We start from the raw sequence: 72,089 nt of genomic DNA on the forward strand, positions 1-72,089 counted from the left end.
ACACGGTTAGAGGTAGGGTGTGTGACAAGGGAGAGCACAGGACTGGGAAACCTGTTTTGTCAGTGGCACGCAGTGACTGGCGGTGGTCAGGGACAGGTCGTCTCGGTCGGCGGAGCTGTGTTCCTTCCTTCCTAGAAAATACGGTGCCAGGGTCGCCCGGGGGCGGGGGGGGGGGGCTCGGCGGTGGAGCGCCAGCCCAGGGCGTGACCCCGGAGACCAGGGATCCAGTCCCACGTCGGGCTCCCCGCATGGAGCCTGCTTGCTTCTCCCTCCGCCTGTGTCTCTGCCTCTCTTTCTCTCTTTCTCTCTCCGTTAATAATAAAAATAAATAAATAAAAAGAAAACATACGATTCCACCAGCGCTGCGGCGCGCTGCGGCGCGCTGCGGCGCGCTGCGGCGCGCTGCGGGGCACCCGCCTTCCCTCCGCAGGGGACTACAACCCCCACAGTGCACCGCGCGGCGCCAGCCATGCGGGCCGCCGCCTCCCACAGCTCTGCGTCCGTCCCTCCTACAACTCCCACAAGCCCCCTGGGCCGCGGGGCCAGGCCCGGCTTCGGGTGGAGGCGGAGGCGCGGGAGTTATGGAGGGGGCGGGATCTGCAGGGAAGTGCGTCAGAGAAGGCGCGGGGAGAGTAGGGCGCTGTGGTCTGAGCCGGAGGGGGAAGCTGGCGGGGCCCGAGGATGGGCGGTGAGTGAGCGGGGTCGGCGTCGCTGGGCGGGGGTCGCGCGGCCGGCGGGCGTTGGCGGCGCTCTGAGGAGGGGCGGGTCCCGCGCCGCGGCGGGCTTTCCCTCGGGCCGAGCGGTCTGGGGAGGGGCCCGGCGCCCCGGGCCCTGGCCGCGACCTGGCCGCGACCTGCCGTGACCCGGCCGCGACCCGGCCGCGACCTGCGCGGAGACGGCGCCGGGTGTCCGGCCCGGGCCCGGGCAGCCGGCCGCCCTGGGTGCCGGCACCTCCGGAGGTCACCGAGGGCCCCGGGATGGACGGGGCCGGGCCGGGGCCGGGGCCGGGCCGGGCCGGGCGGGGGGCGGGAGAACCCGGGAGCAACTTCGGGAGCGGAGGCCCCGCCGCGGCGTCCGGCCCCGCCGCCTGCGAGCGCTGCGAGCGCTGCGGCCGCAGGGGCGAGGCGGCCCGTGCGCCCCGAGGGTCCGGCGCGGCCCGTGCGCCCCGAGCGCGCTCGTTTTGCCGGATTCAGTTTTCTTTCCCGCTGAGGAGGGATCTTTAGTTTGCGGGTGCGGAGATGCGAGAGTGTGTGCGGGGGGGCGGGGGGCGGAGACCCGGCGGCGCCCCGGGAGCTGCAGGCGGCCCAGCCGTGCCCGCAGCCTCGCAGCCCTCAGCTCTCTGCCGAACCGCTCCAGACTCTCCACCTCGTCGGAGGTTTTCCTCCTCGGAGGAATCTGGGAGGAGCCAGTTTCTCTGCTTCCCCACACTCCGCGCCCGAGAACCCCTCAATGCTCTGCAGCTTGAATGAAAATTCAGACTGTCACGAAGACTTGGTGTCCGGCGCCCCGCTGCCCCTGAGCACGTGTTGTTCGTACCTGTAATGTGTATGTCCATTTCAGTGTTGTCTGTTTTAGTGTGCAGGTGATAGACTAGAGAACAAGACCTCTGTCTCCGTAGCATCCTGGGTATGTGAGCATCGAATAAGTACTTTCGTGATAATGAGTTTTTATTTTGAACTTAAGAACATGCTTGCCCTTATTTATTTTTATTCCTTAATGACTGCGCGTTGCTTTAAGGGCCAAGGGGTGGGGAACAGGATAAAGGGCGATTTTGAGAGAATTCCTTCCAGAATAATCTGTATTCGTCCTCGAAGTCTAACTTTCTTCTTTCTCCAACTTTCAAACAGAGCAGTCTGAATGCCAGAATGGATAACCGTTTTGCTACAGCATTTGTAATTGCTTGTGTGCTTAGCCTCATTTCCACCATCTACATGGCAGCCTCCATTGGCACAGACTTCTGGTATGAATATCGGAGTCCGGTTCAAGAAAACTCCAGTGATTTGAACAAAAGCATCTGGACCGACTTTGCCAGTGACGAGGCAGATGAAAAGACTTACAATGATGCACTTTTCCGATTTAATGGCACCATGGGATTGTGGAGACGGTGTATCACTATACCTCAAAACACGTACTGGTATAGCCCACCAGAAAGGACAGGTATTTCTCTTATTTTAACTTCTATTTCACCTACTCAAAAATAAAGTGACGTGATGATGACCCACTTCTGTATAAGCAGGTTTGTGGGGGGTTTTTTCTCTCCAAAGAAATAGACCTACGTGTCTCCTCTCTCTCTTTCTCTCTCTCTACCACATACATTCGCTGCCCAACTTCTATGATTTACCGTGATACTCGTTGATAGTGGTTGGATAAGTAACTATCCTTATCTTGGGAAAGCCATTTTAAATCTCTGTACTTACTCAGGAAAGTTCTTTTTATTTATCTCACACATGTCATGAGGAAATGATTTGAAAAATACATCGGGAGACTTAAAATATTTGGTAATTGGTAAAAGGATTAGTATCCAGATCAAATCAACAAATACGAATTGATAATCTTTTTCTGCGTTAGCTGTGTTTTGGTCGTTATTATCATTTGCCCTGTGAGTCTTAGAGGATAGAATTCGACTGACATTCTTAACATTAAAAAACATTTTAATTCTCAATTATTAAAAGGGAAACTCTAGAGCTCTTTCTAAGGAACAATTTCTAGTTTTCATTTATGATTACTTTTGTTGAACACTTATTGGGAAGCATTGTATTCAGTTCGCAGCACAACAGTTACCGTACATCAAAAGGACAATCGTTGTGATTATATAATGGAAAAAAGAAAGTAGTTTGGGGGAGGGTGAAAGTTGGGGGATTGGTTGAAATTAATTGTAAAATTTTCTGGTTCTAATTACGAGAGTGTAAGAGCATTTGATGTTTGAATCTTGCCAATCATTTTTCATTCATTCAACAAATATTACATGCATCTGTATCCCATGTAGTACATTAGGGAAAAAAAGTAAATATCTTTAGTCCTGGGGAGCTAACATTCTAATAAGGGGTGCAGGCAGTAAACTGAATAAGCATAATAGTATAAACAGTAGTTATTTTATAGTATAGTAGAAGATGATGCATGCTATGAAAAATGCAGCAAAATAAAGGGATTTGGAATATGTAGAGAAGGGGATGTGATGGGCATAAGTTCAGTAGTATAGGAAAGATGATGTCACTTGAGTAAAGACTTGATGTAGATGAAGGAGTTGGCTATATGGAAAACTGCAGAGGGAATCGTTTAGGTTGGAAGGAACAACCGCAAGGGCCTCATGGTGGGAGCATGCCTGAAATACTCAAGGACCAGCAGGGAAGCCACTGGGCTGGAACAGAGGGAGAGGTAGGGAGGATTGGGGATGCTGTCAGAAATTACTCTGGGAGTAGGGCAAACTTTGCAGGATTCCCTAGGCATGATGAGGACTTCGGTTTTTGCTTTTTTTTTTTTTTTAAAGGTTTTATTTATTCATGAGAGAGACAGAGAGAGAGAGAGAGGCAGAGACACAGGCAGAGGGAGAAGCAGGCTCCACGCAGGGAGCCCGATGTGGGACTCGATCCCAGGACCCTGGGATCACGCCCTGAGCCAAAGGCAGATGCTCAACCGCCGAGCCACTCAGGCATCCCATCGGTTTTTGCTTTGAATGTGGTGGAACTCTGAGCCGAGAAAAGATGACCTGGTCACCTGGACAGATGTGTTGAAACAGATAGGCAGTAGGCAAAGATGGAAGCCAGAAGGCTATTGCACGAACCCAGGTGAGGGATGCCTGTGATGTAGGCCATGGTGGTGGCACTGAGCAGTGGTTGGATTCTAGACAGGTTCTGAAGATAGGCTCACTGAGGATTTCCTGGTGGGATAGATATATGTGGGTAACAATGACTAAAGTTTCTGGTGTGAGGAACTAGACGATGGAACTGTCATTACCTGAGATGGGAAGATGGCTGGGGGGAATAGGTTTGGGATAGAAAAATTAAAGATCTTATTTATTTCTTTGTCTTCTCCTCTTTTCTAGTCTTCTTGCCTATATATATTCTCATTCATTTTGCTGCTCCTACTTTTCCTTTTTTTTTTCCTTTCTTGTGCCCATGTCTTAACCCCACTCCTGACAACCATTGGCATCCACTGGGCCTCTGTGAATCCCATGTGTCACTCAAGGCCAAAGAGGTTGCTGTCCTCTGGGAACATCTTTCTATATCACTTTTTATTTCAGAGAATAATTACTGAAAGGGATTTCTGTTAAATGTTTATGATTAAAACAACAAGCAATCATTGTTATTCGTGTTCCAGAGTCGTTTGATGTGGTCACAAAATGCATGAGTTTCACGCTAAATGAGCAGTTCATGGAGAAATTTGTTGATCCTGGAAACCACAATAGTGGGATTGATCTACTTCGGACCTGTGAGTACATGTACATTGATCTCAGTGGTACAGTTGGTGGGGGGGAAGGAAATACATTTTCTGTTCATTGATCTCTGATACTGGAACAGGATGAGTCAGTACATTGCATCAGCTTGAAATAAGATCTCTAATGGTATCCCAGTGAACTCTGTTCTGTTGATAACATTTTAAAGTTAGATACACACTTAACCAAATTGCAAATGTGAAGTTGAGAGAAGCAGCTAACACGTTGGATGACAGAATCCAGATCTCCCCAAATATGTTATTAGTGGGCCCTTTTAAAAAGTGAATTTAATAGGGATGAATAATAAATTTCTGTATTAGAGATAAACGGTTCAGTTACCTGAGTTCAGATAGGGGTATGTGAAGAAAGTTGACTGTAAGCTGTATGGGAGTCAAGAGTCAAGGCTACCAAAAATGTTAATCCAGGTTTAGGTGGTAGCAACAAAAGTGTAGATATCAAAAACAAATGAAAATATTTATTAGGAATTATTCTATTCCTTGATGGTCAGACTACCTAAGAAATACTGTCTTCAGATTTGGACCTGGCATTTAGGCTGTAGAGACTTACTGGAGCTTGCCCACAAGACTGACCATGCCATGAAGAGAAGCATTGAGTTGACCCTTGAACAACATAGGGGTTAGGAACACTGACCCCTCCATGCAATTGAAAAATCCATGTATAACTTTGACTCCCCCAAAACACAACCACTAACAGCCTAGGGTTGATCAGAACCCCTACCAATAGCCTAAAACACTCCTTTGACAGTATGTTGTATGTTGTATGTAATGTATTCTTACATTAAGTTAGAGAAAAGAAGGGATCCCTGGGTGGCGCAGTGGTTTGGCGCTTGCCTTTGGCCCAGGGCGTGATCCTGGAGACCCAGGATCGAATCCCACATCAGGCTCCCGGTGCATGGAGCCTGTTTCTCCCTCTGCCTATGTCTCTGCCTCTCTCTCTGTCTCTCTGTGACTATCATAAATAAATAAAAATTAAAAAAATTAAAAAAAAAAAAAAAAAGAGAAAAGAAAATGTTATTAAGAAAATCCTAAGGAGGAGAAAATACATTTACGATACTGTTCTCTTAAAAATCTGCATAGGTAACCTGCAGTTAAACCTGTGCTCTTCAAGGTATTCAATTTTGTATTGCGAATATATGGGGAAAGAAGTTTATTACTAACAGACTTTGAAGGGAAGTTGGAGAAAAAACTTCTGTGTAGTTCCAGAAAGTAAAACTAGCACTAGAGACTAGACTTTGGTTTAGAGTTGAGACTAACATATTACTAAAAATTAAAACAATGTAAAAATGGAAGGGGATGCCTTGTAAAAGGCATCAGCTTTCTTCACCTGATGTTGAGGGAATTTCTGATAATTACAGCTCCTATTTGTGGAGCGCAGCGATCCTCTGCTTTGTGCTTTATGTATAGTCTTTCAACAGATTTTTATAATCACTGTTCATTTTCTTCTTATTCCTGCCTTGAGATCCTATAAGGACATAGATTCATTTGTATGTGGAGCCAGAAAGTTTTGCTTCAAGTGCTGGCACTCCCACTTACTGTGTTACTTTGTACAAGTTATTTATACCTCTTGCTTCAGTTCACCCATTTATAAAATGGAGAATAATAGTGCTTCCTAAAAAAATAATAATAATAGTAGTACTTCCTTCCTAGGGATTTTGGGAGGATGACTATATCAAGCATGGGTAGAACAGTGCTTGACACACAGTGAGCCCTCAGTAAGTGTTAACTGTTAGTGTCCTTTTACTTTCACCAGGTAGGATCCTTTGGGGCAATTGCTTTAGAAAAGAAACCTCAATATTAATTGAAAGAAAGTATTCCTTTCCCACTTTTTAAAAAAGATCTTAAAACTTATTTTAAAGAAAGAGCACGAGCGGAGGAGCGTCATGGGGAGAGAAAGAGAATCTTAAGCGGACTGCCCACTGAGCAAGGAGCCCAGCTCGGCGCTGAGGTCACCACCTGCCTCAGAAAGCAAGAGTGGGGTGCTTGACAGACAGCGCCATCCAAGGGGCCCCTCCTTTTTCACTTTTTGAGAAAAGATCTAATTAGTATATAAAAGAAATTGTCATTGTGAAAAAACTGTCTGAAATTGAGGTAACATTTCTTTTTTGTCTTTTTCAAAATTAGATCTTTGGCGTTGCCAGTTCCTTTTACCGTTCGTTAGTCTCGGTTTGATGTGCTTCGGGGCTGTGATTGGATTTTGTGCTTGCATCTGCCGAAGTTTGTATCCCACCATTGCCACGGGCATTCTCCATCTCCTTGCAGGTGAGGCTTGTCAGTATACTTACCTCTTCCTCCTCCATAGAGACAGAGGGATCGTAATCCTTAAACACACGCAGTGTTGCCGTGCTGCCTGAAAAGCTCTCACGAAGCTCTTACCTAGTTATGTTTTGTTCTCCCCCGAGGTCTGTGTACCCTGGGCTCCGTGAGTTGTTATGTTGCTGGAATTGAGCTACTACACCAGAAGCTAGAGCTGCCTGAGAATGTGTCTGGTGAATTTGGATGGTCCTTCTGCCTGGCGTGTGTTTCAGCTCCCTTACAGTTCATGGCCTCCGCTCTCTTCATCTGGGCTGCCCATACCAACCGGAAAGAGTACACCTTAATGAAGGCATATCGTGTGGCATGAGGGGGAAGCTGCCTGAATTGCAATTGCCATTTTTATTATTTTTCAATATTGATATTTTTTCCTTATCTCCCTTTTCCCATTGTTTTTAATTAAAAAAATTTTTTTTTGTGGATATACCATTTTATCCTGAAAATCCATTCTATTTATTCACACAGTTGTTTCTTAATACCACTAAAACTTATAAGCATTATTCTGAATGATTCCATCTTTTGCACAAACTAATCTAGGTTCAGAGTCCAGACAGCCAGAAATGGGTAGACACCTGGGACAAATTTGTGAAAGAAAATTGATAGGGGAGAATTGGCCCCAAGACTTCTGCTGATGTCATACTTTTCAGTAAATAACTATCTGTTCAACTAGAAACTCTTTAGTGTCTCTGAGAAACTCATTTTGTCAAGACTTAGGGTCACTTTGCTGTTGTAGATAGCCAGTCAGCCAGAACATTAGTGCTATATTCAAAGACTTAAGCTATATAAAATAAGGAGACTATCTGAGATCCTTTCCCCCAAATACTGGCATAAAGTTTATTCAAGGTGAAATATGGCAGCTGTTTATCTATACTGTGTCTGTCTACAAGAAAGGAAGTGAAAAATACAGTGTTTACTTGAAATTTTAACTTTGTAACTGCAAGAATTCCAATTCAGCCAGACAAGAGGATTAACCTTATTTTACCTTTTTTTAATTTTTTTTTTTTTAAACTCTCCTTAATATGTCAGTAGGATTTTCAGTACAACCAAACCATTTTGGATTTTTGCTCCTTGCCTCCTCACACATCAGGCTCATTAAGAGTGCTTTCTTTGTAACACTACTTTGGGGTCACAGAGTAAAATTTTCCAACCGCTGTCTATTTATTCCAGCTCAGTACCATGAAGAAGGTTCAACCATAATGACCCTCCGGAGCTAGGAAAACTACCACAAGACCTAAAGCTTTGGCTGGTCATTAACTTCCAACTATGGTCTTTATTTCTTGTGGTGAAATGATGTGCCTTTCCTTGCCTAAATCCCTTCCTGGTGTGTATCAACATTATTTAACATCTTCTAATTCAGTCATTTTTTTTTTTATAAATATGTCTATAAACACTGAACTTTAAAAAATCTTATTCCATTACTGTAGCACTTGACAGATTTTAAAAAAAATGTAACTTAGTAATTTCTTACAAATATCCTAAATCTCTCTTTTTTTATAAAAATAAAATAAAAAATGAGAAGAAACTCAATTGTGTATACTGAGTTGATTTAAATCTCAGTGTTTTAGGATAAAGAAGTACAGGATTCTGAACGATATCTCTGGTTCTCTGGAAGATGCTTTGTTGCTGAGGTCTCTGTTTTATCTTCCAAAAAATAAGGGAAGCTCTTGCCCCCATTAGAAAACGAGGCTCTTTATCCCTTTAAGATTTCAGAGTTTAAAAACATGTTTTCACAGTAGTTTGTGATCTCTAGGTATTGTATTTAACGTGGCTAGATTTTTTTTTTTTATAAGGTCCTGTAATAGCTGTGGATGTTTGTGTTGTACAGAGACAATCAGGTCCGCTTCTGACTTACAACAAAGCCAGTACAGCCGATTATTGCCTCTGCAGTTGCTGGTTACTCCCTCTTCTCTCTCTTCCTCCCTCCTGAGGTTTGCATTGTCTTTCAGCACCTTTGGTGGAAGGTAGAAAAGCTAAGTAAACATACAAAACGCTTGGGCGTAGGGTTTTAAAATTCTTGACCAAGGTGGCACTTTTGTGTTGGGAAGATACTTATTTTGGACAACGCCCCCATGTCTTCTTGTCACCCCAAAGTTGTCTGTGACCATCAGTCCGACATCACTCTTTAATATGCACTGTGGAAACAGTATCGGACTTAGGGGTTAGAGCCTCACTGGTAGCATCCTGAATTCTGGAAAGCCAGCACCATAAGCCCTGGTGTTGAATATGTGTCGTCGATAGTTCCCGCACATTTCAAAATAGCCGAGGTCATCCTCTCTTGCAAAGGCTTTTTTTCTTTGGAAAACACAGGTCTGTGTTGTTTCATTTGCTGTGAAAATTAGGTTTTCAGCTGTCTCTTGTTTCTCTTCAGGTAGAACCATATGAAATTGCTGACATTTGACCATTTTTTATTAAAACTGATCATAGAAAATCAGTGGCAAGTAAAGTGTTCATTTCTTTTTCACCTAATCTTTGAAAGTGACCCCCAGTGTTAAAACTTAACTCTTTAAGTTTTTCAGGGCATGAGTTTTATGGCAATTTAAGAAACATGTTTTAAAATCTTAGGATTCCTAATCTCATTAGATGATGTGAATAAATATCTTTTATATCTTTGTTGGTAAAAGATTAATTTCAAAAATTTTTAGAGATAGCCATAAAAACAGTAAAAGTTGACACAGTAAAAAGGGCAGAATAATTCTAGAATTTATTTGTTCAGTTAATGCTGTGCACCCACTATCATGATACTCTGGGGTCTCAATAAGTTAATGATGTAAGAGTCATGCGTTAACATTTACCTGCTCAGAGCATTTCTGTGTGTGTGTTGGGAGGGGACAGAGTTGCTAAGTCACTTAAAGGAGAACTGATGTCACACCAGTGAGAAAAATGAGATGACCGTCAAACAGATCAAATTTAGTTTGTTTATTCCAGAGATGTCACCAAATTGCAGACCAGCCCTGTTAAAACTTACAATGTAGACTCAGTCATGTTCAGCTGACTCTAAGAAGATGGTGTGAGGACATTTTAAAAAGTAACCTTCACGTGAACTCTCACCAGAAATGAAAACGACCTATTGGACTAACCAGATTTTGCCTGTTAACAAAACTTCCTGAGATTTCCTAGCAAGTAAATGGCTTAGCTTTGAAGACACAAATTAAGATTTCACAAGCTTTGACGCAACTCTGCGCTGGCCAACATAGGTGGAGTCTTGTCCTCCTTCAGCCCTCTATTCATAAGGGAATAATGATTCATATTTTGAAAAGAAAGGAATAAAACAAGGAAACATCTGTGTATAGGAATTCTTTTCCTATTGCTCACTAGGTGTTCCAACAGACTCCTACTGAGATGCATCTTCCCTTGGATCAAATTATGATGCATGCCAGTGTCTTGCCACTTTTAAGTTGCAAAAAGAATGAATTAGATTATTTGCTCTATGGAAGAAATTGCCGTAAGAGTCATTTAAATCTTCTTCAGGTGCTAAAAGTTTTGTTAGCAAAGTTAATATGTTTGACATATTAACATTTACCCCCTTCCTGCAAACTTACATTAAGGTGAGATCCAGTTCATATTAGTTTCTACCTTTGCTGTGTTTTCAAACTATGAAATTAGGAGAAAAAAGTAATTCTGGTTTGTCTTCACCTCTGAGAAACTTGTTGGGTGACATCTCACCTTTCATCTCTCACTCAGTGTTTCAGGGTGTGAACATGACCTCAACTCTCCTTCAGCCCTCCCGTCCCACTCAGCCTCCTAGGTGTCTGCTCCTGGTTCTCTCTATGCAGCTCATGTTGTCAGTGGGCAACCTGAACTCCCACGTTCCCATAACCTCCTACAGCCCGTACTTCACCATCCTTAGGCCTGAGGCTTCTCTGTGCTATCCAGTCTTCTTAGTCTCAGTCTCAAGATACCGAGGACGGCTGTTCAAAACCAGTGAGCTGATTCTGTTTATAAAGTTACGCTCTTTGACTTTGCTCAACAATTTAAAACCATCTCTGACTGTTGATTGATTGATTGATTGTAGTGGATTATATATTTTAAAATTTAAATTCAGTTTGCCAACATGCATTGTAACACCCAGCGACTTTTGATTTATTATTATTCTTTACCACACATTATCGAAATCTCTACAAAAGTTAGGTGTTGGAAACCCTTATTCTGCTTCTTCAGCTTCCACAGCAGGAGTTTTATGTTCTTTTTAGTGAGGGAATACTGGAGTGAACTCTTTTAGTTTCTCCAGTCGTTTTTGCTCCTTCCTAAAAAAGAAAGAATACAGTATGATCGGAGATACTGCTAGGATCATGCACAAAAGGCAGCACCGTGCGCAATGGTTAAGTTTCTAGCTCAGGAGACGTTCTGGAACACTAAATTTGTAATCCCAGGTCTGTCACTTAGCCTTTCTAAGCCCCACTTTGCCCATCTGTGAAATGCTATGATTATCATACCTGCCTCATACAGTTGCAGTGCAGATTATGTAAATTGCTGAACATAAAGTAGCCAAAGAACGCTCGTTCTGACGGCTGCATGAAGAGATGGAAGAGGTTACCAGGCCGACCAAGCGGTGGTTCTCAGCCTAGGCCGCACACACAGTGGAATTGCCCGGAGAACTTTAAAAAATACTTGTGCCCCAGAGATTTTCTGATTTATTTGGTCTGGGGGGTGGCCAGGTCACTACTATTCTTTAAACCTTTCAAAGTGATTCCGGTGAGTAACTTGTGTTTGAGAACTATATTTGAAACTACATTTAAAGGCAAGTTATAGGATTCCCTCTCTCCTCGGCAGATTGTTAGAGAGGGACACTGGGCTCTGTGCAGTCAACAGACCCAGCATGGTGCCTGCTTTCTAGAAGCTATTTCTTTGCTGTGCTTTGCCGCACTCTCTTCTGCAAACTGGCCCTTCGAGGCAAGCTCCCATTGTCACACCACTGCGGGATGGAGATGTGCGTGAGGAGTGTGCCTGCAGACCCCACACCCTCCCAGGGCTCGCCCCGAGGTTTGGATTTGGCAAGAGCCTCGTTTTTTTTTGGCTTCAATCCCAAATGACTTTGTTTATTCCAGGACTTTTGGGGATCCTATACTTTGGAGTGGTTAGGCCTTGATAAATACAGTGTGTGCTTTGACCCCTGTCTGCTTATTGGCTGATCACATTGCTACTCTTTTGGTTTCAAATCACAGGGGACAGAGGCATGCGTGGTTGACCTTCACCTCTACGCTAGCTTGAGAAGGGACACCGAAAATGAGGATAAAATAGCATCTGCCTTGATAGGTTACTGTGACAGCTAAGTAGATCCTGAATCGTAGGAGCTTCAGAAATGTTAGGTATTCGTTTTTGAAGGCTGACACAGCACACGGGGAGGGGCCGCCTTTGCCTGGCCTGTGCCATGGGGAGCTGGAGCTGGTGCGCACTTGCAGTCCTGCAGGGTGAGGGCTGGGCCTGGCCCTACCTTCACGGGGAGACTCAGTTTCCAGTGTAAGGGCCACTCCCAAACAGTGCTTCACCCATTGCAGGGGCTTTTTAGCCATCCTGGCATCTCAAAGTGGGAGAATTTTTAAAGCTTCTGCTTTTATCTTTTGTCTCAGACAAGACTGTGCTAATGTGGGCTCTTTGGTTTTTCAACGATTTTGCTAAGTATCAGTCGATAATTTCAGATTAGCTGCCTCAGAAAAAAAAATCTGTCTCTCTCTTTAAATCCACCTCCGTTGAGGGAACAGGAAAAGCTTGGATTTCTGTGGCTTGTTCTCAGGCTCCTCAAGTCAACTGCTACCACCTGCAACGCAGTTTGATTCGGACGGTTCATTTTCAGAGCTAGGCATGGCGACAGGTTCCAGGAACACACACCGCAGGCCTAACCTCTGGGCATTATTGGCGAGCACTCATAGTAAGCTGCAGAGTGGCACTTGTTGCTCTGCACTTAAAGGAGCATTCAAGGCCATGTAAGGCAAGAAAGTAACCAAAAAATTTCTAGAAAGACTTCAGACACTTGGACTATTACACAGAGGTAGCAGAACCAATTTTATTATCCTAACTCTGCAACCATCATCCCAGGTGATGCTCCCCCTTCCTCCACACTTGAACTAAAAAGGTGATGGGAGGGAGAAAAGGGAAGAAGAGGCCTGCTCTCTGAATTAAGAATATTGGGGCCTTCTGTCCTCCACAGAAGGGAAGCATGGACTTCCTCCATGTGCTAGACACCGTCCTAGGTGAACAGCAGTGCGACCCTGTAGATAATTCAAGACTTTCACACCCACAGATCTACTTAAAATCCCAGGTCTTCCATTTTCTGCTTGAGATTTAAATAGATTTTTTATGTCCCAGTGGAATATAAACGTCCATCTTCACCTTTGGTGTGAGGCCTAAATAATACATGCAAAACACTTAGTGTCTGGCACGTCTTAGGATTTCAAGAAATGGTAACTATAATTAATCTGCAGATGATTTCAAATCCCCAGCCTTGCCTTCTCTCCAAAGCTCTAGGTCTAAGCTTTCTGACTTCCAGACAGCTCCATTTGAATATTTTCATGATACCTAAAACTTAGTATGTCCGGGTTTATTCATTTTATTTTTTATTTTTTATTTTTTTTAGTATGTCCGGGTTTAAACTCCTCTTTCTTCTCATGATTTCTCCAGTTTCCATTTTCTTTGTGTTTCTCCTGTCACCTAGACTTTCAATGGTGACATCATCTTTGACTTCTCTTGTTTCTGTGCCTTATGTATCCAGTTGGTTTCCAAGGCTTTTTTATTCTACTCCTATAATGTCTATCTCACTTAAAGCCCCCTGTCCTACCCTGGTCTGGGCTACTGGATGACAGTAGCCTCTCTGCTGGTCTCCTTGCTGACAGCTTTCTCCTGTAGTCCATTTTATATACCTTGCCAGTCCAGTTTGCAAAAGCATAGATTTAATCACTTCAACCTTTTACTCAATAACTTTCAAAGATCTCCCATTGCTTATAGAAACAATTTAGAATAGTCTAGATTTAGTCTCCCATCCAAGTGCTAGCAGAGCTAGCCAGTTCTAGCTTTGCAATATTTTCTGTCCTCTCCTTTAGCTTTGGTTAAACTCACTATTGTTTGTTCCACTTTGCACTTTCTTAGGACCATGCTTCTTGCTACATTGCCTTTATTTCTGGAATACTATTCTCAACCTATTCAAATCCTATCCATGTCACTTTCCTGAAATTACAATTTCAAGAATCATAACCATTTCTTTATCAAATAGAATAATAATTTAAAGCTCATCTAAAATGTCCTATTTTTTTGAACTCCTTATAGCACACCAAGTAACCTCTTTCCTGTGTCTTTGGTCACTTTCTACCTTGCGTAACACTGATTAATATGCATTCATCTTCTCTACTAGGACTTGCTATTTATTTAGTCTTTTTTTTTTTTTTTTAAAATCTCCCAATGTCTTCTACATTGCCTTGCAAAGAGTAGTTGCTCAAGAAGTAAGAGGTTTCTGAGTGAAGTTGAAATTATTAGAAAGCCCCATTGTAAAATATATGCTTAAAATTAAATTATCTAGGAGTTCAAGTTTAACACTTTGGAGGGAAAGCTCTACAACAGGTCCTACAAGGTAACTTAGAGATTTATAGATATAGCTTTCTTTCCCTTACCTAGAAGAGGATGTGGGTACAGTCCTTTGCCAGTTGTGATGGCAAATGGACAGTTGAAGTTAATCACTTTGGCTTTTGTGATGTTTTTGCACATTTCATATGAGGAATTTGTATTAGAAAATGTTTAAAGTTTTTTTTGTTTGTTTAAAGTTTTTTATCAACTTGGTTAGAAGATAAAAATTCAGTACTATAGAAAACATTGATGAAAGAAATTGAAGATAACACAAACAAATGGAAAGATATTCCACGCTCATGGATTGGAGGAACAAATGTTAAAATATCCATACCACCCAATCTATATAATTAATGCAATCCCTGTCAAAATACCAATAGCATTTTTTATTAAACTAGAATGAATAATCCTAAAATTTGTATGGAACCACAAAAGACCTCAAACAACCAAAGCCATCTTGAAAAAGAACAAGACTGGGGATATTACAATCCCAGATTTCAAGATATACTGAAAAGGTAGTAGTTATCAAGACAGTATGGTCCTGGCACAAAAATAGACACATAGATCTATGGAATAGAATAGAGGGCCCAGAAATAAACCCGCATTATATGGTCAATTAGTCTTTGACAAAGGAAGCAAGAATATGCAATGGGGAAAAAAAAACCAGTCTCTTGAACAAATGGTGCTGGATAGCTGCATGCAAAAGAATAAAACTGAGGCACTTTCTTACATCACATACAAAAATAAATTCAAAATGGATTAAAGACCTAAATGTGAGACTTGAAACCATAAAAAACCTAGAAGAGAGCACAGGCAGTAATTTCTCTGACACTGGCTGTGGCACTGTTTTTTTCTAGAAATGTCTCCTAAGGAAGGGAAACAAAACCAAATTAAACAATTGGGATTATATCCAAATAAAAAGCTTCTGCACAGCAAGAGAAACAATTAACAAAACAAAAAGCCTATTGAATGGAAGAAGATATGTGCAAATGACATATCTGATAAGAGATTAGTATCTAAAATATATAAAGAACTTATACAACTGAACACCCCCCCCCCAAAAAAAAAACTGATTAAAAATGGGCAGAAGGCATTAACAGACATTTCTCCAAAGAAGACATATAGATGGCCAACAGACACATGGAAGGGTGCTCAGTATCACTCATCCTCAGGAAAATGCAAATGAAAACCACAATGAGACATCACCTCACATCTGTTAGAATGGCTAAAATTAAAACCGCAGGAAACGACAAGTGTTGGCAAGGATGCGGAGAAAAAGGAACCTTCGTGCACTGTTGGGGAGAAAGCAAACTGATGCAGCCACTGTAGAAAACAGTATGGAGGTTCCTCAAAAAATTAAAAATAAAATTGCCATAGGATCCAGTAATTCCACTACTGGGTATTTATCCAAAGAATATGAAAACATTAATTCAAAAAGATATATGTACCCCTATGATTATTGCAGCATTACTTACAATAGCCAAATTTTGGAAGTAACCCAGCTGCCCATCCATTAAATGAATGGATAAAGAAGATGTGATATATACATACAATGGAATTACTCAGCCATAAGAAGAATGAAATCTTGCCATTTGCAACAACATGGATGGATCTAGAGGGTGTAATGCTAAGTGAAATAAGTCAGAGATTAAATGCCATATGATTTCACTTATATGTGGAATTTAGAAACAAAACAAAATGAGCAAAGAAAAAAGACACACAAACAAAAGCACAGACTTAAACACAAAGAACAAACTGGTGGTTACCAGAGCGAAAGTGGGTGGAGGGATGGGTGAGATAGGTGAAGGAGACTAAGAATATACTTGTAATGAGCACTGAATAACGTACAGAATTGTTGACTCATTATATTGAATACCTGAAACTAATATAATACCGTATGTTGATTATACTGGAATTAAAATTTTTAAAAGTGATAGAGACTGATGCCACCTAATGTTAAAGAAATGCCATCACCAGTAATATACACACTGGCCCTGAGAGCCACCTGTTGAAAAAGCTGATGAATAATGACAACTATTCAGTCAACAAATTTCAGGAGAGACTCAATTGCCCCCACAGTCCTATTCGATTCCCTACTATTATCCATAAACAAATTGCCACATATGTGGCAATGTTTACTGTAAGAGTTATAATATTTTCCTTTTGTGAGATCCTATCAAAACACATACTCAGTAATAACATTTAAATAAAAACAAAAAATTCAGAACACTGTTGGAGAAGTTTGATGGAGTCAATGTATCCTTGTCTATATTTAAACTATGAAGTAAAGTTCTACAACCGAAATCAGGGCACTGTTAGATAAAGTTAGGGGTTTAATAGGTAAATTTAGGGGAGTATGAGTACTTTCATGGAAATGAAGATGCATCATTTCAAAGGCATATTCATCAAGAGGTAACTTTTCATCAAAAGGACATTTTACCATAGATTTCCAATCAGGACCTGTTCTCAAAGAACTCTGCCCAATATTATGCCATTCTCTCTCAATTACTAAAATAGTGCTCATCTTGATTAATATATGTCAGATATTTGATTCAATAAATATATCTTTTTTTGATTTCCCAAATTGCCCTTGATAATTTTTTTTCGACAATCTTCTCATTTTGTCCCATTATTCTTAGGATACCTTCCGAGCTCCTAAAATGGCCTTTCACTCTCGCCAGCAAATTTTATTCTTCAAACAAGCTGAACATTGAATTTTTACAATGGCCCATGCCTGCAGTAGTTTAAAAACATGACCCTATAATTCTTTGATCACCCTCCCATTGAGAGGTGTGTTTTCTGTTCCCTTTCCATGAATCTGGGCTGGCTTGTATTGCTTTGACCAAAAGTTTGACTTAAGTAATGCAACAAAGTCATAATAGGTTATGTGGCTTTGGATGGGTTCCCTTAAAACACTTAGTTTTAGAATCCTCACTTGTGGAACATTCCATCTCAGAACCCACCTGCCATGCGGTGAAGCCCAGACCACATGGAGAGACCTTGTGTAGACAGTCAAGATCATCTTCCGATCATGTGCTCAGCTGACTAGGATGTGTAGTCCTGCTAAGCCTTCAGATGACTCTGGCCCCACCACTATCTCACTGTAACCCTACGAGACTCCAATCAAGAACCCCTCAGCTAAGCCCCACCAACCTACGAAACTGTAAGAGATAGTAATAATTTGTTGTTTTTGCTGCTACATTGTGGGATCATTTGTTACGCAGTCACAGTATCTAGAACCATCTCCTTTCCCACCACAGGCTTTCTAAAGGCCCTTTTCTCTTCCTGAATGGCTTTTTCTGATCCCCCCACCCACACCCCACACCCTCCCCACTTTTTTACATGGATTACTCCTATTTATTTTTCTAATTAAGCTTAATATTTCCTTATTCAGCACATTTCCCCCGACCACTTACCTCAGGCTCATTCTCCCTCTAATTATTTCACACACCCTGAAGTTCTTGAATGTGGTAGGCAGTAAAGTCCAGGTTGGGGAGGGATTCTACTTGTCATCACTGCTTTTAAACAACATGGTCCAATGGTCCCATACCTTAATATAATCTAAGGGAGGTTCTGGGGTCACTAAATAATAGTGAAGGTCTTTTAGCGAGAGACATGAGAAAAGTTCAGTCCATTCCGATAATCCAGGTCAGTTAGTGAAGTATCAAAACTAAAATGCCATTCAAAGTTGAAACTGTCTCTTCTCTTAGCTCAACCTTGTCTCTGACTGGGGGGCCTAACCATAGGGAGGGGACTGAGTGTTTCTCAGCCCTCAGTCACTTTCTCCTACGTGGGCAGAGACTTTCTGGTCCTTCAGGGTCAAACTGTGGCAAAAGTAGATTAGGGAGAGGGACAGTTTACTGTGGCTGGTACAGTTGTCATCTGACCTGGGGGCATGTAGCCCATGCACAATTTCTGGTTCTTTTTCTTTTAAAAGCCACTTTGGGGAGTTTCTCAGAGATCCTCCCTCTGCAGACCTTCAGACTGTATTTCTTTTAACAAGTGAAATCAATGTCTCTCTCTACTTTAGCTGTGTGCTTACCACGCCCCCCTCAGTCCCTGGGTTCCTGGTAGGCTGATTTCTCTCTGTTGGGATCATATTGCTCTCAGGTGTTCAAGAGTTTCTCTCTCTCCCTCTCTCTCTCTCTCTCTCTCCCTCTCTCTCTCTCTCTCTCTCTCTCCCTCTCTCCCTCTCTCCCTCTCTCCCTCTCCCTCTCCCTCTCCCTCTCTCTCTCTCTCTCTCTCTCTTTCTTTAACCAGGACTCCCAGTCAGCTCCTATTGTGATGAAGACATTTAGCCCCCAAGAAACAAGAACAGCTAAGTCTCTCTCAGCTCAGTTTGGGGTTTCACTGCTTCATGCTTCAGGCTCATCTGACTGACCCCTTTTATTGCCAGACTTTTCAAGAGTGAGTCAAATATTCATTCACAGATTTGTCAAAAGTCAGGGGGTGCATGGCAAGCTCCCTCAGTAAAGCCCTTCTCAACTGGCTATTTCCCTCCTCACCACAGTGACTGGGACTTGGGGAAAGCCTGTAAGCCTGCAGCATCTCTCCCCAGAGATGTCTCTCTCTTAGTTTTCCAAACTCTGATTAACCCCAAAGCATTTATATATTTTTGTGGGGAGTGAGACCCTGAAAGTCCCAAGATAGGTTTGTTTGTTTATTTATTTATTTTCAAGTTTTTATTTAAATCCCAGTTACCATATTGTGTAATACTAGTTTCAGGAATAGGATTTATTTATTTTTCTCTTTTCTTTGTTTAAATTCAATTTGCCAACATATAGTACTCCATTAGTTTCAGATGTCATTTTCAATAACTCATCAGATGCATATAATACCCAGTGCGTATCACATCACAGCCCTCCTGAATGCTCGTCACCCAGTTACCCCATCCCCCCATCCATCTCCCCTTCAGCAACCCTCAGTTTGTGTCCCAGAGTTAAGGGTCTCTCATGGTTTGTCTTCTTGGATTTTTTTCTCACTCAGTTTCCCCACCTTCCCTTATGGTCCCTTACACCATTTCTTATATTCTGCATATGAATGAAACCATATAATTGTTTTTCTCTGATTGACTTATTTCACTCAGCATAATACCCTCCAGTTCCATCTGCATCGATGTAAATGGTAGGTAGTCATCCTTTCTGATGTTTGAATAATATCCCTTTGTATATATAGACCACATCTTCTTTATTCATTCTTCTTTTGAAGGACACCGAGGCTCCTTCCACAGTTTGGCTATTGGGGACATTGCTGCAATGAACTTTGGGGTGCAGGTGCCCTTCATTTCATTACATCTGTATCTTGGGGATAAATACCCAGCAGTGCAATTGCTGGGTCATAGGATAGCTCTATTTTTTAACTTCTTGAAGAACCTCCAAGATAGGTTTTTAGGCACGCCTCCTGCAAATCCTTCACATCTAAGCCTCACATCTCAATTTGGAATATGGAACTTTTGATAGAACTAAACTGAGATGACAAAGTAAGTTACATTTAAAGCCTACTCAACATAGAACTGTAATAATTTCTGCTTATCGTCTTCTTCCTCTCCTGGGTTAGTTAAAACCCACAAGAACAGGAGTCTTGTCTGACTCCCCTCACAGTACACCAGTGCTTAGTGCAGTACAGACTCTGGGGTAAAGTGCTCAATGAGAACGTATTGAGTAAATAAATAAATGAGCTGACTTTTCACCCTGTATGAACTAATCTTTTAAGTCTGGTTATCCACAACCCTCAGTTTTCAGATGTAAGCACGTAGATATACAATAATTATTAAGTTGTTGTGCTTCATTGTTTCCTCTCATCAGTCCTCCAATGAATGAAAGTAATTTTCTTGGTGCACATTGCCTTGGGAGGAGAGTAATAAATCTTATGTCTCAAAAATGAGTATTTCCCTTTAAGTAGGGGCTACATGTTTAATTACGAAGTTAGTTACATAGAAGGAAAACATGAGGGGTGAAGTATTGAGGAGGATGGAGTTCTATTAGTCTACTGTTGGTCAATTGTATTGAATACACTATAAATATCCGATACCATTTTCTTTCCTTTCTAACTAGCCTGCATTAGATAAATTTCTTTTTTTTAAATTTTTATTTATTTATGATAGTCACACAGAGAGAGAGAGAGAGAGAGAGGCAGAGACATAGGCAGAGGGAGAAGCAGGCTCCATGCACTGGGAGCCCGACGTGGGATTCGATCCCGGGTCTCCAGGATCGCGCCCTGGGCCAAAGGCAGGCGCCAAACCGCTGCGCCACCCAGGGATCCCGCATTAGATAAATTTCTAAGGAGCAGAGATTGTGCTGATATAATTCCTTTTACTGTGTGTAGCCCTGGATCCTTTCCTACACTAACAGGAGCTCAGTACACACTTTCCTGGGGATGGCAGGAAGGAAGATGACACGTGGTCCAGGGGGTTGAGAAGGACATTGCAGGGCCATAAAAGGGAGGGCAACCCTCAGGCTCCTGTGGGAATTATGCCATAGATTTCATCTCCGTGGTGGTCATAGCTTGCTTCTGCAAGAATTCTTGTCATAATAGATCTCAGTAGTACATTTGCTTCCTGGGATAAAATAAGTCAGAGAGCTCTCAGGTAATGTGTCCTTTTGAGAGCCACACAGACAGGGCAGCCAACATAAAACTGAGAAGATAATTTGTTTCAGGGACTCTGTTCCTCTCATTTTGGGTTCTGCTTCTTTCTGTTGAGCCTGGTGTCTTCAGGCCACCGCCTGGCCTTCTGGGAGTCACATGTTTGGGGCAGTTATCTGGCTTTTGGTGTATGCGAACGATGGCTTCCTAGGTTTGTGCCTCGTTCCTCTGGGCTGTTTCCTTCTGAATCATTGTCAAAATACCTACTGAACTGATTGGTGCTGTTAGGATGATGAGTCAGAGCTTCCAGGTAACTTATTCCCACTTGAACACCTGGACTTCCAAGATCGTATTCTTAATTTTTGGTTTCTTATTTTTTCTCCCTTCTTGCCTGCTTTTCTTTCTTCCTGAATATAGTCTTTGAGCCCCTCAGCTGGTGCCAGGTTTTGCGCTAGGCCCTGGGAATGCACGCCGCACCCCTGCCCTTTGGGAAATCATGTGGAGCAGAGACCGCCACTAAAAACACAATGCGGATCATTTTCTCTCATGCGGAAGCATATTTCATTTTTGAGTCCACAGACAATACCCCTCATTGATTAATTGTGCTATTGTTTACTAATTTGGCAGGAAAGATAAAATCTATTCACCATATTTGTCTCAATATTCTACTGGTGGAACATCTACTTGCTATAAGGATCGAGAGATATTTTGATTAGAATAGCTTGGAGCCCCTCAAATTACATTCCTTTGACACTCATAGAGCTAGTCTATGAGCTGTCTTCTGGGGTGAATGAATCAACCTTCCCTTCCTTGTTGTCCCCAGTTGTGGTGACCTCAAGTCACTTTTTTAGTCTATGTTCAGATTTATGGCAAATGCTAAACATATGTCCTGCAGCCCCCTTCAAGAGGACATACCAGTCAGCCTAGGTGCCTGCCTAACCTGCCCATCAGTGTTCACAGCACAAAGGTAATTCTTTTCTCACCTACCCTCTTTGCTTTTATGAAGAATTAGTTCCACACAGATGCATATTTCTGCATTAAAGAAAATTCCATTGGGGGATGGGGTGACTGGGTGATGGGCACTGAGGAGGGCACTTGATGGGATGAGCACTGGGTGTTATACTATATGTTGGCAAATCGAATTTAAATTAAAAAATTTTTAAAAATTCCCAGTGATTTTTTTTCTCTTCACAGAAAGGTCTAGACTTTTATCTCAGCCGATTTTCTTTTATTTCACATGTGATTTTATCCTTACTTTCTCAAGTATTAAAGAAAATCTATCTGTGACTAGTATCAGCATCTAATGATTCATTTCTCTGGCATTAGCACCTAATTTGATAACGCAGTCTCTCTCACATTAGCATTTGGCTTTCATTCTTTTATGAAAGAAAATTGCCTTGTGTACACGTTAAACGAGACCAACTAGTCTTGTGTCTGTCTCCTGGGATTGGTAATGAGTCACCAACAAAAAGCATAATGCAAAGAGTTGAAGGTAATTAAAAAAAAAAATAAGTTCATAGTTAATAAAAGGAAAACATATATTTGCTTAAAATGAATTATGTTGGCTTTGTTTCACCATATTTCTTTCAAAGTCAGACCTGTACCTCCTGCCCAATAAAACTGAAACAATTTTTTTTTTTGATTTGTAAATTCTTTATTTTGGCTAATATTGACTGCCTTCATTACACCACAGATTGATTATAGCTGAGAGGAATTATTCATTAGATATTCTGTTTGTTACAAAACACCAAAAATTAGGAAGATACTGCTTTCAGACAGGGATAAGAAGCGGGGGAGAAAAAGCTCAAGGGAGAATACAAGGTCCTGCCCATCTGGTTATCAGGAAATGAATAACTACATCAGATCTAACTTAAATGCAAGCCTCTCCGAAATGGCTTTCAGAAAACAGTTGCATAACAATTATCCACCGGACAAAACAAAAGGTTAATGTTTCTAGGAAAGATCTTGACATGAGAGGAGGGGAAGATGGCGGGAGAGGAGGGTCCCCAGGTCACCTGTGCCCACCAAATTACCTCGATAACCTTCCAGTCATCCTGAAAATCTACGAATGCGGCCTGAGATGTAAAGAGAGACCAGCCAGAACGCTACAGTGAGAAGAGTTCGCGCTTCTATCAGGTAGGAAGACGGGGAAAAAGAAATAAAGACACAAAAGGCCTCCAAGGGGGAGGGGCCCGAGGAGCCGGGCTGAGGCCGGGGCGAGTGTCCCCAGGAGGAGCAGGAGCTGCAGCAACCTTCCCGGGCGGAAAGGGGCCCGCAGGGAGGTGGAGCAGGACCCAGGAGGGCGGGGATGCCCTCGGGCTCCCTGGGACACTAACAGGCACCTGCGCCCCGGGGAGATGCGCCGAGGTCCCTAAGGGCTGCAGCGCACGGCGGGACCCGGAGCAGCTCGGGGGGCTCGAGCGGAGGAAGAGGCTCCACGGAGGGGGCTGCGGGGCGGGAGCAGCTCGGGAGGCTCGGGCGGAGGAAGAGGCCCCGCGGAGGGGGCTGCGCGGCCGGGAGCGCGAATCCAACAGCGCAGGCCCCGGAGCACAGGGCGCCGGGACACAGCCCAGGATCCGGCTTCCCCCCGGCACAGGCAGAGGCCGGGAGGGCCCAGGACCACAAGGACGCTCCTGCCCCGAGCTGAGCAGATCAGCGGCCCCGCCCCGGAGCCTCCAGGCCCTGCAGACGGAGAGCCCCGGAGCTACTGCGGGAGCTGACTCCAGGGCTCCAGAGCTGGCCCCGCCACTGTGGCTTCCTCCCCGGGCCTCACGGGGTGAACAACCCCCACTGAGCCCTGCACCAGGCCGGGGCAGAGCAGCTCCCCCAAGTGCTCACACCTGAGCATCAGCACAGCAGGCCCCTCCCCCAGAAGACCAGCTGGACGGACAAGTTCCAGGGGAAGTCAAGGGACTTAAAGTACACAGAATCAGAAGATACTCCCCCGTATTGTTTTTTTTTTTTTTTTATTTCTGATTGCTTCCCCCACCCGTTTTTTCCCCTTTCTTTCTTTTTCTTTCTCTTTTTCTTCTCTTTTTTCCTTTTTTTCTTCCTTTTTTCTTTTTCTCTTTTCTTTCCTTCTTTCTCTCCTCTCTTTTTCTCCTTTTCCCAATACAACTTGTTTTTGGCCACTCTGCACTGAGCAAAATGACTAGAAGGAAAACCTCACCTCAAAAGAATCAGAAGCAGTCCTTTCTCCCACAGAGTTACAAAATCTGGATTACAATTCAGTGTCAGAAAGCCAATTCAGAAGCACAATTATAAGGCTACTGGTGGCTCTAGAAAAAAGCATAAAGGACTCAAGAGACTTCATGACTGCAGAATTTAGATCCAATCAGGCAGAAATTAAAAATCAATTGAATGAGATGCAATCCAAACTAGAAGTCCTAACAATGAGGGTTAATGAGGTGGAAGAACGAGTGAGTGACATAGAAGACAAGTTGATGGCAAAGAGGGAAACTGAGGAAAAAAGAGACAAACAATTAAAAGACCATGAAGATAGATTAAGGGAAATAAACGACAGCCTGAGGAAGAAAAACCTACGTTTAATTGGGGTTCCCGAGGGCGCCGAAAGGGCCAGAGGGCCAGAATATGTATTTGAACAAATCCTAGCTGAAAACTTTCCTAATCTGGGAAGGGAAACAGGCATTCAGATCCAGGAAATAGAGAGATCCCCCCTTAAAATCAATAAACACCGTTCAACACCTCGACATTTAATAGTGAAGCTAGCAAATTCCAAAGATAAAGAGAAGATCCTTAAAGCAGCAAGAGACAAGAAATCGCTGACTTTTATGGGGAGGAGTATTAGGGTAATAGCAGACCTCTCCACAGAGACCTGGCAGGGCAGAAAGGGCTGGCAGGATATATTCAGGGTCCTAAATGAGAAGAACATGCAACCAAGAATACTTTATCCAGCAAGACTCTCATTCAAAATGGAAGGAGAGATAAAGAGCTTCCAAGACAGGAACTGAAAGAATATGTGACCTCCAAACCAGCTCTGCAAGAAATTTTAAGGGGAACTCTTAAAATTCCCCTTTAAGAAGAAGTTCAGTGGAACAATCCACAAAAACAAGGACTGAATAGATATAATGATGACACTAAACTCATACCTTTCGACAGTAACTCTGAACGTGAATGGGCTTAATGACCCCATCAAAAGGCGCAGGGTTTCAGACTGGATAAAAAAGCAGGACCCATCTATTTGCTGTCTACAAGAGCCTCATTTTAGACATAAGGATACCTACAGCCTGAAAATAAAAGGTTGGAGAACCATTTACCATTGGAATGGTCCTCAAAAGAAAGCAGGGTAGCCATCCTTATATAAGATAAACTAAAATTTGTGGATGGAACTGGAGGGTATTATGCTGAGTGAAATAAGTCAATCGGAGAGGGACAAACAGTGTATGTTCTCATTCATTTGGGGAATATGAATAATGGTGAAAGGGAATATAAAGGAAGGGAGAAGAAATGTTGGGAAATATCAGGAAGGGACACAGAACATAAAGACTCCTAACTCGGGGAAACGAACTAGGGGTGGTGGAAGGGGAGGAGGGCGGGTGTGGGAGGGGAAGGGGTGACGGGCACTGAGGTGGACACTTGATGGGATGAGCACTGGGTGTTTTTCTGTATGTTGGTAAATTGAACACCAATAAAAATTAATTAAAAAAAAAAAAAAAAAAGATAAACTAAAATTTACCCTGAAGACTGTAGTGAGAGATGAAGAGGGACACTATATTATACTTAAAGGATCTATCCAACAAGAGGACTTAACAATCCTCAATATATATGCCCCGAATGTGGGAGCTGCCAAATATTTAAACCAATTAATAACCAAACTGAAGAAATACTTTGATAATAATACACTTATACTTGGTGACTTCAATCTAGCTCTTTCTACCCTTGATAGGTCTTCTAAGCACAACATCTCCAAAGAAACGAGAGCTTTAAATGATACACTGGACCAGATGGATTTCACAGATATCTACAGAACTTTACATCCAAACTCAACTGAATACACATTCTTCTCAAGTGCACATGGAACTTTCTCCAGAATAGACCACATACTGGGTCACAAATCAGGTCTGAACCGATACCAAAAGATTGGGATCGTCCCCTGCATATTCTCAGACCATAATGCCTTGAAATTAGAACTAAATCACAACAAGAAGTTTGGAAGGACCTCAAACACGTGGAGGTGAAGGACCATCCTGCAAAAGATGAAAGGGTCAACCAGGAAATTAAGGAAGAATTAAAAAGATTCATGGAAACTAATCACAATGAAGATACAACCGTTCAACATCTTTGGGATGCAGCAAAAGCAGTCCTAAGGGGGAACTACATCGCAATACAAGCATCCATTCAAAAACTGGAAAGAACTCAAAAAAAAAAAAAAAAACTGGAAAGAACTCAAATACAAAAGCTAACCTTACACATAAAGGAGCTAGGGAAAAAAACAGCAGATGGACCCTACACCCAGCAGAAGAGGAGAGTTAATTAAGATTTGAGCAGAACTCAACGAAATCGAGACCAGAAGAACTGTGGAACAGATCAACAAAACCAGGAGTTGGTTCTTTGAAATAATTAATAAGATAGATAAACCATTAGCTAACCTTATTAAAAAGAAGAGAGAGAAGATTCAAATTAATAAAATCATGAATGAGAAAGGAGAGATCACTACCAACACCAAGGATATACAAACGATTTTAAAAACATTATGAACAGCTATATGCTAATAAATTAGGCAATCTAGAAGAAATGGAATGGAATCTAGAAGAATCTAGACACATTCCTGGAAAGCCACAAACTACCAAAACTGGAACAGGAAGCAATAGAAAACCTGAACAGGCCAATAACCAGGGAGGAAATTGAAGCAGTCATCAAAAACCTCCCAAGACACAAGAGTCCGGGGCCAGATGGCTTCCCAGGGGAATTCTATCAAACGTTTAAAGAAGAAATCATACCTATTCTACTAAAGCTGTTTGGAAAGATAGAAAGAGATGGAGTACTTCCAAATTCATTCTATGAGGCCAGCATCACCTTAATTCCAAAACCAGACAAAGACCCCACCAAAAAGGAGAATTACAGACCAATATCCCTGATGACCATGGATGCAAAAATTCTCAACAAGATAATAGCCAATAGGATCCAACAGTACATTCAGAAAATTATTCACCATGACCAAGTAGGATTTATCTCCAGGACACAAGGCTGGTTCAACACTCATAAAACAGTCAATGTGATTCATCATATCAGCAAGAGAAAAACCAAGAACCATATGATACTCTCATTAGATGCAGAGAAAGCATTTGACAGAATACAGCATCCATTCCTGATCAAAACTCTTCAGAGTGTAGGGATAGAGGAAACATTCCTCGACATCTTAAAAGCCATCTACAAAAGCCCACAGCAAATATCATTCTCAATGGGGAAGCACTGGGAGCCTTTCCCCTAAGATCAGGAACAAGACAGGGATGTCCACTCTCACCACTGCTATTCAACATAGTACTGGAAGTCCTAGCCTCAGCCATCAGACAACAAAAAGACATCAAAGGCATTCAAATTGGCAAAGAAGAAGTCAAACTCTCCCTCTTCGGTGATGACATGATCCTTACGTAGAAAACCCAAAAGCCTCCACCCCAAGATTGCTAGAACTCATACAGCAATTCAGCAATATGGCAGGATACAAAATCAATGCCCAGAAATCAATGGCATTTCTATACACTAACAATGAGACAGAAGAAAGAGAAATTAAGGAGTCAATCCCATTTACAATTGCACCCAAAAGCATAAGATACCTAGGAATAAACCTAACCAAAGAGGTAAAGGATCTATACCCTAAAAACTATAGAACACTTCTGAAAGAAATTGAGGAAGACACAAAGAGATGGAAAAATATTCCATGCTCATGGATTGGCAGAATTAATATTCTGAAAATGTCAATGTTACCCAGGGCAATTTACACATTTAATGCAATCCCTATCAAAATTCCATGGACTTTCTTCAGAGAGTTAGAACAAATTATTTTAAGATTTGTGTGGAATCAGAAAAGACCCCGAATAGCCAGGGAAATATTAAAAAAGAAAACCATAGCTGAGGGCATCACAATGCGAGATTTCAGGTTGTACTACAAAGCTGTGGTCATCAAGACAGTGTGGTACTGGCACAAAAACAGACACATAGATCAATGGAACAGAATAGAGAACCCAGAAGTGGACCCTGAACTTTATGGTCAACTAATATTCAATAAAGGAGGAAAGACTATCCACTGGAAGAAAGACAGTCTCTTCAATAAATGGTGCTGGGAAAATTGGACATCCACATGCAGAAGAATGAAACTAGACCACTCTCTTTCACCACACACAAAGATAAACTCAAAATGGATGAAAGATCTAATTGTGAGACAAGATTCCATCAAAATCCTAGAGGAGAACACAGGCAACACCCTTTTTGAACTCGGCCACAGAAATTTTTTGCAAGATACATCCACGAAGGTAAAAGAAACAAAAGCAAAAATTAACTATTGGGACTTCATCAAGATAAGAAGCTTTTGTACAGCAAAGGATACAGTCAACAAAACAAAAGACAACCTACAGAATGGGAGAAGAGATTTGCAAATGACCTATCAGATAAAGGGCTAGTTTCCAAGATCTATAAAGAACTTATTAAACTCAACACCAAAGAAACAAACAATCCAATCATGAAATGGGCAAAAGACATGAACAGAAATCTCACGGAGGAAGACATAGTCATGGCCAACATGCACATGAGAAAATGCTCTGCATCACTTGCCATCGGGGAAATACAAATCAAAACCACAATGAGATCCCACCTCACACCAGTGAGAATGGGGAAAATTAACAAGGCAGGAAACCACAAATGTTGGAGAGGATGGGGAGAAAGGGGAACCCTCTTACACTGTTGGTGGGAATGTGAACTGGTGCAGCCACTCTGGAAAACTGTGTGGAGATTCCTCAAAGAGTTAAAAATAGACCTGCCCTACGACCCAGCAATTGCACTGCTGGGGATTTACCCCAAAGATACAGATGCAATGAAACGCTGGGACACCTGCAGCCCAATGTTCAAAGCAGCAATGTCCACAATAGCCAAACTGTGGAAGGAGCCTCGGTGTCCATCGAAAGATGAATGGATAAAGAAGCTGTGGTCTATGTATACAATGGAATATTCCTCAGCCATTAGAAACGACAAATACCCACCATTTGTTTCAACGTGGATGGAACTGGAGGGCATTATGCTGAGTGAAGTAAGGCAATCGGAGAAGGACAAACAGTGTATGTTCTCATTCATTTGGGGAATATAAATATTCGTGAAAGGGAATATAAAGAAAGGGAGAAGAAATGTGTGGGAATACCAGAAAGGGAGACAGAACATGAGAGACTCCTAACTCTGGGAAACGAACTAGGGGTGGTGGAAGGGGAGGAGGGCGGGGGGGGGGGGGTAGGTATTAATGGGTGACGGGCACTGAGGGGGGCACTTGACGGGATGAGCACTGGGTGTTATTCTGTATGTTGGTAAATTGAACACCAATAAAAAATTAATTTATTAAAGAAAAGATCTTGATATGAAAGACCAACTGAGGAACAGTTATATATAGCACCATGACAGAGCTGGGATCAGGGCAGCCTGGCATCAATTAAGATGCTACTGTGGAACAACAATCTCTAGGGGCTAGCTCTCACTCACAGATGTATGTGATGTTTATGGCATAAAGATATTGTAGACGGTTCTCACGTAGATGTCATCCAGAGGAGGCTTCTTCTTGCTGCCAGGTTCAAGGAATTTCTTAATTGTAGGGATATTACTTATTTTCACTGTAAACTCCTGGAGGTGAGGAAATGCAGACAGGATATTGGGGATTTTCTCTTCTAGAGCCAAAATGGTTTGGAGTAGAATAATGTCCCCAAGGTTCAGCTGGTTACCAAGGAGAAGCCTTTGCCCATGATCCCTTAAAACCTTTTCAAACACAGGAAAGTATCTAATTATAGCCTTCTGGGCAATGTTAACCACTTCCTTTTGTTGATCATCTGGTTTTAGAAAAGGATGCATGATAATCAGTTCCAGCAGATCTAGTGTCCCCTCCAGGTACATATCAATCAGGGTTCTCTCCTTGAGGTCCCTGCCAAAGAGGTGGTGTTTATCCGCTATGTAGTGGAGGATGCTTCGGGTCTGCACCAACTTCATTCCATCAATTTCAACCACGGTCACTTGTTGGAACAGCAGGTGGTTACCATCCTGCAACTTCTGCAACTGTTCTTTAGTTTCTAAGAATTCTTCATCAAACTCGACTCCAGTGGCAGCTAAAATCCACCTTACGGATTCCATCCGGCCTCTTCCATTAGGATAGTGGAGCTTGGGCTTCGCTGCCATGATGGCCTTTCAGGCTTTCTGGAGTCGGCTCGCAGCACCCGGAGCCCTACAAAGCCCTCAGCGAGCGGTCAAAAACTGAAACAATTTTTTAAAAATGTATAGTTCAGCAGCCAATTGTCTACTGTATAAGATTTTCCTTTTTTTAAAGATTATATTTATTCATGAGAGACACACAGAGAAATTTTCCTTTTGATAAAGAAACTTACTTCGCTTATTTATTTACTGTTATTTTTGCTTTTTAAATCACCCACTACATATCTGACTGTATATTAAATAATCAGTGAATTGACAAATGCTCCTTTCTGGGACTTTTTGGTTACTTCTCTCCTTTTTAATTTTTTTGCTGTAAAAAGTGAGCTGAGACAGTGAGAAATTATTCAAATAGCGTATTTTATAGTTTATAATAGCAAGTTGGCAAATGTTTTCACTGTAATAACCATTGAAATAATGATGTCTGATGAGAGGCAGTATTTTGTAACACAAAATTACACATTCAAATGTTCAAAGGGGACAGGCAGGTGGCATCTAAAGAACTAATTGTGGCCATATCTCCCAGCTTTTCAAGAGAAGTTGAAATTTGCTTTTATAAATATTCTCCTGGTCTTTAAATCTTGGAAATTACTTTTTTAAAAGTACTATGCTTTTCTCCACTGCCTGGGCCAAACTAAAACAGTTCAGTGCAACCCTTGGAGGATCTTTCATGATTTCCTGGGTGATGAGTGCGAATGTGGGTTTTATCGTTAGCCTGGGGTTCAGGTCACAAATACGACTGTGGGATACTGATCAGGGGACTAAATCATACAGGGCTTTATTTTCTTGCATGTCCCATGGGGATGACAATATAGCTCTCTTGTAGTATTTTGGCTTATTGGGGGGATAGAAGTAAGGGAGCCCAGAAACTGAAGAGCCAAACTCAGAGTCCACTGCTTTCCTTTTTGTTTCAAAACAGCGATCTTACATTTATACAGGGGAAGACACATTTTACAAAGAGCAGGTGAGTCAAGCAGTCCTTAACATTCTGTCTCTGAACTCAGCCTTTGATGATTCCTCACTCCTGCCCTATTATATTTCTCAATCCTTCCTGGACTCTTAAAATTTGTGTAAACAGGGTGGCCAACACACTATATATCTCATCACACATGCCCTTCGTACAATGTCATGCTCACGCTTTTCCCATCAAGGGGTCCCTGTCTCCTCTCCTTGAATGTGAGGAAACCGCTGTGACTGTGCCAGTGGTGAAGGATAGCACACATGCCCCACATGGGGCATCGACACCAGACCCTCTAAGTGCCATGCCCCTCTGCCCTGTTCCCTTGGTACACTCATCCTTGGAACCCTGTAGTCTTGATGTGAGGAAACACAGGTGTGTTTTTTTTTTTTTTTTCTGGGACAGCTGTGGCAAATGGTCACAAGGGGGGAGCTTAAAAACTACAGTAATTTATCATCATCTTACAGGCCTGGGGTCTAGAAGCTTGAAATCAAGGTGCTGGCAGGGCCACACTCCCTGTGAAACCTGTACCAAAAAAATCATTCCTTGCCTCTTTCTAAGTTTCAGGTGGTTTGCTGGCTTTTTTAGACCTTCTTTGGCTCAGAGCAGAATCACTCTAACCCTCCATCTTCACATGACATTTTCCCTGTGTCTCTCTGCATTATTTTCCTTCTGCATATCTGTCTCTGTGCCCAAATTTCTCTTTTGACATAAAACACTGGTCATATTGGATTACAGTTCACCTAAATGACCTCATTTGTTTTGAAAAGATTTTTTGAAAATATTTTATTTATTTATGAGAGATGCAGAGAGAGAGGCAGAGACATAGGCAGAGGGAGAAGCAGGCTGCCTCCAGGGAGCCTGATGCAGGACTCAATTCCTGGACCCCAGGATCATGACCTGAGCTGAAGGCAGACGCTCAACCACTGAGCCACCCAGGTGCCCCTAAAAAATATTTTATTTATTTATTTGAAAGTGCAAGAGAGCGGTGTGGAAGCAGAAGGAAGAAGGAGAAGCAGACCCCCCACTGAGCAGGGATACTGCGGAGGGCCGAGGCCTCCATTCCATGACCTTGAGATCATGACCTGCATGGAAGGCAGACGCTTAACTGACTGAGCCACCCAGGCACCCCCCAAATGATTTCATTTTAACTGGATTACCTCTCTAAGATCTCATTTCCAAGTAAGGTCACAGTCTGAGGTACTTGGAGTTAGGACGTCAACAAATCTTTTTAGGGGGGCACAATCCAACCTGTAACACCAGGTCCCAAAGAGGCACCCCATGTTGACTGAGATTCCATCTGGGAGCCAGCACCACGGCAGGTCACACAAGTGGAAAAGCCTTTAAGGTGATTCCAGCCCCAGCCATCATCTGACTGCAACTGTGTGATAATACAGAGTGAGAACTTGCCTAGGTGAGCACAGTCAGCGCCCCCTCTTCCTTCATCCCCACCCCCACCCCCGCAATCATGGGAGATACTATAGTGGTTATGCTGTGTTAAATTCCTGAGGTTAAGGGCCACATGGCAATAACCCAACGGAAGCATAAGTCACAGTGAGATAGTAAAGAAGTTTTCCTCCCACAGGGGCCAATACATCCTGTGTTTGCAATATTTTATAGGGCCTGTGGCTGGATCAGGCCCTGTCTGTTTTCTACCTGGGCCAGCCCTGGCATTTTTCAGGAAGAACATCACAAACTCTTACCTTTCTTAGATACCTGAAGCCTCATCTTTCGCCTTTTACCAACAATACTTTCATTCCCTGTATGTAACAGTTAACACACACCTTCTCTTTGGGTCTTGCCTTGGCAAATATGGTGCATATTCTCTTACCACTTCTTGTACTGGAAGCATCTTCTCAGGGAGTTTCTAATATTTTTGATGGACATAGAAGCCAAAAGAAGCTTGGGATTGCAAATGTTTTAAATGAACATATCCTTCCTCAAAAATACCAACTTAGTTTTATACCATCGACTCTGGCAGTGGAAAGGAACAAAATGTTCAAGCTGAATGTAATACATGGTTACTAATGTTTTAAAATTTATCTTTGATTTTTGTCAAAATGGTTTGTATGCAGAATTTGGAAACCATCTTACTTTATGTGGCTTAAAATGAAAAATAGCATCTGTACCCTCACTGTAATTTCTGCCTTCTCCAACCATCAGCCATCTCAACCCTTTTAACTCTTTTTTTCTGGATTTGCTTTTATATTTCTAAACAAACATAGGAGAAAATCTAGATGCCTTCGGGCTGGCAATGACTTTTTAGATATAATCCCAATGGCATGATCCATAAAGGAAGAACTGATAAGCTGAACTTTAAAAATTAAATGTCTGCTTGCAAGATACAGATGATTTATCTTTTCCCCCAAGGTTTCATTTAAATTCAAGTTACATATAGTGTAGTATTGGTTTCAAGAGTGGAATTTAGTGATTCATCACTTACATATAATGCCCAGATCACAATCCATCCTCATCACAAGGGTCCTCCCTAATGCCCGTCCCTCACGTAGCCCATCCCCCACCCCCCACCCTCCAGCAACCCTTAGTTTGTTTTCCATAGTTGAGAGTCTTATGGTTTGCCTCCTTCTCTGTTTTTGTCTTATTTTATTTTTCTTTCACCTCCCCTATGTTCGCCTGTTTTGTTTCTTAAGTTCCATATATGGAAGAAATCATATGGTGTTTGTCTTTGACTGACTTATTTCATTTAGCATAACACACTCTAGCTCCATCCAAATCATTGCAAATGGCAAGATTTCATTCTTTTTGATGGCTGAGTGAGATTCCATTGTATATGTATACCACTTCTTTAGCCATTCATCAGTCGATGGAGATTTGGGTTCTTTTTATAACTTGGCTGTTGCTCATCATGCTGCTGTGAACATCGGGGTGCATGTGCCCCTTTGAATCAGTATTTTTGTATCCTTTGGGTAAATACCTTATAGTGTGATTCCTGGGTTGTAGGGTAGCTCTATTTTTAACTCTTGAGGAACCTCCATATTGCTTTACAGAGTGGCTACACCAGCTTGCATTCCCACCAAAGGTGTAAGAGGATTTTCCTTTCTCCACATCCTTGCCAACATCTTTTGCCTAGTGAGTTGTCAATTTTAGCCATTCTGACTGATGTGAGGTGGTATCTCATTGTGGTTTTGATTTGTAATTTCCTGTGATGAGTGATGTTGAGGATATTTTCATGTGTTTGTTAGCTATCTGGATGTTTTCTTTGGAGAAATGTCCATGTCTTCTGCCCATTTCTTAACTAGATTATTTTTGGAGTGTTGAGTTTGATAAATTTTTTATACATTTTGGATACTAGCCCTTTTTTCCAATATATCATTTGCAAATATATTCTATTTCATAGGTTGCTTTTTACTTTTGTTGATTGTTTCCTTTGCTGTACAGAAACTTTTTGTCTTGATGAAGTCCTAATAGTTCATTTTTGCTTTTGTTTCCCTTGTCCCCAGCAATGTGTCTAGTAAGAAGTTGGAATGGCTGATGTCAAAGAGGTTGCTGCCCATGTTCTACTCTAAGATTTTGATGGTTTCCCATCTCACATTTAGGTCTTTCATCCATTTTGAATATTTTTTGTGTGTATGATGTAGGAAAAGGGTCCAATTTGACTTTTCTACATGTTGCTATCCAGTTTTCCCAACACTATTTTTTTTAAAGATTTTATTTGCTTATTCATGAGAGACACAGAATGAGAGAGAGCGAGGCAGAGACACAGGCAGAGGGAGAAGCAGGCTCCATGCAGGGAGCTCAACGTGGGACTTGATCCTGGGTTTCCAGGATCAGGCCCTGGGCTGAAGGCTGCGCTAAACCACTGAGCCACCCGGGCTGCCCTCCCAACACTATTTTTTGAAGAGACTGTCTTTTTCCATTGGATATTCTTTTCTGCTTTGTCAAAGATTAGTTGATCATATAGTTGTAGGTCCATTTCTGGATTTTCTAGTCTGTTCCATTGATCTGTTTTTGTGCTCGTACCATACTGTCTTCATGATTACAGCTTTGTAATATAGTTTGAAGTCCAGAATTATGATTCCTCCAGCTTTGGCTTTCTTTTTCAATATGACTTTGGCTACTCAGGGTCTTTTCTGATTCTGTATAAATTTTAGAATTGTTTTTTTTCTAGCTCTGTGAAAAATGCTGGTGGTGTTTTGATAGGGATTGCACTGAATGTGTAGTTTGCTTTGGGTAGTGGAGACCTTTTAACAATATTTGTTCTTCCAATCCATGAGCATAGAATGATTTTCCATTTATTTGTGTCTTCTTCAATTTCTTTCATAAGTGTTCTACAGTTTTCAGAGTATAGATCTTTACCTCTTTGGTTGGTTTATTCCTAGGTATCATATGGTTTCTGGTCAGTTGTAAATGGGATGGAACTTTTGATTTCTCTTTCTGTTGTTTCATTATTAGTATATAGAAATGCAACAGATTTCTGTAAGTTGATTTTATATCCTGTGACTTTGCTGAATTCACGTGTCAGTTCTAGCAATTTTTTGGTGGAGTCTTTTCTCCATTTTCTACACAGAGTGTCATGTTGTCTACAAAGAATGAAAGTTTGACTTCTTCCTTATTGATTTGGATGCCTTTTATTTCTTGTTGTTGTCTGATTGCTGAGGCTAGGGCTTCTAGTGCTATGTTGAACAACAGTGGTGAGAGTGAACATGCCTATCGTGTTCCTTACCTTAGGGGAAAAGCTCTAAGTTTTTCCCCATTGAGGATGGTATTGAGGTCTTACATATATGGCTTTTATGATGTCAAGGTATGTTCCTTCTATCCCTACTTTCTTGAGGGTTTTTATCAAGAATGGATGTTGTACTTTGTTAAATGTTTTTTTTCTGCATCGATTCAATTTGCTATTATCTTGTTGAGAACTTTTTTTTTAAAGATTTTATTTATTGGGATCCCTGGGTGGCGCAGCGGTTTGGCGCCTGCCTTTGGCCCAGGGCGCGATCCTGGAGACCCGGGATCGAATCCCACGTCAGGCTCCCGGTGCATGGAGCCTGCTTCTCCCTCTGCCTGTATCTCTGCCTCTCTCTCTCTCTCTGTGTGTGACTATCATAAATAAATAAAAATTAAAAAAAAACGATTTTATTTATTTATTCGTGAGAGAGAGAGAGAGGCAGAGACAGAGGCAGAGGGAGAAGCAGACTCCCTGTGGGGAGCCTGATGTGGGACTCGATCCTAGGACTCAGGATCATGACCTAAGCCAAAGGCAGATGCTCGACCACTGAGCCACCCAGGTGCCTCTTGTTGAAAACTTTTACATCCATGTTCATCAGCATTATTGGTCTGTAATTTATGTTTTTGGTGGGGTCTTTGTTTGGTTTTGGAATCAAGGTAATGCTGGCCTCATAGAATGAGTTTGGAAGGTTTCCTTCTACCCCTATTTTTTGGATGAGTTTCAGAAAGATTAGGCATTAATTATTCTTTAAATGTTTAGTAGAATTCCCCTAAGAAGTCATCTGGTCCTGGACTCTAGTTTATTTGGAGATACTTGATTACTGATTCAAATCAGTAATCAGCAAATTCAATTTCTTTGCTGGTTATGGGTCTGTTCAAATTTTCTATTTCTTTCTGTTTCAGTTTTGGTAGTTTATATGTTTCTAGGGATTCATCCATTTCTTCCAGATTGTCTTTTTTTGACATTTAATTTTTCATACTACCCTATTATAATTGTTCATATTTCTGAGATGTTGGTTGTGGTCTTTCCTCTTTCATTTGTGATTTTGCCTTTCTCTTTTTTTTTTTTTTTTTAAACTTTTACTTTTTTTTTTTCAATTTCCACCCATTTATGATAGTCACAGAGAGATAGAGAGAGGCAGAGACACAGGCAGAGGGAGAAGCAGGCTCCATGCACCGGGAGCCCGACGTGGGACTCGATCCCGGGTCTCCAGGATCGCGCCCCGGGCCAAAGGCAGGCGCCAAACCGCTACGCCACCCAGGGATCCCTGCCTTTCTCTTTTTGATAAGTCTGGCTAGGGGTTTTATCAATTTTTTTAATTCTCTCAAAGAACCGCTCCTAGTTTTGTTGATCTGTTCTATCTTTTTAAAATTTCTATCTCATTTATTTCTTCTCTAATCTTTATATATCCATCATCCTGTTGGATTTAGGCTTTATTTGCTATTCTTTTTCCAGGTCTGTTAGATGTAAGGTTAGTTGCGTATTTGAGATTTTTCTTACTTCTCAAGGAAGGCTTGTATTACTATATACTTCCCTCTTAATGACTGCCTTTGCTGCGTCCCAGAGGTTTTGAACAGTAGTGTTTTCATTTTCATTTGCTTCCATATATTTTTTATTTTTTCTTTGATTTCCTGGTTGACCCATTCATTCTTTAATTGGATGTTCTTTAACCTCCATATATTTGTGGTCTTTCCAATTTTTTTCTTGTGGTTGACTTCAAGTCTTTCTGTACTGATAGAGGCCTCATTTGTGACCGAGTATGTGATCTATCCTCGAGAAGGTTCCATGTGCATGTGAAAAGAATGCGTTATTCTGCTATTTAGGATGAAATGTTTTAAATATATCTGTTAAGACCATCTGGTCCAGTGTGTCATTCCAAATCATTGTTTCCTTATTGATTTTCTACTTAGATGATCTGTCCATTGCTGTAAAAGTCCCTTAATATTATTGTAGTATTATCAATGAGGTTTTTAAAGTTATTAATTAATTTATATATTTAGCCAATCCCAAGATAGGGGCATATTTACAATTGTTAGATTACTTGTTGGATAGACCCCTTTATTATGATATAGTGCCCTTCTTCATCTCTTCTTATAGTCTTTGTTTTAAAATTTAGTTTGTCTGATATAATTATGGCTACTTCAGCTTTCCTTTGATGTCTGTTAGCATGATAAATTGTTCTTCACCCCCTGACTTTCAATCTGGAGATGTCTTGGGTCTAAGATGAGTCTCTTGTAAACATATTAATGAGTTTTGTGTTTTTAATCCATTCTGATACCCTATGTCTTTTGTTTTTAAGACTTTATTTATTTATTTATTTTAGGGCACAAGTTGAAGGGAGGTAGAGGGAGAAAGAAAGAGAATTTCAAGCAGACTCTGTGCTGAGTGTGGAGCCTGATGCAGGGCTCGATCTCATGATGCTGTGATCATTCAGAGTACTATTTACATTCAGAGTAATTATTGATATATATGAATTTAGTGCCATCACATTACCTGTGAAGTCAATGTTCCTGTAGATCATCTCTGTTTCTTTCTGGTCTTTGTTGCTTTTGGTCTCTACTGCTCAAAATGTCCCCTTTAATATTTCTTGCAGAGTTGGTTTAGTGTTCACAAAATCCTTTAGTTTTTTTCTTGTCTTTGAAACTCTTTATCTCTCCTTCTATCCTGAATGACAGCCTTGCAGCCAAGTATACTTGGACACATAGTTTTCCCATTTAACATGTTGAATACATCATGCCACTCTCTTCTGGTCTGCTATGCTTCTGTGGACAGGTCTGCTGCTAACCTTATGTGCCTACACTTGTAGGTTAAGGACCTTTTGTTCTTAGCTGCTTTCAGAATTCTCTGTATTTTGCAGGTTTCACTATGATATATCTTGGTGTTGATCTGTTCTTGCTGATTTTGAGGGGAGTACTCTGTGCCTTTTGGATTTGGATGCCTGTTTCGTTCCTCGGGTTAGAGAAGTTCTCAGCTATAATTGGTTCAAATAATCCTTCTGCCCTCTTTCTTCTGGGACTTCTATGATATGGATTTTATTGCGCTTGATGGAATTGCTGAAGTCTCTGAGTCTCTATTCATGATCTAATAGTTTTCTTTCTGTCCAGTTCAGCTTTGTTATTTTCCATAATTTTATCTTCTGTATCATTTATTTATTCCTCTGTGCTTTCCATCTTCATTTCCAACTTCACAACCATTCGGCTTTGCATCTTAGTTATAATATGTTTTATTTTGGCCTCACTAGTTTTTACATCTTTTATTTCCACAGCACGTGTTTCTCTGGTGTCCTCCATGCTTTTTTCAAGTGCAGCTAGTACTCTTATGACTGTTTCTAAATTCTTGTTCGAATATATTGCTTATATCTGTTGAGCAAATCCTTGGCTGTGATTTCTTCCTGGTCTTTCTTTTGGGGAGAATTCCTGTCTTGTCATTTTGTCTAGTTTTCTGTCGTTTGTGAGTTATGAAAGCTTGTTATGTTTCCTGCTCCTAAGTGTAATGCTATATTAAGGGTGTCCTGCTCTGTCCAAGACCTGGTGCTTCAGGGAGTGTTCTGGTGTATGCTGTGTGCTCTCTGCTGGCATGTTTTGGCTGCCCTTTTACACAGATCTGTCCTCTGCAGAGTTCCTCCTTGCTTGCAGTGGGGAGTTTTTGGACCTTTAACTAGATGTGCTTTGATTTGTCTGTTAAAATAAGCCTGGAAAAAGGAAGGCCTGATTCCAAAAGGAGAAAAGGAAAAGGAACTAAAAAACCCTCAAACAAATAGACAAACAGAAAACCATAAGCCTGATTCCAAAGGAAAAAAAAAGAAAGAAGAAATCTAATCCCAAAATGAGAAAAATAAATGAAACAAACAAACAAACAAATAAATGAACAAATAAAGCCTGATTCAAAAGAAGAGAAAAGAAAAAAAGAAAGCCTGGTCCTATTTCCACCAGAATGGAAGCTGTTGCTTTGGAGCATTCTATGAACAACAGACTTGGTACATGTAGGGGGCGTGTGCTGGTTTTCTGAGGGCCAGGTCTGCTGCACTGGCTCATAGTCAGACCTGCTCTGGGAAAGATGCCCCTGCAGGGCTCGGTGTGTGTGGGGGTGTGAGTGTAACCAGCTCCAGTCTCCCCTGGGGACACTGTTTTGATCACTGAAGTCCAACAGTCTTGGTTGTTGTCGTGGGGAGGGCATCATCCAGCTCTCTCATGCCCCCCCCCCCCCCCCCCCCCCAGGGAGAGGAGCTTGCTCCCTGGCTGTTCAGGAACTCTCACAGAAAAGTGAACAATCTCCCCTCCCATGTCCCAGGCTTTCATCAGATCCCTGCCCCCAGCCTGCCTGTGCCCAGGCTGTTGGCATGCCGAGTGCCTCAGTTTTGTGTTTTATATCTGGTGTGGCTAGGATTCAAAACTCCACATCTTAAAGGACCTGCCTGACAAGGCACAGACCTGCTCCCTTCCTCCAGAGGAGAGCCTTGAAGCACTGTGTGTGGTGCTGTACTGTCCCAGAAAAGCAGTCACACAGCCACACAGGTGCCTGGAGTTAATGGTGTAACACAGCAAAAAGCTTTGGCCAGGTTATCTTGCCCTCTGTATACACTTCTGTCTCCTGCTGTTGACGAGCCGCTCAATGGTGCCCAGAGGGCCTTATGTCCTTGGAGAGGCAATCAATATACCTTCTTGCAAATGTACTCCAGGAAGGGGAACATTCTCTCTTGGTGCAACCCAGGGCATCTCCATACAACGCTATCCACTGTCAGCTCCCAAGTCTCCACCTTCCTTCACCCCAGGAGCACCACTGCCCACCCAGCTTGACTCCAGTGAATGGCACAGATTTCTGAAACCTCAGAATTTGAGCTCCACTATTTGCAAAAATGTGTGACAGTCCATTTCTCTTGATTCCTCAGTCAATGCTTTTATGAGAGTGTTTTTCTTGCAGGAATCTGATGTGTCGCTCCATTTCCCTTCCCTTCTCTTTCTGTCTTCTCTCCACAAAAAGGGCTTCCTCTGTTCTGTGACACCTCAGCTTTTCTCTACCCCAGTTCACATCTCTGCACCCCATGCCGGCCACATTATCTCCCTGTAATTGTGCAGGTTGTTCTCTTAATCCTCAGATCAATTTCCTATCTGTTCAAAATGATTTGATGTCAACCTAGCTGTGTTCCAGGGACAAGACAAGTCCAGGGTCCCCCTACTACTCTTTCATCTTTACTCTTCCTGATGATTTCTTTTTGTGTGAGTTTTGGCAGACTGCGTGCTTCATGGAATTGATCCATTTCATCTAGATCATCAAATGTGTGCACATAAAGTTGTTCATAATATTTCTTTATTGTCTGTTTAATATCCATAAGATGTGCTTGATTTTTAAGAGTTTGAATAGTGAACCAGGAAGTGTTTTCTTATGAAATATTTTTTAAAACATATTGTCTTAAAATATTTTAAAACATATGTAGCATAAAATTGTTTCCTGTATTTTTAAGATTATCTTTAAAATTAAGTTTTCTGAAGTTTTGGAAGGCATTTATCCGTTAACTACAAGATCCATAGAGTATTAGTAAATTTTTGATGATACCAGTACAATGTAAATGTTTATAGTAAATTAGAACTTCTTCTATTTATGTCTTATGAACTATAGAAGATGGCACTATGATATGACTATATCTATTAAGTGTAAACAGATAAACTATTTAGGAATAAATATAGTTACTATGCTATATTGTATATTCGTATTGTTTTGCATCACAGCATACTTCCTTTCCTACCTTATGTATCCAGAGCTGGTGCTACAGACATCTTAGTAAATATTCAGTTATGCAAGGAGATATTTTATTTGGTCCAGTGTGGGAACAATTATCTACTAAAATGCAGGGATTTTTCTCTCCTGCACATAGTCCAAATATAGTCCCTTCCTGACAGATTATAACCTGAGAGTTATGATATTAAACTGAATTAAAGTTTTAATAGTAAGTATGATTTCTAGAGTTGAATGGGCTGTAGCTATTACATTTTACTTCTCTGATGCTCAGTCAGCATCACTTATGAACCAATATTTAAAATCATATGGTGAAATTGGTTCATTGATAAAGCAGACCTGCACCGGCAAGCATTGCCAACTTCAGAGTAATTTTTCTGGGCTGGAAATAGGTAGTAAATGAGGACTAATATAATCCTAAAAAGGAATGATCTATAAAGGGGAGATAAATGGCATGCATAATAGTGTATGTATAAAATAAATATTCTCCATGTCACCAAGCTCTGGAAACTCACATAGTTAAGTTCAGCCTGGTAACAGGAAATGGCATATTCAGGTAAATCCCCAATAATCAAAATGTGAAAAGAAAGTATTGCCACCATTAAAAATACCTACAAATTAGCTCAAATGTTAATCTTTGTATACACAATGAGGTCACATTTCAATATTAGCTGATGAACCAACACAGAATTTCTTGTTATCATAGTATCAATTTGTAAGTCTCTGAAGTGACAGTACTTCCTCAGGGAAGTAAGACTTGTCTTATTCAATATTCCTGATTGAACTAACTTCTTATAGAATTAATTTCCCTTTAAACATCTATCCCTGCTTAACACTACCGTCTTCTCATACATTGTGCCAACATATTAGCCGCTGACACTCGATGCAATAAACATTATTCAAATTCAATGTGAAACCATCTTGAGAAAGATGTGATAGACCTCATAAAGTTGATGAATGAGTTGGAGAACTCCTTGAAGGAAATTTAAAGTCCCAATGACAAATAGGACCTGGTTAGAGTTAGGACAATTAAAAAGTGAATAATAAATGAGAAAAATAAAAACAAATTCAATGGATAAGAATTTATGCAAATAAGAATTAGGGGAGACCCTTGGGAGAATTGGTAGAGACTTTGGACATTTTACAAAATTGCTCCATTATCAGTACTTATTACTATTGTTCCTTGAATTCAAAAGTTAAGTAATGTTGTATCTAGTTATCATGCTTTATTCTTCTGGAAAGTAAAGCTAAGAAAAACATTTGACATTTGATTCATTTGTAAATTAGTCTACATTTGTGATCCTAATTAAATTTTAGTTAAGTGTAAGATAACATTTATTTCTATAAGTTTTATTATTCAAGATAAAGTCCTAAATAAATCTCTTTTCTCCACTTACTGTGGAATAGTGGTCAAGATTTTAAAAGGATTAATTTTTATGAGACTTTTCTTCCTATGTCCAACAGTACTTAGAAGAAAACAGTCTGTGATTCTGTTTCACCCAGTGGTCATTTCTAACATTTCAGACAGTAGCTTGCGCAGTTCAGAGTTATAGCTTAAAGAAAGATCAGAGCACAACAATGTTAATATCACTTGCTTTATTCCCTAAACATAACTGAAAATCCAGACAGGAAGAACAGGTTGAGAAAGCCTCACTTTTAAGAACTGTTCCAAAGTCAAAATTTATTTCATAAAAGGAGATTTGGGAAGCATTTATAATAAGATAAGAGGTAGGTATCACCCTAGAAATAATGATGTAGTGAGTTGGGGGATAAAAGGAAAATCAGAAGGAAATAATTGGAGTTTGCTGAGATAGGGCTCTGTGACTTATATTCCCAGGGGCGTGTTCTGGGAATGAGATGGGGAGACAGTAGAATGTTCATTGAAGTTTGGAGAAATATGACAAAAGGAATCTTCCAGAAGGACTCATGAAAACATCCAAAAGCTTGCATTGAATCTATACTGCGTGTCATCAGAAGTGCAAAAATGATGCCCTTCAGCCTTTTTTGTGGACCTTTTCTTCAGCTAGGTGCTGGTATATGTCAATTACCAAATACCAGTATTTCCCTCTTCTTGAATATCCTAGAGGAGATGGTCAAGAGAATTCACTTAGAAATTGGCATTGAGAAAGAGCAAGAGAGACCAAGATAGCAGACTTGACAGGAGTTAAATAGTATGTGTTTTAGCTGCAATCATGCTTCTATATCTAGCCTGGGAACTAGTTGTGAATGCAGAAATCAAAACTGATAGTAGCACCAAGAGATAACCAGAAAGTCAGAGAGGATTGAATATCTCAGAAAAATATAGCAGGGACAGAGCTCTATCTGTAGCATGATATCTATCATCAATGCCATGGTATCAGACAAGTACCTGTACATTTAAGTGCAGTTAAGGAAGGATGGGGGTAGGGTTAGGCAAATCCTAAATTTATGGCATTTATATTAGAAACAACCAGGGACACCTGGGTGGCTCAGTCTGTTGAGCCTTCAGCTCTTGGTTGGGGCTCATGTCATGATCTCAAGGTTGTGAAACTGAGCCTCAAACTGGGCTCCAAACTCAGTGCAGAGTCCACTTGAGATTCTTCCTCCCTCCCCCTCCACTTCTTCCTCCACTTGTGGTCTCTCTAAAATAAATAAATAAATTGATAAATCAATCAATAAATAAATAATAACCAAGATATGTCTCCATTTCAAATCTTGGAATGTCTAATTACATGGTATTAGCTAGGTTAGATTTTTTGAAGGTCACGAATAGAAATGAAGTGATGATAAGTTTGTATTCATGAGTTAGGGGGTTGGAAATACTATGTTCCCACAACTTTTTCTAAATAAACTCAGCATGTTGACTTTCCATGTGAAGTCAGCTTAAGCAGCTGGCTAGCCTGGACCAGAGCTGCATCTTGACAATTGCCTTTTGTGAATTTAGATGTGACCTCAGAGCATCAAGAGAAGATGTAGAAGAGGGCATTTTTCTTTTCAGTATTGGACCTTCTTCATCCAGGAGTTAGTCATTATTTTTTTTTAAGTTTTTTTTTTTTTAATTTTTATTTATTTATGATAGTCACAGAGAGAGAGAGGCAGAGACATAGGCAGAGGGAGAAGCAGGTTCCATGACCGGGAGCCCAACGTGGGATTCGATCCCGGGTCTCCAAGATCACACCCTGGGCCAAAGGCAGGCGCTAAACTGCTGCGCCACCCAGGGATCCCCAGGAGTTAGTCATTAAAATCATGACAATGTTCTATTATTTAAGCAGATTAAAAAGCCGGTATTTTGTTAACTGATATATCCTAGCACCAAGAGTAGTGCTTGCACTTAGCAAGTTCTTGGGAAACCTATGTTGAGTAAATAAATGAAAAGTAATTCTTTCATTTTGCCACATTAAAATCATTAAGTTCTTGAAAACAAACAAATAAAATCATTTAATACCACTTACATTCCACAACTTCAGGTTTTGCAGTGGTGAAAAGAAAAAATAAGTAATTATTATACATAAGCCCTACCCACAGTTCAACAATCATACCTTCATGTCTATATATGACATAGTATTGTCCTCATTATTGAACCCTTTCCTCACCTCTCAAGATGGAGGATAGAGTTGTTTAGTTTAGCTAACTGACAATAGAGGCTCTTTGAATCTTACGTGAAGTTTGATTACTTGCCTGGGGCTTTATGTTATAGCATCTTTATGAGTGTACATTTGGGAGTAAATAACTCTCTCTGAAGATAACTACTCTTGAAGTTGACATTCTGGGTGTAATTATGCAACTCCATTGGAACCTTAACTTGGGAATATACTACTCACTTTTATTTGACACCTTCACTTTCTTACTACCTCTGTCTTAACAATAGTGTCTCCCACAATGCTATTAAAACTGCATCCTCAAAATTTACTTGCTTTGACTTTGTCTCCCATTGTTGTGAGGGATTTCACTGGTTGAGTGTTCATATCCCCTTAAAATCTTCAGCCTAACTGGAGTGCTCATGCTCTAAGCTGTTAAAGCTGACTGGCTGTAAATGTTACATAGAATTCTCCTTTATATGTGTAACTGATAATTTTGTTGTTTTCCTTTTGGGAGTTGATAATCCCAATCCCCCTGATGCAGACACAGTTCATGAGCTTGGCAACATTCTAAGCTGTTTCTTGAAGGAATTACAAGTTTGGTTTTGATTTTTGTTATTTTGAATTAAGATTTAGCACAGTTTTCTCCTTCCTGTATATTTTCTCCCATACGTATTGCTTCCTCAATTGATTTTATTATGATATATTTTATATATAACTTGTGCATTTTTTTCCTGTATATTTTCACTTGGAAGAATTTTCCACTTTTAAATCACTAAGCTACAGTTGATATCATTTGTTTCCAACTTTCATGAGATTTTTTTTTCTTCAATAATTTTCTCAGGACAGTTATTACTTCTTTATTTCTCAGGCTATAAATAAAAGGATTTAGTAAGGGAACTACTATTGTAAATAAAATGGCAGCTGGGATATCTTTATCCCCTTGTTCAAGCAAATTTGGTCTAATGTACATGAAAAAAAGAGATCCATAGAACAACGAAACAGACAAAAAGTGAGATGCACAGGTGGAAAATGCTTTGACCCTTCCTTCTTTGGATTTCATTTTGAAAATAGTAAAGAGAATGTAGAAGTAAGATATTAATACGCTGCCTATGGTGAAGACTTGGATGGAGCCTGAAAAAATAAATAGTACTAGTTCATTGACATAAGGATCAATACAGGAGAGTCTGTATAAAGGAAGAATATCACAGTAAAAGTGATTAATTTGATGAGACCCACAGAAAGTTAGCCTAAGGAGAAGCCCTACGTGAATCATGGAATGCAGGTTTCCTGCTATGTAGGCCCCTGTGGTCATCTGAAGGCAGAGCTTCTTTGACATCACGGTGTGGTACTGCAGTGGGCTGCAGATGGCCACATAGCGGTCATAGGCCATTGCTGCCAGGAGAAAGCAGTCTGCAGTTTCAACAGTGCAAAGAAAATAAAATTGTCCCATGCACTCATAGAGGGAAACCATCCTGTTCTCAGAAAAGAAGTTCTCTAACATCTTGGGAGTAATGGCTGAGGCACAGCAAGAATCCACAAGAGCCAGGTTGCCCAGAAAGATGTACATTGGCATGTGAAGATGATGCTCTTTTGATATCAGTACCACCAGGCCCAGATTCCCCACCATGGTGATCAGATAGATGGCAAAGAACACCACAAACAGAAGGGTCTTCAACTCTGGGTGATCTGTAAATCCTGTGAGGATAAACTCACTTTTCAGGGTATGATTTTCTTCAGCCATTCCTTACTTCCCTGTTGAGAAAACAATTGTGGAGAAATGAGGTACTAATTTATAATATGTCCAATTTGACTGCTAAGCTAAGTTCAGAAGGATGAAGAGCATATTCTATAAGGCCTTCACATGTTATATGGATTTGGCACATGCCCAATTCTGGGCTGTATCAATCTCCTGAAGTTATTGTGTAGGGAGCTACTCTTTTAACATTTTTCTAGCATATTTTCAAGAAGAATTATATGCACAGGGAAGGCTTTTGAGATCTTAAGAGGAATATTCAGTGCAAAACTCCTCTATATGGGTTAGGTAAAGATGATTCATAATTTAAGTGTCAGCTATTAGTACCAGTGTCTCCAAATAATTTCAATGATTATATATATACTGATTAACAATGATGTTGAGAAAACTATTTCATACAATCATGTTCAAAGCAGCATTATTCACAGTAGCCAAAATTCTAAACAACTCAATGTCCCTTGATGAATGAAAGGATGAACGAAATGTGATATATATATATATATATATATATATATATACACAATGAAATATTATTCAACCTTAAAAAGGAATGAAATTCTGACACATGTTAAAATATGGATGAATCTTGAAGATGTCATGCTAAGTGAAATAACACTAGACACAAAACCAATGCTGTATGATTCCACTTACATGAATTAAAGTCATCAAATTCAGAGAGACAGGAAGTAGAATTATAGGTCAGCAAGAGGGAGAAAATGGGTGGTTTTTGTTTAATACGTTTGGAGTTTCATTTTGGCAAGGTAAAAGCGTTCTGGAAATAGTGATGATGGCTGCAAAATATAAATGCATTTAATGCCACTAATCTGTATACTTAAATATGATTAAAATTTTATTATTATATTTATCACCATAAAATTTTTTTAAAAGACTATTTTCATTTGTAAATTCTTAGCAATTTACTATCACCAATGATAAGAGAATATACATTTAAAAATAAAATGCTTTGGGTGAAAAATAGTGCTATTTCGAGGTACTTAAAACTCTGGGTGTTGGGAAGGGGAAGCAGGCGGGAGAGAGAGAAAGACGGAAAAGAAAAAAAAGGGCTGTATTAAAAATATTCTAGGTCATTTATGATACCATTTATGCATACAATGTATGCAAAGTTATTCATATATGCATAAGAAATGTATTTTTTTAATCTTTTTTTAAAATTTTTATTTATTTATGATAGTCACAGAGAGAGAGAGAGAGGCAGAGACACAGGCAGAGGGAGAAGCAGGCTCCATGCACCGGGAGCCCGATGTGGGATTCGATCCCGGGTCTCCAGGATCGGGCCCTGGGCCAAAGGCAGGCGCCAAACCGCTGCGCCACCCAGGGATCCCTGCATAAGAAATTTAAATGTTATCAGAAGAAATTGGAGAAATCTTAAGGGTTAAAAATTGATAAATTCAATTATATAACTATATATCAAAAATGTCATGAGTAAAATCAAATATCAAATGCAAACTGGGAAATTATTGCAATAAATATGATAATACTTCTATAGTTTTATTCTAGAAATACCTTATAGAAATCAGTAGGAATAATCACTAGAAAAAATATAAAGGAAAGGAACAGAAAAATCTCAAAAGAAATACAATTTTCACAAAATAAAAATGTTTTATTTCATTACTAATCAGAAATATCATTTTAAATTAGGCGGGGAAATTTATTTTCCTTATCAAAATAGAATTTTTATTTTATTTTTATTTTTATTATTTTTTTCAAAATATAATTTTTTTAAAAAAGAAATGATTTATATTGTCTAATATACAGTGAGATGGGAAATGAAATTCATGCCTCATAGAAGTATAAATTGGTGCCATCACTGGAAAATAATTTGGTTATAGGTTAACAAAACTCTTAACTATTCATACCCTGTGACTAGTAACTACAAATGTAACAGAAAGAAATAATTAGAATCCCAGTTAAAGACTATAATGATGTCCACTGTAAAATTATTTTTAATAGTGAAAAATTGAAAACACCTAAGTAGTAAACATTTGTTCAGTCTGATCAACTAAGTGTGAAGCAACCATATGATGGTATATTGTGCAATCATTATTTCCTATTCACTACAATGATAAAATTGACATAATAAAGCATGTGAAACATAAAATATAATGTTCATATACAGAATAATACTAATTTTCCAAATAAATACGTACTATGAATATAAAGGAAAGACAGCACAGAAACACATTAAAATGTTAATACTGGTTTTCTCTATGCAATGGGACTTATAGGTCACTTTTTTCTTTATATTTTCCTCTATTTGAAATTCTCTACCATGAATATTGCTTTCATAATCAGAATACAAAACTTTTATTAAATAAATTCAAAGACATGCTATGTTTTATAACTTATTAGCCCACAATAATCATTGGGGATCTAATGACTGTTTTCTGCACTTCACAGTTTTATTGTGGATAGCATCATAATGGGTGTATTGAGGATGTATCTGCTCCATCTCTGTGATAATGACATTCATGATTATAAATAATAATAATTTGCTGACAATCTTGCATGTATCTTGAGTCATTCAGAAATATATTCACATCTTGTGGTAATGTATTCTTAAGGAAACATGTTTCTGTGTAAAGCAATGACTCTTTGGTACCAAGTTTTATTCTTTCAACACAGTGTCAAGTGTTTCCTTGATATTTTAAGCTTCTATAATTTATTAAACTTTGGGTATACTTTTAAAATGTCAATGATCTATCCCTTACATTTTTCCTTATTGATAGAGGTCTAGTTTATTGAAGAATGCTTTATTTAAACCCAGTGTTGTTTATTTTAGTTAATTCGAGGATCATTTGTTCATGGACCTGGTATTTACTAAATGCCTGCTCTGTGCTACATACTTTCTTAGAAGATCAATTGATCCTCTGGACCTTTCCACATTGATAGTTTTCTGGATATTCCTTGTCCAGAACACTTGTCCATATTCCAGGAACAGAGGAAAGGCATTTTGGACATGTAAGAAGATCTCTTCTCTTTTGCCTTCCTGAAAATATTAACTTTTAAATCTCAGACTATTTTGGATTGATTCCTTTAGGAGCAATATTTTAAAAATGAACATTTGAAGTCTATAATTTGAATTAGTTTTTAATTAAATCACTTACTCTTGGCAACCTGAAGTCTAAAAATGAATATTTAAAATCTATATAAGTATAATTTGAATAATTTTTTCATTAAACGCCTTACACTTGCCAGCTTGAAGTTACATAAAATAGTAAGATTTCCTTCAGTTTTCCCAGTTGATTATAATCAGTCAGACGGAAGTAAGATTTACATTGATATTTTATTTCTCCAAGAACCAGAAGAGAAATTGGAAAGTTCCCTCAAATTACGTCAAAGCTTAAAAGAATGGCTTAAAATTACAGGTGACCTTTGAACAGCACAGACTTGAACTGTGCACATCCACTTAACTATGGGCTTTTTTTTTTTTCTATATGATATAGTACTGTAAACATGTTTTCTCTTCCTTATGATTTTCCTAATAGCATTTTCTTTTTTCCAGCTGGCTTTGTTGTAATAATACAGTATAACATATAAAATACGTACTAATTCACAATTTATGTTGTCAAAAAGGCTTCTGGTTAACTACAATGAATAGAAGCTAAGATTTGGGGGTCAAAAGTTATATGTGGATTTTTAATTATACATGGGGTCAGCATTGTTTGCACCCACGTTGTTCAAGGGTTAACTGTATATTACTTTCTCATATGATTGGTTGGAAATATTCAACACAAACAGTTTAAACATCATTTCATTATAGAGGCTAATCTATTTCATCTGCTAAATTGTAAGTTATATTGCAAACCATATTACTTAAAGAGGTTTCAAAAATACTGTTAATGTTTCCTGTTATTACTATAAAATTACACCTTATTTATTTTTGGTAAATTTAGGCTTCTCTTAAATTCAGAAGTGAGACAAATGAATTATAGTCATTTGTCTAATTTTTAGACAATAGACTTTACATTTAAGGAAAGACTTAAAAGAACTTAAAAGATTGAAAAATAAGAATTGCAACACAAAAAGCTTAAAGAACTTAAAGAAATGTTTCTGGGGGTTAATATTTCCAACAACAACAAAAAAATGTCTTAAATACTTGCTCACCTGGATTTCCCTGATAAGAGTTTTCTAAAAGCTAGTTGATTGTCTGGTGCTGATTTTTAAAGTAGATCCAGAAATAAAACTATTCTTATGGTTGTTTAGAAAAATATTTCTACCGACAGGCCAGTGATAATATTTCTGTCACTGGTAGAGAATGGTTTAAATATTTTAAATAATTCTGAGGGGATTTTACTGGCATTGACATCAAGTATAACCTGAGAGACTAATTTTTTTAAAACATTACTGACATACTGAATGGGAATAATTAAGTCTATCCTTTGAGACCTGGAGAGTAAAGTGAATGCCATTTCTAAACACATTTAAGTACCGTATTTTGATTTTTTTTGAAGATTGTATTTATTTATTCATGAGAGACACAGAGAGAGAGAGGCAGAGACATAGGCAGAGGGAGAAGCAGGCTCCATGCAGGGAGCCAGATGTGGGATTCTATCCAGGGTCTCCAGGATCAGGCCCTGGGCTGAAGGCGGTGCTAAACCGGTGAGCCACCCGGGCTGCCCTGTGCTTTGATTTTAATGTATTTGCATTTATACCACTTATCCTTATCATCAATCTGAATATAGAATCCTAGGCTGAAAGAAAAAATTCCACTGGACTGAAAGAAGTGGAAGCTAAGCTAGGATTTATTGTCACAGAGAAAAGAACATGTAGAATGAGCAGGGGTCAGAAAGTAACACTTTTCCCACCTTTTTAAAAACTCAATTCTAGGATCTTGCGTTGAAAAAATATTCATAATGTGTTTAATCTTATATTTTAGTTACTAGAATAAACTTTAATTTTTTTCTTGCAAATCCAGAAGCAGCTTCTCAAAAAGCTCCTTTTCCTCAAACTACTTCCTTATTTAGGACTCTCCCATTTATAGTGGAATGACTCCCCATTGCCCATCAACCTCAATCTCAATTTGTTTAGTTGATTACTTATCTTGATTGCCCTACCTCTTCATCATTTGATCTTGTTTCCTCTGTTTATATTCTGCTCTTCCCATATGCCATGCCTATGCCAAGCCTTTCTCTTCATGCTTCTCTGAATAAGTCACATTCTTCATTTTGTGCCTTTAGCCTCATCTGTAGTAATCCACCATTTTCTTTCATCTATGAGAACCCTATCCCCTTTTCACCTTCAGACCAATGTCCATATAGCTTTCCTGGGATAAACTTACCTGTTTTCTTCCCAACCTCCTTGGGAAGAAAAGCTCTTGTTTTTATCACATGAAAGTGATAAAAAAAAAAAAAAAAAAAAAAAAAAAAGCTCTTGTTGCCCATGTAATACCTCCCAGGTTTCAGTATTTGCCTTGTACAGTCCCCTGGCATTTCATAGGTTAACTCTGGCTTCTCTCCACTTGATTACAATCTCACTAACCTTAGTGTCATGGGTATTTCTGAGATATACCTAAAGAACACAACAAAGAACAAAGCAGAAAAAAAAAATTCCTTCCCCCAGAACTAAAATTCTAGAGCAATGTGATTGTTTTAGGTGAGGATCACATTTCTCTGACAATGTAGGACTCAGTGTGTGCCAGGAGGGCAGCATGGGGAAACTTCCCCCTATAATGAGAGCTTGTTAAGAAATGATGGGGGACTGAGTGGGAAATATCAGACAGGGAGACAAAACATGAGAGACTCCTAACTCTGGGAAATGAACAAGGGGTGGTGGAAGGGGAGGTGGGCAGGAGGATGGGGTGACTGGGTGATGGGCACAGAGAGGGGTACTTGACGGGATGAACACTGGGTGTTATGCTATATGTTGGCAAATTGAACTCCAATAAAAAAAATACAAAAAAAAAAAAGAAAAGAAATGATGGGGGAAGAGAAAGCTTTTGTTTTTTACAAAAGCAACTGTGAAAGAATAATGAATGTTGCTTCTAGCTTACTACTCCATTCTTAACTCATGAAATAATGTGGAATTGGTGAAATATTCCTGGGGTCAGTGAAAAGAATCATGTAGCTCATTAGTTGTTATTCTACTTTTTTCTTACAAATTTATGAAAAATTTTATGCTTACTTAAAACTTTAGGAAAGTCTTTAGTTTAGTACCACACAACAGCTGCCCCCTTTTTTTTAACAGCTGCCCTTTATTGCTACATTTATTCACACTTTCATGTGATAAATACTTTATGGTACCTACTGTGAGCATCACAATGACAGATTCTGTGCTCATGAAGCTTCCACTCTAAGAGGAGAGTGGGGAAGCAGATGTTAATGCATACATACTAAATAAGAAAAATAGAAAAAAATAGTAAGTGCTATGGTGAGGACAAAATTGCATACTGTTGAAAAAGACTGGCTGGGAGTTACTTTAGATCAGATGGTTTGAAAGGCTCTGCAGGAGGGATGCCTGGGTGGCTCAGCAGTTGAGCGTCCTGGGATCAAGTCCCTCAGGGGGCTCCCTGCAAGGAGCCTGCTTCTCCCTCTGCCTGTGTCTCTGCCTCTTTCTTTGTGTCTCTCATGAATAAATAAATAAATGAATCTTAAAAAAAAAAGGTGCTGTAAGAAAAGTTAGCAGTCAATCTGAGACACAAGTAGTGAGAAGTCAGCCATAGCAGTCTGGCTAAGAGGATGATAGGTATAGAGGCAGAAATAAGATTTGCATAAAACTTATTTAGGACTCTAAATGAATTCTTATTTAGAATGCATTAAAGCTGGGGAAAGTGTTTGGTGATGGGATTGAAGAGTTGATCTTGTAGAATTTGTAACACAGAGCATAGAGTTTGCATTTCATTCTCAGTGCAAGGAGAAGCCTCAGGAGGGTGTATCAGCTTTCTATTACTGCTGTAACAAGTTGCCACAAACTTAGTCATTAAAAATAACACAGATTTGTTCTTTCATAGTCTGGAGGTTAGAAGTCCTAAGTGAGTCTCACGGTCTAAAATTAGAGTGTCAACATCCCTTGTGGAAGCTGTAGGTGAGAATCTGTTTCTTTGCCTTTTCTAGCTTTTGGAGCCTGCCTACGTTTCTTGGTTCATGGTCCTCTTTCACTTTCAAAGCCTGAAATGGCCAGTCAGATCTTTTTCACATTGTATCCCTCTGATTTTGACTCTTCTGCTTTGTTTCAACATTTAAAATATTACATTGGGCCCACCTGGATGGTCCAGGGCTGTTTAATTCCCTCTCCAATGTAGTGTAAACATATCCATAATTTCCAAAGATTAGGATGAAGACATCTCTGGTGGGCCATTATTCTGCTTGCCAAACCAAAGTTTTTCAAGCAGGGAAATGGCATTACCTTATTTACATTTTAATAATACTCTATTGGTCTGTCAGAAAATGGATCATAAAGGGTGAGGGTGGGAGTGAGGAGATAGGCAAGGAGGATATGGGGCAGTAGTTCAGAATTAGGATGATAGTGACAAAGAGGAATGTAGATGGATTTGGATTATGTTTTGGGGATGAGTCAACAGGATTTGCTGATGATTTGGACTTGAGAGGGAGAGACGAGAGGGTTAAAAAGCTAGCAAGAAAAAGGCCTAGATTTTTTTGCTTCGAGCATTCAAGGAGAAGGTGGTAGTAGCATTTATTGAATTGAAAGAGAGGAGCAGAGATGCTTTCTTGGTGGGGGACGGGTGGAGGTAGAAATATGAGTTTTATTTTATCAATGTTATGTTCGAGATGCATATCAGTTACCCAAGCGGAGAAGTCAAAAAGGCAATTGAGGTTGAAAGATACGGCTGGAGATTAGGAGTCATTGGCATGTGGATATTCAAAGCCTTGAAACCGAGTGAGATCATCCAGAGAGAGTGGGAAGGCAGAAGAGAGAGGCGTGATCAGGAGAGAGGTCTTGGGACTTTATGTTTTGGATTAGATCAGATTATCTTGCATGCAAAATGCCTGGTGGGCGTGAAATGTAATGATACGGAAATTATAGAAGTATCCTAAAAATCATGAGGTCAGAACGCCAAATCAAGGACCTTGAATTTTAGCCCTGAATAAAGTTGTCAAGGGACAGACTCTATCAAACCTGAGTTTTAGAAAAAAACCATTGTGTGTGTGACTCATGGCTCTATTCTGTACGCTATAGTTTGAATGTTGATATGGCAAGGATGAGACGTTAATCAACAAGTGTTTGGGTGCCCCTTATGTACCATGTAAGATTAAAGCTGCGGAATAAAGATGACTCTAAGATTTTTATATGTAAAAAAAGCAAACACAACAAAAAGACCCAATTTAATGTGACAAATGTGGTTTTGCTTTTCTAGTCATGTTTGACTCATCATCAAAAGTTGGTGGCGCGTGTTGTAATGCCAAGCAATGTGCTAATAAGCAGTAGTAATTCACAGCGGTATAAGACCTAATTCCTCTCTGCTGTGACTTACTGTATTGAGGAGGCATCATGTAAACAAATAATTAGAATGCAGAGTGATAGAACCTATGGTATAATCATACATTCAGAACCGTGTGAGAAGCAGATGGAAGTGACTTAATTTGCCTGTGCGTGTGTAAAAGGTTTTCTGTAGGAAAAGTGTCTTTTCCCAGGTAAAATAATACTTTAGAGATCAAATCTCCATGAGGGGAGAGCAAATGCAGCCTCCAAACCTTTCTCCAGATTCTCATTTTTCCTTTGGGGAAGTAGTCGCCACTGCTGCCAAACTCTCGGTGGCCACAAGAAGACATTCTTCTTCCATTTACTCTGGCCCAAATGATTGATTCCCTGCAGTGCAGAAATTATAGAGGGATAAATTGTACATGACTAGACTTGGAGATAACCACTGGAAAACAAAATGTATTAATATACAATTAGTAGAGCAGTTTTCAACCCTCTCTGTCCATTGAGAATGCAGGATGTTGGCTTCCTCCAGCGATTGCCATCTGGTTAGCTATGATTCCTCTTTATGTTCTCACATTCAAAATGGTATATTGTAGGGGCGCCTGGGTGGCTCAGTGGTTGAGCCACAATCCTGGGGTCCAGCATGTAGTCCCGTATCGGGGAGCCTTCTTCTCCTTCTGCCTATGTCTCTGCCTCTCTCATGAATAAATAAATAAAATCTTTTTAAAAAAAGATATATTGTAATGCAAAGGAGTGAGAAAGGTATTACTGAGATAATCTGGAATTTACTCTAATTATATTTTAAAAATATAAATCATATGAAACTATAGTATTTTATTATTAAAAACTCATTAATTGTGATGTGATGCATCTCATAACTGATTGTGACAGATCAGTCTGAAGCCTGCTAATCTTGATAATCTGGTTTATATTACATTTGCTGAATTGCTCATCCTGTGTTTATGGTTTCCTATAGCAAGGCCTCCTTACCTATTTCCAAATCTAAAAGGCAAAAGCTGTCTTTTCTCAGTCAACTGGAAGTTCAGACATGGCTCATCCTCAAGAGATCTATTTCTAAAAATGTGAGAGACAAAAAAGTGAGCAGGAGCACCACTCCTGGTTACTTAATCTGAGGGTTTAACTATTCCCCCTGCGATTGACACTGCATGCCTTACCCCTCAGGGGGGAGCTTCCAGCCTTAACCACAGGAATATAGATATATCCTCAACTGAGCAATCCTATAAAAATATCCTACAGTTAGCTATAAGAAGCACACACACACAACAAAAATGATAAGGGGTGTTTTATTATAGATTACCCAGGAGAGGACATTTGATCCTAGCCTTGAAAGATACATATTGACATTTTCTCAGCAGGAATGGTTGGAAAGGGAAAGCAAAGCAAAGTATCAGAGGCATGAAAGCTCATGAAGTATTGGAGGAATAGAAAGTAGCTCCCAGTGTGACTGCAATATCGGTGTAATTAGAGAACTTGGTACTAATAATTATGTTATAGAGATTACTTTCTCAGTGGGCAGATTGGTTAGCTCAGTCATTTAGTGCCGCCTTCAGCCCAGGGCATGATCCTGGAGACCAAGGATTGGGATCGAGTCCCATGTCGGGCTCCTTGCATGGAGCCTGCTTCTCCCTCTGCCTCTCTCCCTCTCTCTGTTTGAGAGAATAAATAAATAAATAAATTATTTTTAAAAAGAGATTACTTAATGGTTGATCCAGTTTTGACATCCTCCACCTGAAATAAATATTGAATGAATCAGCTGTTCACAATAAACTAATTGCTCAGAAGTTTTTAAGTCATTAGTACCTACCAGATAGGATCTGTGAATTTGTTGTTGTCAAATTCAGACTTCCTTAGACAGATGTAGGAATTGAGAGATTGAAAGGGGTGGATTAAGCTGTGCTGGGTAGAGAAATCCATAACTGGAGATACAGAGGAACTTGTCCTTCCTTCCTTCTTCCTTCCTTCCTTCTTTCATAAAATGATACATTTATTTTGTATAATTGTCTTCAAATACATTGTGTGTCTACCTTATGCCGACCACAATGTTAGGCACTATGGTTAAGCAATAAACAAAAGCAGATATGGCATCTGTCTTCCCTCCCCTTGCAGAGTTGGGAAGAAGTTGTGGAAGACAGACATTAACCAAATAATCACCTAAATTAATTCAAAATTACAACTTCGCTATTGCAAGGGTCAGTTATTGGAGATATGAAACTTAGTAGAGAAGCTTAGCCTGGCCTGAAAAGGCAGTGTACGATAGTACTTAACCCCATGGGCTTTGAAACCAGAGGGCTTAATTTTGAATCCTGGCTATAGCACTTTCTAAATGATCTTGGGAAAATTAGTTAACTTCTCTGTGGATCAATTTCCACAACAGAAAAATGGATATTATAATGGATCGTAATCTGAAAATGGGGACTAAAAAGATAGTTTTGAAGATTTAATGAATTACGTTTAAAATAGTGGAAGAGATCCCAATATCTAGCGTGTGCTCACTAAATGAGCTACATGTTGTCATTACTCACCACCACTACCATCACCACTGTCATTACTTGTAGTGTGTTGGGGAGTGTGAAGAAGTGGTGGAAAGAGTTCCTCGAAGAAGTGATGATTGAGCTGAAATCTGGAGGCTGAACAGAATTTCCCAGGAAGAAGTAGAGTGGGTGAGTTGAGAAGAAAACATACAAAGATCCTGTTTCTGGAGGGAGCATGACAGTTTTAAGGTAGTGAAAGAGGGTCAGTAAGGAAAGAATTGGGAGAAAACGGTGCAAAAGAGGGCAAAGAGGTGGGCAGGGGACCCACGTTGCAAGATAGTAAAAAGTAGGAAATTAATTTTAATAATATACATTCTATTTAATTCAATACATCTAAAATATTATCATTTCAACACATAATCCATATAAAATTATTAAGAAAGTGTTTTCTCTTATTTTCCTTCCAAGCCTTCAAAATCTGGTGTGATTTTTACACCTACAGCATGTCGTAATTCCGATTATATACATTTTAAGTACTCACTAGCCATGGTTCAGGGGCTACAATTGGAAAGCATAGGTCTAGGGTAAGGGGAAAGGAGATTAAAGAGGAGAGAGAACTAAAAGGAGAGGGGGAGAGTCCGTGTAGTGTAGTAAAAGCCAAGGAAATAGTGTTCCTTAAAAAAAAAAAAAAAAGAGTGATCAAATGTTCAACTGACCAGATTTTCCCACTGTGAAAGGTATTTGTTTGTTTGTTTGTGTTCCCCTAAAGCTGCATAGTCCTGCCCTATTTTGGAAAACCTTAATTGACCTCACTGTTACTTTAGTTCTTGTCCCATTTCTCTCAATTTTTAGCACCATGCTTCTTAAAAAGCATTCTATACCTGCTGTTTTCATTAACACTCTTAAACTGCCTGCAATGCAGACGTCATTCCTGTCATTTTGTAAGAACAGCTTCCCAGTGACCTGTCCAAGTCCAATTATCTTTCCAGATCCTTTGTTCTCTTTGACCTCTCAAAATATTTGAAAATTTAACCATTTTATTGTTCTTAACACTGTTTCCATCTCAACAGAAGCAGGTGTTTGAAGTTGCATCTCTGACCCTTCCTTCTTTCTTAGAAATTAGTAACTCAAAGCTGGAGGCCACTGGCTTCCAAATCTTTCTCTACAGCCCTGATCCCTCAACATCACTATCCCTGTAGGATATTTCCATAATATCTAATTATGCCTCAAACTTGCCATACTTGAAAGGTAAATTACTGGTACCAAGAAAGAGCTTTTCCCTATTAACTCCCCTAGGTTGTCACAGAATATAGGAGATGGGAGAGGAAAAGTATCCCTGAGGAAACAGCACATAAGCTGAGGCCAGTCTTTTGGAATGGGCAGTGAGCAAGTCTAACAGGGTCCCTGACTTCATGGAGCTTGTCATCTTGTGGTGGAGAGAGACACAGTAACAGAATCATTACAACTGTACTGAGTGCTATGATGAAAATTGTATGTAAGAGATCTTACCCTAGTCTTGGGGTGGAATTTGGGAAAAGTTCCCAGGGAAAACAGTGCATAAGCTGAAGCCTTGACAATGTTTGAATTGACCAGACAGTAGGGGAAGAAGTGAGACAAATGGCATTTATGACTTAGAGATAGCATTTGCAGGCTTTGAGTTGGGAAGTAGCCTGGGAACTGAGATGTAGTCTGGGAACTGAGAAACAAATGAATCTACGGCACAGTAAATTAGGAGAGTAGCAGAGGTAAATGAGGCTAGATTGGGAGTCAGGGGTCAGATAACACAGGACCTCACCTCATAGTTCATGGTCTAGATCCTCGAGTGTTTGCTAAGAGCAAAAGGGAGACATTCAGCATCCCCAGGTTCCTACCTTCAGGATCATCAATGACACTGCCATTGTCCTCATTCCTCACACCCAACTTGTCATCAGGTTACCATCAAATTCCATGGATTCTTAAAAGGTCTCTTATGTCATTCAGTACTACATCCCATGATTCTCAGTTCATATGTTTCAGGCTCTGCACAGGGGGTCACAAAATGGTGATCATTAAGATTGATTTTAATCAAATTAGTTTTCCAAATTTTGATTAATTTGTAAAATTAACTTTCTGTGCAACTGACCATACATTACGTGATGGTACTATCAGATACCAATTGATCGGGTCCTGTGACATTGTAAAGCAGGGAGTTGCCTACAGCAAATAGGTGGTCAGAAATGAACCATAACACTGAGCTGGTACCACAGAAAAATGTTAAAATTTTATCACACAAATATGTAAGAGAGCTTAGCTGCACCAGCAAATAGTTATTTCAAGATAACTAGTGCTGAAAAAAAAAAAAAAGATAACTAGTGCTTTTCAAGAAACACTGTGTATGAAGGACAACCAGGAAAAGTTTTCATTAATAGTGGGTATTTTTATGGATATTATGAAACCTTACTATACTAGTATAGTAATTTTGTTGTAATTATTGCTACCTGGCTTAATGCTTTTGTGTCTTTTCATTTTTTAGAGCATGCTGCTAAAATCATTAATGTCTGTATATGAATTGGTTCATTTTAATTTTAACTGGTTAGCTGAGGAGATTTGCATGAATTAATAATACCCAGGGAAATTTTTAGTAAACCTGAATATACTCACTAGAGACTTCATTAAAAGTTTGGCCCTTAGAGACTGGAAATTGGATAAGTTTCATAACTGCAAACAGATTTTGTTTGGTTTTGTTTTCAAACAATGCACAATGGACATTATTAGGAAATAGGGATTTCCAGTAAAGGTGCATTAACGTGACGGAATGAAAAGAGAGTTGATGTTGAGGCAGCCCTTTGGGCAGAGACATCATTAGCGAGCAGGGCTGAGTTCATTTCTCAAAGATCACATTTTCATTGTATGAACAACCCTAGAAAATACCTCCTGAAGGCTGATAATCTTTTTATTAAAGAAAATGACAGCAATCCAATGTCAGGAAATCCACTCTAGGGACCTGACCCCAGTATATCAAAGGTGTTTTCATAAAGGACCTCTACGCTTTTCAGTTTTAAACTGATAATAGCTTCTCCAGTAAAGAACCTTGTTATTGTTATTGGCCTGAATTTCTCCTGGCACCATCAAACCACAGTAATTTAGTGAACAAATACTTCTTGCCCTCCTTCTTTCTAAAATGTTGTGAGAACTTCCAACTACAAAAACGTTCAGTTCTGGGGTGTGTGGCTGGCTCTGTCGATAGAGCACACATCTGCTGATCTTGGGGTGGTAAGTCCAAGCTCCACATTGGTGTAGATATTACCTAAAAATAAAATAAAAGAAAATTACAGTTCTATTCTCTCCCTTGTTCCCCTTGCTAGTCTGTCTTCCACTTGTGTAAGTGTATGTGGATGTTCTCAGGCTCATTAAAGCTGGTCATTCAAGCTCATCTCTTGCTATCTAGGTTCCTGCTGTAGTTCTGAAGGGTCCAGAATCAAAGCACTTCCAGAGAAGGTGAAGTGGATGATTATGACTGGCCATTCCAAATCATAATCAGAAAAAGAGGCTGGTTCCTTTTCCAGTGAATGAGCACTACATTCACTCCATCACATTGACTCAAGCTGGGTTTTAAAGCTGGGATCAGGGGATGAATCAAGTCAACCCGACTTGTCCTGATATGTCTATGTGACACTACCATGAAAACTTTCCTTCATGGACAGAAAATAATACCAATAAATATTCTCCAGTTCTTTATGAGTTTACATTTATCAAAATGAATTTTTTATCATAAAATCATTACTTTTATACATGCTCAGAAAGAATGAAAAAAGACATAGAAATCAGAAACATATAAAAGGAAATTAAAGTTAAAAAAAATACACACACGGTGGCTACCTAAATCAACTACATTATCACTTACATGTATCTTTTCAGAATTATTTTTTAATTTGTTCTGGAAGGTGGAATAGTATTGGAAAGTGTCTTAGCTTGACAGTACTTTTTTAAAGAAGATTTTATTTATTTGAGAGAGAATTAGCAGGACAGGGAAAGAGAATCGAGAGAAAGAAGGTGAAGCAGAGTGCACTGAGCAAAGAGCCTGAAGGGGGCTCAATCCCACTACCAGGAGATCATGACCTGAGTCAAAACCAAGAGTCAGAGACCTAACTGGCTAAGCGACTGTGGTGCCCCTAACTTGACAGTATTGAAAAGAACCCTGCTTCTAGCAACAAGCAAAAATCTACATCATAATTCATTTCTTGGGAGGAGAAACACCTAAGTGAGGGGTCCCACTCTCAAGTCAGCCAAAGTGCAGGGTCTTGGCAACCTCAGTGCCTCATTCCATGGCATATCCTTGGGGCTCATCCCTCCCCAGAGCTGCAAGCTAAGAATTCATCTCAGGAGACCACGGTATTTGTTCTGGAGCCTTTCCCCTAAAGAACAGCCTCAAGTACATACATAACAGGCTGGTACCATTATTTGTTTCTAGATTTATTGAGATATGATTGCATGTAACATTGTGTAATTTTAAAGCTGTACGACATGATGATAACATGTTTATATTGTGAAATGATTATGACTAGAGGTTAGTTAATATCTGACCTGCATCACATCATGTAATTTCCTTTCCATGTGTGTGGTGAGAACTTTTAAAATTTACTCTTAGTGAAAGAAGTCAGTCAGAGAAGGACAAACATTATATGGTCTCATTCATTTCGGGAAGATAAAAAATAGTGAAAGGAAATAAAGGGGAAAGGAGAGGAAATGAGTGAAAATATCAGTGAGGGAGACAGAACACGAGAGACTCCCAACTCTGGGAAACGAACAAGGGGTGGTGGAAGGGGAGGTGGACGGGGGGATGGGTGACTGGGTCACGGGCACTGAGGGGGGCACTTGACGGGATGAGCACCGGGTGATATGCTATATGTTGGCAAATTGAACTCCAATTAAAAATAATTATTCATTTAAGCCTTCATATGATTTCTTTATATTTTTAATTTCCTAAAACTTGTAACTTCCTCTACACTGACAGGAATGATGTATGCTACTTACTATATCCTGGAATCTTAGAAGACTGAATATTAAAAAAGTTTTACATAAAAATTAAATAAACAAAGTTTACTCTTAGCAACTTTCAAGTATATTGAAAATGCCGTAGAATAGATTGAGTTTCACAAAATGTCTTATTTGTCCTATGAAATGAATTCCTTCATCACTATGTAGTTCAGGTGGAATTCACTAGGCAGGTTTGATTTCCTCTAATAATACCTGGACTACTGCTGATGCAGTGACAGGCTCCCACCCCATGAGAATGCATGCATAGTGTTACCAGGATATATTTGTATCCTTGTGGCAGGGGTAAATGGACAAAATCCAGTTGCCCAACTTCAAAAGGTCCTAAAGGTAATAGGATATGCACAATGGAACTATGACTGGACTTCCTGGGGTTATGTGTGTGGTAAATAAAACAACAATGGTAAATTTATGCTGCAGTTTTATCAGATGAATTCCAAAAATACTGTTTTCCCCAGTCTGTCATTTTATCCAAGTTCCAGTGGATCATTTCATGAATAAATTTTAAAATTATTTTCTGTAGGCTATCATGGAGGACAGGCCACATACTTAGAAAGCTGGGTGTTGGGATCAAATTTACAATTTGATTCTATCAACTTCTTTATTTCGTTAGTAGGGACATTATGTTAATATTCTTAATGAGTTGTTTTGGGTCACTCAAGAGGAGTTTATTTAAGATCTCAAAAGGAGGGAAGGTTGATATTATTTTTAATGTGAAATGATTTTCTAAAGTTAAAGTATTTTGCTGCAGCATCTGCTATATGATTGCCCTAATTTCCCTCTACATTTGCTGTGTAATGACCAGGAACTTTAATTATTGGTAGTTGTTTGGGTTGCTGAGTTGATCAAATAACTCCAGGACATAAGAGCTTTTTAAAAATTTGTTGCTCAGCAGAAGTTAGAAATCCTCCATTTCCGAGCATCCTGAAATACTGTGCAGTGCCAAAAGCATATCACCTGTCACTGTACATGTTGGCTATTCTATCCTTTGCCAAGAGGCAGGCCTGTGTTAAAGCAAAAAGTTCAGTCTGTTGGGCCAGAGAAGCCTCTGATGTAGGGTTCGCTTCAGTGACTTAAATAGTTGAAGTTACAACATGGCCTGGCTGATAGTCCCTCATTCCATCTTTCAAATATGAACCATCAGGGAACCAAAATAACTCAGCATGGCCGCTAGGAGTTTTTTTGAAGATCCAGCCTGGAGATGAGTAATTGGGTCAGTCATTGAAATACAGTTATGATGAGTCTCATCAGTAGGGAGAGGGGAGAAGAGTAGCTGGGGTCAAGAATGGCACCTGGCGGTGGTGACATATGGAGGTAAAAGTAGGATTTTATTGGAAATTAATCTGCTGGCAGGTGCTCAACAGGTGTTGAGCATGGTGCAGTGAGTAGAGGTTCTACAGAATGGAGGACATCAGGAGCCAAAAGGGAGCACAAAACTAATTCTATTCTCTCCAGCAGGCCTAGCAGTTGGTGCGATGGCTCTCACACAGGGTGACAGTCCTTTGGTCACAGAGTCTAACTGCTGGCCATGATGCCCTAAGGGCCTCTATACCTTTGAGTTAAAGAGGATTTTATTAAGGGATTGCCTTCACGTTCATAGAGAAAAAGAAAGGTAATTTAACAATTTGGACGTCCCAACGCTGGAGGCTCAAGTAAACGCTGTTTCTTCAGATCCCTTTGGTTTAGTTCACTCCACTGAAGTGGCTCAGATTGATGAGCTTTAAGCAGGTATATAAGGGTTGAGCAATAGCAGAGAAGTGAGGGATCCCATTCCGGTAAAATCTGAGTAACTGTCATTTAGTTTGGGAGATGGGGAAGGAACAAATATGGGTTTTTTTGTTGTTATTGTTGTTGTTTTGTTTTGTTTTCTGGATCTAGAAGAAGCTTTTGGTTACTAATGACATATCACAAGTATTTGACTTGTGGCATCTTCCAGTGTACCTTTTTCTTGGGTACCTTATGTCTTATTTGTAGCCAATCGCATTAGTAATTGGATATTGTTAGTTTATCAACCTTCCTCTGAAGGGGAACAAAGAAGCAAGTCACCCTCATATTGCAACAAAGTGGGCTTTGGGGAAAATTACATCAACTATGTCAGCTTTTAAAATCTGAGAAAAAGAAATAGAGCTCTCAGTGTAGCCCTGTGGTGTGATTGTCCAACTATGTTGTTTTTTCCTAAATTAAAGCATATACAAATTGGCTTTCTGGGATCCATTGGTACACTGGACACAAGGTACTATAGAGATCTGTTACTGTTACTATTGAGGGAAATAGCAGAATATAGAGCATGAGGATTAGGCAAAACTGGGTGCCAAGGTATAACTATGATTTATTGCTCTTGGGTCCTGCATGAATCTCTGTCCTCTTCTGTGACATTTTTGTATGGGATGAATTGGATGTTACAAGAGGAGGTGCATGGAATAATTAAATCCTTATTTAGTATTCCTCAATTATGGGTTTAATCCCTTTAATGGCTTCAGCATTCAATAGGTATTGCTTAATATTGGAAGGGGCTTGGAAGAGTGAATCTGAATTGTTATAGAAGGAATAGTGTGTGTATGTTCCAATCTCAATAGAACATTTGGACCAAAGGATTTCAGGATTTCTTTCATTGTCAAGAAGTAGGTGCTATGTGATTTGAATTATGGGAAAGACAGTTATTGGTATTGACCCATTTGTTGTAGATCCTTTTATGCTTTGTGGATATGTTATTTCTCAAGCTGTTTCTCCTTTTTGAGAGAAAGAAACATGGTCCTGCCTGAGAAGTCTCTAGAGGACTTGTTCCAGTGAATGAACAGGAGCTGTGGGAATGAGTAGAAACTAATGAGTGCCCAGCAGTGCTCCCAATTAAAAGAGGATAAAGAAAATAAAACAAAAAGTAAAAGGATTTAAAAAGCATCAGAGGGGCATTGGAAATGCCTACCATTTGAAATGTACTCTGAGGAAGGAGGAAAGAGGCTGGTGCTACTGAGGACCGCTAGTGTTGCTCCTGTGTGTCTACAAGGGCTCATGGTACTTCATTCTCAATGGTAGGGTCCGTTTCTCCTATGGGGTTGGTTAACAGTAGTGGGGAAATTGCTTTTATCTTTGAAGCCTCCTTATTCTGTCATATGAGTAAAAGGTAGAGTTTTTTTTTTTCTTGTTCTCCAAATTTCTGAATGAGAAATCAAAATTGTCTTTAGGTGCTTTGGTTTGTATATGTCTTCTGAGTTTCAGGCTTTCTTTCAATGCCCAGGCTTTTTGTAATAATGATAAATTCCTTTAATAAGGATTGGACCTTGATTTCTTTGTTGCCTTCTAGGTAGTTAATTAGTGTAATTGACAATTCATAATCTGTGTAGCCTGGACCTATAAATCCATAGCTAGCAGGGTTTTCTCTTTTTCTGTCTGCTATATAGTGCAGGATAACTGAATGCAGGTAAGGAATTACTAATGCTATCTTATTGGTTTCTGGATGTTCTGTAGTCTTTTTGTTCCCTTCTTTCTTGCTGTGAATTGATGATTTTCTGTGGTGGTATGCTTCGATTTCCTACTCTTTATCATTAGTGTGCCTATTGTAGTATTTTGCTTTGTGATCACCATGAGTCTTTATGTATCATTTTAAATTCATTCCCTTTTGATGGATATCTTGCTTAATTCTATTTTCACCTATCATGAACATATATTACTAAGTAATATCTATTTAAATATATCCTTGTTCTCTGATCCATTAAAAGTAAAATATCTGGATCAGAGTGCACTAATACTTCAAAGGTTTTAAATCTTTTTTTTGCTAATTTGCTATCCAGAAAGATTGTATCAATCTGGGAAAAGTTCATTTCATGATATTCCTAACGATTTGGCTGTCATCATCCCTTTTATTTTTTGCCAAACTGATAGCTCTTCTTCCCCCTCATCCCCAAAGGTAAAATAAATAAGACATCAATGATGTTTTAATTTCTTTAATTTATGATTTAAAAATTTTAAAGATTTTATTTTTTTATTTTTTTAAAGATTTTTATTTATTCATTCGTGAGAGACACAGAGAAAGAGAGAAAGAGTGGCAGAGACACAGGCAAAGGGAGAAGCAGTTTCCATGCAGGGAGCCCGATGTGGGACTCCATCCTGGGTCTCCAGGATCACACCCTGGGCCGAAGGTAGGCTAAACTGCTGAGCCACCCAGGGATCCCTAAGATTTTATTTTTAAGTAATTTCTATACCCAATGAGGGGCTCAAACTTATAACCCTGAGAATTGAGAGTCACATGGTACCCCTTAATTTCCTTAATTTAAATTTAAATGAATTAAATATATGTTCTTAAATTTATTGGCTATTTGTATTTCTTTCTTTTTTATGTCCATTGGTCCTTCTTTCTATTTAGAATGTTTGCCTTTTTTTCATATCAATTGTAAGAGCTTTTTATATATTAAAGGTCTTAATCTTTTTCTTTCTCTTGTAAATGTCTTAAATATTTTTCTTGTAATATTATTTGGCATTAACTCTGTTTTTTTCTTAATTATATAGAGTTTTAAAGTTTTACATGGTCATTATAAGATGGTCTACCCAGGAGAACTGTGTTCTTGCCCACTAGTTGGAAGAAAAAGATTTAATTCAGTAAACAGTTCCTAAGAGTTGCAAAACCAATAAGTCAAACATGGAATAGTAAGGCAACATGAGATTACTAATGCTGGGAAGTTTCTATGGGGAAGAATGGTATTAACAGAACCCATGATTCTGGTGACATGCAGTTTTCCTTCAGGAGCTGGAATTGATGAGGAGGTCCAGCTTGTGCTGGAGACACTGCCCTTAGCACAGAAAGAGGGAAGAAATATTGTGGTTTCTTTCCCTAGACTCCTTAATTTCTTAACAGTACTTTCTATTGTCCAAATTTGGCCCAAAGCTAAGGGAATCTGGGAATCTGGGAAAGGGAATCTGGGAAACTGAGTTTATAGAGGTCTTTTGATTGTGAAACAAAACACAGAAGTTCAGAAATCGATTGAAGACAAGTCCTTGCTCAAGTTTGCTTCTTGTAGTATTTGTATTCAGTTTTGGTTCTTACATATTTTTTCATATGTAGTCTGATAAAAGATGTAAATAGAAATCCAAAATTATTTCTAAATGACAGGCTAGTTTCCCCATCACCATCATTTCTCCATTGATTTAAAATTACACCTTTAACATATTTGGAAATTTTAAAGTAATTTGGGTTTTTCTACTTTTATTTAGCTCCACATACCTCCTTGTATATCTTGTCAGTCTACCATATTGTCTTCTATTCTAAAAGTTGGTGACAGGCATTTATTCTTCCAGACGATTCTTAAGATAATTTTATATAATTAGGAAGGAATATGAGAATTAGAAGAACTGGAAATGCTTTAGGTATGCATATTAAGTTGGTACCCAACTGAAACTCTTCTTCCTATTTACATTTTTTTGAATCGATCACAGAAAAGCATATTAAAGTTTCAAGACCTATATAGCAAAACCACCATTTTACTACCCTTCACTTAGGTTTCATGGTCACTAACAGTCCTAGAGAACAACCAGTACAGACTGGGGACGATAAGCAGGGGTCCCAGGTGAAACATTCACAAGAAAAACCTAGAATTGACAAGTTATTTGACATCTAGGAAATTTTGCATTTGATTTAGTGATAAAAAATATTATTCAAAAGGAAAAAATAAACAAGGTGATTATTAACCCTAAAGAAAGGAAAATTTTTGTGGAAGAAAGAAAACATCATTATAGTATCCTGTGTGTTTTTCCTATGAACAAAACGTATATAGTCATCATAATGTTAACACAGTATTGATAAACTTATAATTCTACTATAGCTGTACTAAAAGGGTGAGGGGATGTGAAGATTTAGGTATGAAAATTCTCATATTTCAGTGTGTGAATTTCATAATTTTTAAAACTAAAAAACCCAACGAGTAGCAACATAAGCATGTGATTGAAAATTACGGATGCGTATAACAAAAGGACAGATAAAAGACTTGAAAGTGGTTGTGGGGGTTGATATTTCTTCGTTAAAAACTTTGAAGTTTTAGGGGGAACAAAGTGATCTTGAGTAAGTGTATGAGATATTTAGTGAATCCATACTTAGAATTAAGAGCAACAATTAGCTTGCCCCATATGCCACAGTTAATAAGTGACAGAGACCTGGGTTGAGACCCAGGGACAGGTTGAGAGGGGAACTAGAGCAGAGCAAAGCTAGTCAGTAACCCAGGGCTAGAAGGGGACCTTCACCTTGATGAAGAACATTTCTGAAAAAGCTACCGCTCAGGTCCACTTCGGCATGGCAGCGTAAGTTCCAGGGCCAGTTTCCCCAGAAGAACGGCATAAATGGTGAAAATTATATATTAAAAAACACGATTTAGAAATCTCTGAAAAATGGGGGTAGCTGTGCTAGCAGTACCCTGGCAGGGTTGGGCCCCCGAGAGGCTCTGGGGGTGGCAGAGGCTGTGGGGCACACAGCCAGGAGGACTAGCTGGGGTCCCCAGGGCCCGGGGCTCCCCTGGAGGCTGATGGGTGCCCACCCCAACTACGACGAAGAGGAGGGAGAGAGCACCTGCTACACCTGTGAGCCCTTTGGAGCTCAGGAACCTGCTGGAAGCCAGCGCCCCGCACCTTCTGGCCCCTACCTGAGTTTCCTGCAGATGCAGCTGAGGGCACTGGGCTGAGACCTACTGTGAGGTCAAGCGTGGCAACCTGGGGCTGCCTGACATGGACAGCCATGTGCTGGTGGGCACCAACCTGAGTCTATTGCTGCTCCGCTCTATGTCCCTGTGCGCATTGGTGGCCATGAGAGGCTTGGTGTTTGGGCTCTGTGCCCACATTAAGCTGTGAAACCTGCAGTGTATGGGCAGAGTTCACCCGAAACCACCAGCAAGTCCATATGTCTGCTACTCCGCCATAGGGCCCCTGACCCCAAGGTCAGAGATTGCTGCCCACCTCACATCTCCTTATGAGCTGGGACCTGGAGCTGTGGCCACTCTGGTTTTAGGCCATTGCAATCTGGGTAGGCTCATAGTGCTGGCATCCCTCCCACTGCCCACAGGTTTTTTTGCACCAGGTGGATGATGTTTCTGGCTGTGGGCATGCCTTCTAGAAAAGAAAAGAAAAGAAAAGAAAAAAGAAAAGAGAAAAAAAGAGAAAAAAGAAAAGAAAGGAAAGAGGAAAGGAAAAAGAAAAGGAAGAAAAGAAAGAAAAAGAAGGCTCTGGAAATTGTGGTAAGGGCATGCAGCAAATGAAACATGCATTCAAGAAAGTATATTGAAATTTGCCAAGAACAATGAGAATCTAAGGCATTTGAATCATAATCTACTCTCTGCCTTGCCAGCTCAGTGTGACTAAAAGTCCACTCTATTCAGGTGCAGCCAAGAACACAAAACTCCCTCCTCACCTCCCCCCCACCTGCTAGCAGTTGAGGGCCACACCTACAGCTTTTCTCACCTCCTTCCATCTGTGTATTGTGGAAGTTAAATTCTAGGTGAGTGTGATCAAGAGTTTGGGGGATCCTTTTTTCTCTCCAGTCAGCAATCATATAAGGTAGAAGCTCTACTTTCGGAATGGCACAACAAGGATACCAAGACGTGATCACATTTGTAAAGCAGTTGTGGGCTGGAATGGGCAAGCTGAGATTCCTGGCTGCTTGTTGTACCTACGCAGTGACCCACTCCTAAAGCAGGGGTATCATACGGACAGAGGTTGGCACTATCACTGGTCCCATGTCCAAGAGTTAAGTCTTAGAGTTCTTACCCAAAAGGGAAGAAGGGCCTTAAGAACAGAGACCTCCAAAGGTGTCTCTGAAAAAAGTGACTATTGGCAAAAGAAGATTAGTAGGAGATTGGTGGAACTATTGGTGAAACATCCAACTGGTTTGCCTAGAAAATGCAGGATGGGAGAAAGCAGGGAGGAGCTAGCTTGCCTCAAGTTAGAAAGAGCATCTAACATTGTCCTCAAAAACCATGCTTCAGAGGGGCCCAAATTTAATTGCTTATGAAAGTGGAAAAACTTATTGCCCAAGGCATTAAAATAAGAGAGAGAGAGAGAGAGAGAGAGAGAGAGAGAGAGAGCTCATGCAGCTGGAGATGATCAAAGAAAGAGAGAAGAGGACCTTTGATAAAACCATGGTCATTCCAAGTGACTAGTGCATGCCACATCCTCTGGAGAGCAACATCAGAAGCCTTACACTACAGGAAATGGATATATGTGTATATATGTGAACACACACATATACACACAAATATACACACAAAATATCTACCCAGTCACTAAACAAACAAGGATCTAATAAGACCCAGGCATGAATGAGTATCCAGAGTTCTAAAATATATTATCTTAAATGTCCAATTCTCAACAATAACAAAAAAGTCATGAAGTAGGCAAAAAGTGTGACCCATACACCAAAAAATTAGCAGATAAGACAAACTGTGAGAGCGATCATGTATTGGATTTAACAAAAATAACTTATAAATAATCATGATAAATGTGTTCACAGAACTAAAGGAAACCAGGATTAAATAAGGAAGGTATGAATACCATGTTACGTGAAATAGAGACTATCAATAAAGAGAAGGTATAAAGAAACATTTAAATGGAAATTCTGTAACTGAAAAGTACAACAGAAATAAAAAATTCACTCCAGACGCTCGACTGTAGATTTACACTGACAGAAGGAAGATCAGTGAATTTGAAGTTATATCAACAGAGAGTATGCAAGCCAAAGGATAAAGGAAAAAAAAATGAGGAGAAATGCAGAGTCTCAGAGAAATAAGGCCAGCACTAAGTGCACCAGCATGGGCATACGGGAGTACCAGGACAACACATTTCTGAAGAAAGACTTGTATAAAAAGATCCAAGTTGTTTGTTGACAAAAATTGAGCAAAAAGCACACAAGCTATCCAATAAAAATTGGGCAAAAGGTCTGAATAAGCATTTTACCAAAGAAGAAATACAGATGGCAAATAACCATTTGAAAGCTGTTCCACATTATTTGCCATAAGGAATTGCAAATTGAAACAATAATGACATACAGAAAAGACTGGCTCAAATTTAAAAAAAAAGAACAAATACCAGTTGCTGACAAGAATGCGGGATGACAGGAGCACACTCACATGCCCTCACTCTGCCAGCTGTCAGGGCCTAGGAGCAATGACATAGCAGAAACAATTACATACCTATG

General features: G+C 39.9%; 3 protein-coding genes across 5 annotated transcripts; 1 reads left to right on the forward strand and 2 right to left on the reverse strand.

Annotated features, from left to right (window-relative positions):
- The first annotated feature begins 561 nt into the window (after positions 1-561).
- Positions 562-8,284, forward strand: CLDND1 (claudin domain containing 1). Of its 3 annotated transcripts, none has more exons than XM_041722781.1 (5): positions 562-688; positions 1,848-2,157; positions 4,318-4,428; positions 6,574-6,711; positions 6,852-8,284. In XM_041722781.1, exons 2-5 carry the CDS (start codon positions 1,866-1,868, stop codon positions 7,070-7,072), a joined length of 762 nt encoding a protein of 253 aa, XP_041578715.1. In that variant the 5' UTR covers positions 562-688; positions 1,848-1,865; the 3' UTR covers positions 7,073-8,284. The 3 variants fall into 3 exon arrangements, with proteins under 3 accessions (XP_041578715.1, XP_041578707.1, XP_041578721.1); XM_041722773.1 differs by lacking the exon at positions 562-688 and adding an exon at positions 1,057-1,626; XM_041722787.1 differs by lacking the exon at positions 562-688 and adding an exon at positions 1,057-1,545.
- Positions 8,285-29,573: 21,289 nt separating this feature from the next.
- On the reverse strand, positions 29,574-30,302 carry LOC121500598 (glutathione S-transferase A4-like). Its single transcript, XM_041772456.1, has one exon. The coding sequence runs from the start codon at positions 30,277-30,279 to the stop codon at positions 29,611-29,613; it is 669 nt and encodes a 222-aa protein (XP_041628390.1). The 5' UTR covers positions 30,280-30,302; the 3' UTR covers positions 29,574-29,610.
- A 15,714-nt stretch (positions 30,303-46,016) lies between these two features.
- LOC121487230 (olfactory receptor 5K1) lies at positions 46,017-46,985 on the reverse strand. The gene has a single exon (XM_041748724.1). The coding sequence runs from the start codon at positions 46,983-46,985 to the stop codon at positions 46,017-46,019; it is 969 nt and encodes a 322-aa protein (XP_041604658.1).
- Between the last annotated feature and the right edge of the window lie 25,104 nt (positions 46,986-72,089).

The sequence above is a fragment of the Vulpes lagopus genome, chromosome 1 (assembly GCF_018345385.1).
Source record: "Vulpes lagopus strain Blue_001 chromosome 1, ASM1834538v1, whole genome shotgun sequence".
Lineage (NCBI taxonomy): Eukaryota > Metazoa > Chordata > Mammalia > Carnivora > Canidae > Vulpes > Vulpes lagopus.

Excerpts from the sequence above, each read along its gene's own strand:
- CLDND1 (XM_041722781.1), top strand. The coding sequence starts at position 1,866 with ATGGATAACCGTTTTGCTACAGCATTTGTAATTGCTTGTGTGCTTAGC. Across the intron at positions 2,158-4,317 it reads TAGCCCACCAGAAAGGACAG|AGTCGTTTGATGTGGTCACA; the intron begins GTATTTCTCTTA and ends TTCGTGTTCCAG. Across the intron at positions 4,429-6,573 it reads GATTGATCTACTTCGGACCT|ATCTTTGGCGTTGCCAGTTC; the intron begins GTGAGTACATGT and ends TTTCAAAATTAG.
- LOC121500598 (XM_041772456.1), bottom strand. The coding sequence starts at position 30,279 with ATGGCAGCGAAGCCCAAGCTCCACTATCCTAATGGAAGAGGCCGGATG.
- LOC121487230 (XM_041748724.1), bottom strand. The coding sequence starts at position 46,985 with ATGGCTGAAGAAAATCATACCCTGAAAAGTGAGTTTATCCTCACAGGA.